This window comes from Spinacia oleracea, chromosome 2, assembly GCF_020520425.1.
Source record: "Spinacia oleracea cultivar Varoflay chromosome 2, BTI_SOV_V1, whole genome shotgun sequence".
Taxonomy (NCBI): Eukaryota; Viridiplantae; Streptophyta; class Magnoliopsida; order Caryophyllales; family Amaranthaceae; genus Spinacia; species Spinacia oleracea.
This window is the reverse complement of record NC_079488.1, coordinates 88,617,667-88,689,755: the sequence shown is the minus strand read 5'-3', so window position 1 is coordinate 88,689,755 and position 72,089 is coordinate 88,617,667. Positions and strand designations below refer to the sequence as shown.

General features: G+C 32.3%; 2 protein-coding genes, 1 long non-coding RNA gene and 1 other non-coding gene across 8 annotated transcripts; 3 read left to right on the top strand and 1 right to left on the bottom strand.

Annotated features, from left to right (window-relative positions):
• The first annotated feature begins 1,457 nt into the window (after positions 1 to 1,457).
• Positions 1,458 to 4,900, top strand: LOC130467991 (uncharacterized). Its single transcript, XM_056837245.1, has 3 exons — positions 1,458 to 1,939; positions 2,163 to 4,272; positions 4,383 to 4,900. Exons 2-3 carry the CDS (start codon positions 2,164 to 2,166, stop codon positions 4,782 to 4,784), a joined length of 2,511 nt encoding a protein of 836 aa, XP_056693223.1. The 5' UTR covers positions 1,458 to 1,939; position 2,163; the 3' UTR covers positions 4,785 to 4,900.
• A 10,646-nt stretch (positions 4,901 to 15,546) lies between these two features.
• On the top strand, positions 15,547 to 59,270 carry LOC110778361 (ABC transporter G family member 39-like). 5 transcript variants are annotated; one of them, XM_056837242.1, is made up of 19 exons: positions 15,547 to 15,701; positions 16,340 to 16,460; positions 40,474 to 40,562; positions 47,521 to 47,605; positions 49,755 to 50,045; positions 50,554 to 50,644; positions 50,807 to 51,650; positions 51,849 to 52,009; positions 52,560 to 52,663; positions 52,875 to 53,040; positions 53,159 to 53,391; positions 54,307 to 54,639; positions 55,381 to 55,671; positions 55,806 to 55,889; positions 56,531 to 56,664; positions 56,819 to 57,046; positions 57,279 to 57,450; positions 57,821 to 58,075; positions 58,736 to 59,270. In XM_056837242.1, the coding sequence occupies exons 1-19, from the start codon at positions 15,559 to 15,561 to the stop codon at positions 59,003 to 59,005; spliced, it is 4,095 nt and encodes a 1,364-aa protein (XP_056693220.1). In that variant the 5' UTR covers positions 15,547 to 15,558; the 3' UTR covers positions 59,006 to 59,270. The 5 variants fall into 5 exon arrangements, with proteins under 5 accessions (XP_056693220.1, XP_056693218.1, XP_056693219.1 ...); XM_056837240.1 differs by having other exon boundaries at positions 50,726 to 51,650; XM_056837241.1 differs by having other exon boundaries at positions 50,753 to 51,650; positions 58,736 to 59,269.
• On the top strand, positions 31,391 to 31,478 carry LOC130468395 (small nucleolar RNA U31b). The gene has a single exon (XR_008928784.1). It is a non-coding gene; the product is annotated as a small nucleolar RNA U31b (small nucleolar RNA).
• Positions 59,271 to 66,775: 7,505 nt separating the features above from the next.
• LOC130467063 (uncharacterized) lies at positions 66,776 to 68,217 on the bottom strand. The gene is made up of 3 exons (XR_008927225.1): positions 68,093 to 68,217; positions 67,833 to 67,895; positions 66,776 to 66,903 (listed from the first exon to the last, which is right to left on the bottom strand). It is a non-coding gene; the product is annotated as an uncharacterized lncRNA (long non-coding RNA).
• Between the last annotated feature and the right edge of the window lie 3,872 nt (positions 68,218 to 72,089).

The window sequence follows — 72,089 nt, the reverse complement described above, 5'->3', positions numbered from 1 at the left end:
ATTATTATTTATATTTATATTATTATATTATTATATTACTTATTATTTATATTTATATTATTATACTTATTATTATTATTATTATTATTATTATTATTTATAACTAATTATTTATTAATAATTAATATTATTTATTATTATTTATTAATTAGTTACGGATTATTAGTTATTAATTATTTAGTTATTAGTTATTAAAAATGAATTATTATTATTATTAATAGTTATCACTTATTGTAATTATTGAGTAATCAAATACAGATAATTATTATTATTTATTATATAGTTATTTAGTTATTAATTAATAATTATTATTTAGTTATTAGTTAACATTTTTTATTATTATTTAATAATTATTAATTATTAATTATCAATTATTAATTATTAATTATTAATTATTAATTATTAATTATTAATTATTAATTATTAATTATTAATTATTAATTATTAATTATTAATTATTAATTATTAATTATTAATTATTAATTATTAATTATTAATTATTAATTATTAATTATTAATTATTAATTATTAATTATTAATTATTAATTATTAATTATTAATTATTAATTATTAATTATCAATTATTAATTATTAATTATTAATTATTAATTATTATTTATTAATTATTAATTATTAATTATTAATTATTAATTATTAATTATTAATTATTAATTATTAATTATTAATTATTAATTATTAATTATTAATTATTAATTATTAATTATTAATTATTAATTATTAATTATTAATTATTAATTATTAATTATTAATTATTTTTTATTATTTATTAATTATAATTATAAATTATTAATTATTAATTATTATTAATTATTTATTAATTATTAATTATTAATTATTATTTATTATTTATTAATTATTAATTATTAATTATTTATTATTTATTATTATTTATTAATTATTAATTATTAATTATTAATTATTAATTATTAATTATTAATTGTTAATTACTTAATTATTAATTATTAATTATTAATTATTAATTATAATTATTAATTATTAATTGTTAATTATTAATTGTTAATTATTAATTATTAATTATTAATTATTAATTATTAATTATTAATTATTAATTATTAATTGTTAATTATTTATTATTAATTATTAATATTAATTATTAATTATTAATTATTAATTATTAATTATTAATTATTTATTATATTATAATTATTAATTATTAATATTAATATTTAATTATTAATTATAATTATTACTTATTAATATTAATTATAATTATAATTATAATTATTAATTATTAATTATTAATTATTAATTATTAATTATTAATTATTAATTATTAATTATTAATTATTAATTATTAATTATTAATTATTAATTATTAATTATTAATTATTAATTATTAATTATTAATTATTAATTATTAATTATTAATTATTAATTATTAATTATTAATTATTAATTATTAATCGGATTTTTCACCAAATGCCCCTCAGGTTTACTTTAATGCACCAAATACCCCTAAACTTTTCAAAATGCACCAAACACCCCTGACGTATGCAATAATATCATTAAATGCCCTTTTGTCTGACGGACGTTAACCCTCCGTTACCATGTTTTTACCTTGTTGCCCTTACTTGTCCTTTCTGGCGCCATATCAAAAAAGAAAAAAAAAAAAAAAAAAAAAATTCAAAACCTAACTTCCCAACTTCTTCCTCGACATTTCTCTCTGTTCTCTTACACCATTAGAGAGCACTTGAGTACCAAACCAAAGAGAGAGAAAGATCGAAATTCGCTGGGATTTGTGTAAAACAACTCGCAATAGTTAGTCGAAGTAAATCCCCACGAAAAGATCGACAATTTGGTCCAAAAATCTGCAGTTTTCGCGAGTCCTACAAAAGTGGGTGCAAGGAGAGCAAAGGACTGGAATTTGTGGCTTCAACTTCATCAAAATTGTGTCAAGGTTAGTTCACTCAATTCGTTTCTTGTTCTTGGTGCTATTTTTTGCGAATTTTGCTTTGATTAGGGTTAGGGTTTTGCTAAAATCGTGATTTTTCCATGAGATGGGTTAACTTGAATTTTGGGGTGTTAATGGTAAAACATAGTGTCTGGTTGTGCTTTGTTGTTTTGCCTAATGATTTAGTTCATTAATTTGAATTTTTGTGTTGTGTTTATTGTTTGTATAGGATGGTCGCAATTTGGTTGTTATGTCATTATAATGATCGGAATTTTGATGTGAGGGTACAAGATACTGATGAAACGAACTACATGGATTTGGTTGATGACTTGTTTGATGATTCTATTAAGCAAGATGTTCTGATTCCCGATTTATTTAGATTGTTTTATGTTAATCCTAGTACGAATAAAAGAGTAGAATTGTTGAATGATGTTGGTTTGATGGGCATGTGGGGTTTATTTAAGCGCACAGATACTGTGGAAATATGGATAGAGAAGGCAAATGAGAAGGAAACTTCAATCCAATTTAGGACTGCAGTTAAGAAAAGGAAGGATAGGAAGGAAAGGAAGGCTGCAGAACTTAGAAGGAAAGCTGAGGAGTTTGAGAGGGAGAGGGAAGAGGAAAGGAGAAGGTTAGAAAGGGAGGCTGAGATTCAAAGGGATTTGGAGGAGCAATTGGCAAACACAGTGGCAGTTGAGGTGCCTGTGTATGATGTTGAGGATTTAAGCGTAGAGTACGTACGTGTTTACAGCTCACAACATGCTGACTGCTTTTCCCCGGGAGGTTCCCAACCACCAAATACACAAAAAGAGCCTTCACCACCACCAAGAGAGCCCTCACCACCACCAAATGTTCCATCACCACCAAGAGAGCCCTCACCACCACCAAATAATCCATCACCACCACCAAGAAGTCCCTCACCACCACCAAATAATCCATCACCACCACCAAGAAGTCCCTCACCACCACCAACCTCACCACAGACACAACCACAGCAACAACAACAACAGAAAGAACATCAGCAACAACAACAAACAGAACATCAACAACAACAACAAACAGAACAACAGCAACACCAACCCACAGAACAGCAGCAACAACATCAAACAGAACACCAGCCAGATCAGACACCCCCTCCTAACAGGGCTGAGTTAAACAAAGGGAGGGGTTTCAGAATTTCCAGAAGTCATGCTAAGAAGACGGGTGAGTTTGTTCCTAAGAAGAGGGGGGGAAGGCCTGCTGGTTCAAGGGTGAGGAAACCCACTGCATACAATGTGGAGGAAGAGGAGCAATGGGATGATGAGAGTGATGATGAAAATTTTGAGGAGAGTGAGAGTGATAGTGAAACTGGTTTCAACTCCGACGATTTCATTGACGAAGAAATTGAAGAAGATGAAGAACAAGATGTTCTTAAGGAGGTAATTTCTGAGAGAAGTTTTGAGGATCATTTAGATGGGAGTAATAAGCTGGATAATTTGTATGCAAATGGAAAAGTTGTGGGAAGCATGCCATGGGGGACTATCAAGTTGCAACCATGGATGATATTCCAAAGCAAGACACACTTCATGGAGGTCTTCAGAGACTTCTGTATTCAAGAGGGATTTGCTGTGAGTGTTGAAAAGGCTGATACAACCAGATTCACTGCAATGTGTCTGGTTGAGTCATGCAATTGGAGGATCCATGCCTGTGTGTTGTTGGATGGGGTCAGTTGGGCCATTAAAACTCTTGTCAGTGAGCACAAGTCTTGTGGGAGACTTGAGGAGAATCCCATGGTGACATCTCAGTGGCTATGCACCAAACTACTTCCTGACATTGAAGCAAATCCAGAAATCCCAATTAAGACACTTCAAAGAAAGGCATTGGGGATTTATAGGGTACAAGTGAAACAGAGGTTGATGTACAAGGTGAGAAGCCTCGGGAGGCAGCAAATTTATGGAGGTTTTGATGAGTCATATGCCCTTTTACCATCCTATGCTGAAATGATCAAATCTACCAATCCTGGGAGTTATGCCTTGGTCACTTGGACTGCAGATTCTGGTAACGTGACACCCCGTTTCAAGGCTTGCTTTTTCTCCTTTGCTGCACAAGTTAGGGGTTTCTTAAGAGGTTGTAGGCCTATCATAGGCATTGATGGTGCACATTTGAGTGGATACTATAAGGGAATTCTCCTCACTGCAGTTGCTATCGATGGGAATAATGAGATTTTTCCATTAGCCTATAGCATTGTGAGTACGGAGAGTATGGACACATGGTCCTATTTTTTCAGAAGTTTGAAGGCTTTGTTTGTTCAACATGGGTGCCAGAGGGATGACTGGACTTTTATTAGTGACAGAATGAGGGTAATTACTCCTCCCTTTCTTGGTTTTTATTATTTGTAGTATTGTTTATATTTTTTTCAGTTTTCTGGTTCACTTCCCTAGTTATTGAAACTTGGAATTGTGTTATGCAGGGAGTAGAATCTGCTTTGTATGATGTTTTCCCCAAAGCAGTCAGGAGGGTCTGTGCTCAGCATCTGTATACCAACTGCAGACAAGCTGGATACAGTGGCACAGCCTTCCATGACTTGTTCTGGGTTGCTGCTGATGCATACAATCCATATGTCTTCAACAAAGCCATGGAAAAGATTGGCAAACTCATCCCAGAAGCAGTGGGATATCTTGACAAAGTGCCTGAACAGTGGTCCAGACACAAGTTTGATGTTGGGGTCACTTGTGATCACAACACCACCAACTTTGTGGAATCCTTCAACGCGTGTACCAAACCCTTTAGGGATCTTCCTGTTTTGTCACTTCTTGAAGGTAATCCTTTACATTTTATCCTATTTTTGTGTCATTGGAACTTATTTATTTAGGTTTGTATTCAAGTGTCCGAGTCGGGTTTGTGTTCAAGTGTCCGAGTCGGGTATGTGTTCAAGTTTCCGAGTCGGGTATTTATTTTGCATTAAAATGTGTGATGCCAATTATTGTATTCTGTTATGTTAGAAATAAGGTCTTGGTATATTAATTATTAATTATTAATTATTAATTATTAATTATTAATTATTAATTATTAATTATTAATTATTAATTATTAATTATTAATTATTAATTATTATTTATTAATTATTAATTATTAATTATTAATTATTAATTATTATTAATTATTAATTATTATTAATTATTAATTATTAATTATTAATTATTTATTATTTATTATTTATTAATTATTAATTATTATTTATTATTATTTATTACGTACGTAGTAGTATTTATTATTTATTATTTATTATTTATTATTATTATTATTTATTATTTATTATTTATTATTTCTTATTTCTTATTTATTATTTATTATTTATTATTTATTATTTATTATTATTATTTATTATTTATATTTATTATTTATTATTTATTATTTATATTTATTATTTATTATTATTATTTATTATTTATTATTTATTATTTATTATTATATTATTATTATTATTCTTATTTATTATTATTATTTATTAGTTATTATTTATTATTATTATTTATTATTTATTATTATTATTTATATTTATTATTTATTATTTATTATTTATTATTTATTATTTATTATTTATATTATTATTTATATTTATTATTTATTATTATTATTTATTATTATTATTTATTATTTATTATTTATTATTTTATTTATTATTTATTATTTATTATTTATTATTTATTTATTTATTATTTATTATTTATTATTTTATTATTTATTATTTATTATGTTTATTATTATTTATTATTCTATTATTTATTATTTATTATTATTATTATTATTTATTTAGTATTTATTATTTTATTATTATTATTTATTATTTATTATTTATTATTTATTATTTATTATTATTTATTATTTATTATTTATTATTATTTATTATTTATTATTTATTATTTATTATTATTATTATTTATTATTTATTATTTATTATTTATTATTTATTATTTATTATTTATTATTTATTATTTATTATTTATTATTTATTATTTATTATTTATTATTTATTATTTATTATTATTATTTATTATTTATTATTTATTATTTATTATTTATTATTTATTATTTATTATTTATTATTTATTATTTATTATTTATTATTATTATTTATTATTTATATTTATTATTTATTATTTATTATTTATTATTATTATTTATTATTTATTATTTATTATTATATTTATTATTTATTATTTATTATTTATTATTTATTATTTATTTATTATTTATTATTTATTATTTATTATTTATTATTTATTATTTATTATTTATTATTTATTATTTATTATTTATTATTTATTATTTATTATATTATTATTTATTATTTATTATTTATTATTTATTATTATTATTTATTATTTATTATTTATATTTATTATTTATTATTTATTATTATTTATTATTTATTATTTATTATTTATATTATTATTTATTATTTATTATTTATTATTTATATTTATTATTATTATTATTATTTATTATTTATTATTATTATTTTTATTATTATTATTTATTATTTATTATTTCTTATTTATTATTTATTATTTATATTTATTATTTATTCTTTATTATTTATTATTTATTATTTATTATTTATTATTTATTATTTATTATTTATTATTTATTATTTATTATTTATTATTTTTATTATTATTTATTATTTATTCTTATTATTTATTCTTTATTATTTATTATTTATTATTTATATTTATTATTTATTATTTATGATTTATTATTTATTATTATTATTATATTTATTCTTTATTATTTATATTTATTATTTATTATTTATTATTTATATTTATTATTATATTTATTATTTATTATTTATTATTTATTATTTATTATTTATTATTTATATTTATTATTTATTATTTATTATTTATTATTTACTATTTACTATTTACTATTTATTATTTATTATTTATTATTTATTATTTATTATTCATTATTTACTATTTATTATTAATTATTATTTTTTTATTTATTCTGTTAAGTTCAATTCAATTAAGTTAAGTTAAGTTCAGTTCAGTTCAGTTCAGTTCAGTTCAGCTCTAAAGAACAGGACATTAATCATAAGAGGTTGAAACAATATGACACATGTTGGAATATGTAAAGTATTCGCAATGAGATAGAAGAACGTTTTTCAATTTTTGTTTTCATTATCAACAAGGTTGTTGATAACTTGATACAAGTACCAAACCAGAAGACATGGTGTTAAAATGTGTGGTGAAGTTTCAAACTGAGAGACAACTCAGTAACCCATTAACTGTTATTCTTTCCAAGAAAAGGGGGAAGAAAACATACACAAGGAGTTAACTAATAAGGACCTGTACAACTTTCTTTTTTACTTAGGCAACAAATTTGGTAGGGATATGAAAAGCTCTGTTTCAAAGTCAGAGGTGCACCCACTATCCAATCTTGGGACCAAATCTTGTTTCATCTGTGTTTCTCTACTTCATTTATCATCTTTGTCTACAGTATACTCGTCTTTAGCTACTAATTTCTACTATGAAGCAGATTCTATACTACTATATTTCACAAGGTAAAGTTTGTGAACTAATTCAAGAGAAGAAAGAGTTATCTCTGAACATAACTAATGTCTAGTATCCTAAAAAAATGTAATAAAACTTGATGATATACACATGAAATCATGACACAATATAAGTGTGCATTTGCATTTATCTTTTACTATTACTAGTGGCTTTGCCACGCGCGTTGCGCGCGGTGTAGCCGGGAGTTTTAGACCAGGTACGAAGAAAGTTCTAGTGTTTATTAGTAATTCGGTATGATATATTATGAATGGTACAACAACATACTATATGTATTTATTAGCTACAGAGTACAACATATAGTGTACTACTTAGAGTTGTGTTTTTTGCAAAACATAATACTCCCTCCGTCCCTTAATACTCGCACCGCTTTCCTTTTCGGGTCGTCCCTTAATACTTGCACTGTTTCTATAAATGGAAATTCTTACAAATATTATATTATTTCTCACGCTTACCTACTAACCCACCTACACCACTACTCCCTACAAAAATTCATTTAAAAATTCACATACCCCACTCACCACTCCCCACCCCTTACACATTTCCTACTAGCTACATTAAAAAAATACTCCACTATCAACTAACACTATTAAATTAATAAGTCAATTGAAATGTCTTAAACTCCGCACCGGTCAAACCGGTGCGAGTATTAAGGGACGGAGGGAGTACTAACGCAAAAGGTGTATTGTAGGAACACATAACTTGTTAAGGCCTCAAGGGTAATTGATTCTTGACCCATCTACATGAAAATCGATAGCATGAACAGTCATAGACAGTCATTTTCTGCAAAGAATGATTTTCATAGCTTTTTTTGTGATTTTTAGGAGGTTTAAGATGCCAAAGTTTAACAATTGATCTCCTATTAGTCTATTACACCATATGCGAGAGTCATACATGCTCTCAATGCTAACTAATTATCAGCAAATTGCTCCAATGTGTAATCATTCTCTATCCAATTATACCTCTCTTATTTGAGTACACCAACGTAGAAATCGAGTTATAATCCTTCTAAATGCTCATGACCACCATTTTTCTTGACATTCAGGGTTGCAGTTTCCAATGATGGAAGTTTATACCTTAGTGACCTTATAAATATACTGCCAGTAATAGAAAGATGTTTGGGTTTTACTTAACTCTCCACGCAACTTTCCCTAAAGAACCTTTTTGAACGAAATAACATTCCAGATCTTCAGATACATAGTTAAATACTTCTAATGTTAGCAAATTCATATTCTATTCTAGTAATTTCTTTAATGAAACCATCAAGAATTACCCAGATTCAAATTATGACCATCTAGCCAACGAAATATAGTAACATACGAGTAGCAAATTGTTCAATAAAATCAATTATCCAGAAACCACAGTTTTACACGCACACCAATGCATACCAGGTTTTGCAGTCTAAATACAGTTTTGAAAGGAAAAATAATGTACTGAAGGAACACAATTAAGAACTACTTGTTGCGCCAAATATAAAACAAAATAACAACTATGCTAATGTTGAAAGATAATTACAAACGATAGGATATTAATATTCGAAAATGATAAAGGTCGCAACATGCGACCTTTAAGCCGTGTCACAATGATGACATGTCATGCTTATGTGTCATGATTTAAATTGGAATCTAAATATATCCTATTATACATGTTTAAAATAAAGGTAGGAAAATCTTAATATTCTAATTTGTTTCTTTCTTTATATCGATTATCTTATTTACATGTTTTCATAGTAAAATTTTTGCATTGATAGTAAAAATATTATGATGACTCATAGCCTACGTGGCGCCTATATGTACCAATTAAACTCCGGCACGTGAGATTGCGACAACTAAATGTTGTCACAACTTGCGATCTCTATCATCACCCATTAATATTATCAAAAATTCAAAACTCAAAAGTAGATTAATTATGCAAAGCTTAATTCAACAACTGTGACATATGTTAACATTAACATAATACTAATTAATCTTTGCATAATTAATTGTGAAATTTGTAATGTTGTGTTACTGTTCATAAGGAACAGTAATTTGTATTCCAACTTTTTAAAGAGTAAAGATTCAAGCTCTTAATACCAGCTCTCCTCTCTCTCCTCTCCACGGCTCTCCTCTCTCTCCTCCAAACCCTAGCCTCCATTGGTAACTTTTGAGGGGCTTCCATCGGTTTTACCGGTGGAAAGTCCCAATTGCTTTGTCTTCTTGTGTTCTTTACTTTACTTTTTGTTTTTGTAGGTCTAATAATGCGTCCTCCTCCAGAGAGGAACGATTCTCCCTTGAAAGACAGAGTTTTTTTCTCTTTTCTTTTTAAAAGGTTTTCTGCTTTTGTGTGGGTATCGAGTCGAGGGGTGTTGTTTGTGTATTTCATGGTGGAAATTGTGTTGTTTCTATGATGTATGCACTTTGAAGATCAAGATCAATATGTGATATGAAGCAGATTCAATTTTCAAGATGACTATAACGTTTATAACGAGATCCTCCATACAACGAAAAGATGCTTTGACATCGAAGTTATTTCATGGCTATACATATACCATGATTCCGGAGCCATTCTTTTCAACAGCTTTTGGCGAAGCACGATTCAGTTTCAGTACTGTTGTTTGCAACGCATGTCCCCAAAATTGTAAAGGAAATTCGGCTTGACCCATCATTGACCTGACCATATCTAGTAATGTCCTATTTCTCATTTCCGACACTCCATTCCATTGAGGTGTCTCCGGAACAGTCAACTCAGAAATAATACCACATTCTTTTAGATGGTTATCAAACTCGTGGCTAAGATATTCACCTCCTCGATCTAATCTTAGAGCTTTGATTTTCTTGCCATTTTGATTCTCTACTTTATTTAAAAATTCTCAGAATTTCTCAAACGATTCAGACTTGTGTTTCATTAAGTAAATATAGCCATATCTACTGAAATCGTCCGTAAACGTTATGAAATAGTTGAAATCACCTCTAGCTTCCGTACTCATAGGCCCACGTACGTCCGTATGTATTATCCTTAGTAGTTCGCTTGCTCTTTCTTCTATTTTTGAGAAAGGTCGCATTGTCATTTTGCCAAGTAAACAAGATTCACATTTATCAATCTTCTCTAAGTCTAATTATTCTAGAATGCCCTTCTTTTGAAGTCTTTCCATGCGTTTTGTGTTTATATGGCCTAATCGACAATGCCATATATATGTAAGATCCGAATCACCAGTTTTTGCCATTTTGGAATTTATGTTATAGATTTGTTTGCTTGTATCTAGCGCATATATACCATTCTCTTGTTGTGTTGAACCATAAAACATTTCATTTAAAGAAAAAGAACAACTATTGTCTTTAAATTGAAAACTAAAACCTTTAGAATCCAAACTTGAAATGGAAATGATGCTTCCGGTGATACTAGGCACATAGTAACAGTTTTCTAGTTCCAAAACAAAACCACTAGGCAAAGATATAAAATAAGATCCTACTGCTAATGCAACAATCCGTGCTCCATTTCCCACGCGTAGATCCATCTCGCCTTTATTAAATTTTCTACTTCTCCTTAGTCCCTGTGAATTGGAACATAAGTGTGAGCCATAACCAGTATCTAATACCCAAGAAGTAGAATTTGCAAGATTACAATGTATAACATATATACCTGAAGTAGAAGCAACGTTCCCGTTCTTCTCATCTTCCTTTCTCTTAAAGTTCATGCCGTGAACGCAACGGGTAAGACACATATTACAGATTTATGAGTATACCTAAACAGAGTGTATGAAAGAATAATTACAGGGTTGTTTGGTTACTTAACTAGACGAGGATAATATATGAAGTTCTACTCAAGGAACGTATGTATTCTACTCAAGGAACGTATGTATTCAAAACGACATAACACTTCATATATACTCCGTACAATTTTGCAATGAAATCTATAATCTAGAGAAATTAAAGTTTGAGTCTTAGAGGGGAAATACATATGAGATTTTATAGGAATAGAATTAGACATCCCCTGACATGATATATCTAAAAGGCCCACTAAAAATTTGATTGAAATACATTCATTGAAATCAATCAATACATTTCCACACGTCCACCAAACACGTTATATTTTTCTTGCCACGGGTAATAGAACTGATAGAAAAAGTGATATTTAAAAATTTTATGTTGAGACTGGTCCAATGAGATCCAACGAGAAAATAACTTTTTGAAATATTTAACTATCAATTACAGCCAAAGTTTACAAACTTTATCCATATGAAAGGTAAATTTTGTGGAACTTTATAGAATGACTGAATTTATAAGTAGTTTAATAAATAATTAATGAAACTTGAACGGAGTACACAATAACATCCTTTATGACATTAATAAAACAGAGAAACTAATAATGTAAATAGTAACATATATTTGTGTTATGAATTTTTGTGTTGCACAGGTAATACTGCATACAAATTAAGGCATAAAATTTTGATTTTCAGCTAAATTATAATTATTTTTTATTCATGTATATAACTTCATGACAGGTTTAATATTTTGTATCATCACTAATGAAAATATCAACATTTTTAGTTTAGTGAAAACTTAATTTTTAAACTTTTTAGACCGTGCAATTGCACGAGTACTATACTAGTTATATTAATATTTCTCTCTTACTTGTGGTCTCCACACTTACTCACATCATCTTTTTACTATAATAATACATATATAATGTACCCACTACCCCACTTTCATCTTATTTTAATAAATTCAACTCATTGTCCTAAAACTATGTGTCTGTCAAAGTGTATCTCTTTTTAAAATACGGAAGGAGTAACTACTGACATTGATTTTATGAAGGGACAAGAGTGTTTAATACTTCCTCCGTTCTCATTTACATGACATAATTGAGCTTTCGACACTATTCACACAAGCTTCTTTGACTTCGTTTTGTGATTTATACTTAAGAAAAAACATAGTTGTGTAGGGTCTTATTAAATTCGTCTCAATGAATATTTTTTAAATATCAACTTTTTATAATTTAATCTTATTCATAATGAAAGATATTAATGTTTGAAATTATGCATTGGCAAACGTGCCTAAATAATTGTGTCATTTAAAAAAGAATGGAGGAAGTACAAGCATACCCTACCCTAATAGCTACTAGTATTTTATGCACGCGATGCGTGCGAAATTATATAAAAACTTAAAATTGTATTACAACCACTAAATATAAATATTAGATAAAAAATATTCACAAATTTCGTATTTAAAAAAATTAGGGTTATACTATACGATTATACATCTATATATTCACATTTATTTTATGAAGGGACAAGCTAGGGTGTTTGATAAAAGCGTACCAATCCCTAATAACTACTCAGATTGATTCCTTCGAACGTCATCTTAAAGACTCTATTTGTAATTTGTATTACTCATGTGATTTATTCACATTAAAAAAAATTATCACTTACACAATTTAAATTAATACAATAAAAAAGAATTTCTCATAAAAAGAACTTAAGGCCGGCCAAGAAATGTTGAGCTTCTTAATTTGTTATGTTTTGTGGTGAAGATTTACCATTTACGTACGTGTTTATATATCCTCAAAAAGTGTAATAAAACTTGATAATATACACATGAATCATGATTCATGACACAATACAAGTAGGTAAAGACATTTTTATTCGTCGCCCCATTTCGTTAAAATCGCCCCAGTTTTTTGTGTGAAAGTACATGTTTGCCCTTTAAATTCATTTTACCCCTCCCCCTCTTTCACCACCAACACCCACCCACCCACCCACTTCTGTATTTCACCACCAACACCACCACTTCGCACACCTACCACCCACCACCAACGCCGACCTTTCCCTCCTTCACTGACGCCGACCACCACACCAAAGGTTCGTCCATCACCGCACACACAGCACCACTCCTTTTCCGGTCCAAAAATCGTCACACCAACGCCACCACCAACGCCGCCGTATCAGGTAAAATGGTGTTTTTTTTATTTACTTTATTCATTTATGGCGCACAAGATTTGCACCGTGCACATGGTAGTGGCGCACAGATTTTGCGCCACTTCCATGTGCACGGTGCAAAATCTGTGCGCCACTACCATGTGTACGGTGTAAATCTTGTGCGCCAGAAATGAATAAAATAAATTTAAAAAAAACACCATTTTTACCTCCTCCATTGAAGCTTACGAGCAGATTTTCCGGGAGCCGATTTTCCGGGAGTACTTCCACGACTATAACCACCGCCGCAACTCCCACATACATGAATTATGAAGAAACTAACGTTGCCAACAACTTATTCCAACGGAATTACAAGTTAAGATACCATAATGAGTTAAAGAGGGGAAAAAAATTCTCGCTGGAATTTCAATTTTCCGGCGAAAATCCGGGAGCCAGCTTGGTGGGGAGGGGGGGTTGAGAGAGAGGTGAGGGAAAGGTGATGTGAGAAGGGTAAAAAAAATGAAAGGGAGGGGTAAGTTTTTATAAAGGTAGTTCTGTACTTTCGCTATGAATAGTAGGGCGATTTTAGCGTGGGCGGGCGTCGAATAGCGATACACTTAAGGATTGCACGTTTAAAATTCTACTCTCTTTAGACTTCGGTACAGATGTACAGTGCATACAAATCAACATCTCCACAGTGGACACCAATATCTTTTGAGGATTTTTCTTTTGTCTTGAGAGTGTATAATTAAAAAGGCACAAAGGCAGGACAAAATTTACTCTAACATACTTTTAAAACTATCTAAGTGAATTAATTATTGTGTCAAGAAAGGACAATATTTACTCTAACATACTCTTAAAACAATAATTAATTCATTTAATTATTTGCCAATCCTGATGTTCTATGATACATAATCGACATTCTACCACATTGGTGCCTTGGTGATTGCCCATGACTTATTTGGGGTTTGTAGGTGTTATATACTGTACTTTGAAATATAAAAAACGAAAATTTAGAAACTAAATTAGGACGAGTTAATCTATGTCTTTAGGATAATATCAGCCCCACTATATTGCTGATGGGATTCAAAGCTAATCTACCCCAGGATTCCCTAATCAAGAATGGATTATAACAAATTAAACCATTCTCCATGAACATGTATTTTTGAAAGAAAATGACATTGTTAGAGATGTGAAGAACGTAATTAACATTAACCTAATGCATTGGATTAAATAGGAAAACCAATTTGACAGTTACTAAATAACTGCCCTTGGTATTATCCTATTTAAATTAATTAATTAATTAATACCGAAATATTAATTAATTAATAACCGCAAAAATAATTAATGTTAATTATGTCATTAAACGGACCGTGGCATGCCACGTGCTAAGTATTGATTAATAATATATAGCTATATTACTAACCCAACACTAGCAAACCAAGCTCAATGCTCCACTAGGCCCAATAACCCAAGTCATCTCATATTCAATATATGAGGCACATGGGTATATTTAAAGACAACCAAAACTTCATTTCTGTTCCATGTGGGGAGAATAGTCCTACTCACACAACTTGAAGACTAATACTTCGTATCTAACAGTAGGATCAATAGAAAGGATACACTAGGATACACCTAACTTTAATTAGCACATCCTCTCACGTTTTACTTTTCACATGTGCTTATATTAGTACGAGTCAAACTGACATACTACGCAAAATATCAGAGTATATATGACAACTTATTGAATTGCACCTTCTTGGGTACAAGTTGTAGTTATTTTATTTTACAAGTCACCTGCAAACTAAACTAATACCAGTAGGCTTCATGCAATAATAAATAATAATAATTTGAAGATGAAATAATGAAAGAAACACTGGGGTTGTATCTTTGACTTTATATGCAAAAGATTTTGGTAATATACCAAAAAATACGGTCATTAAATACGACTTATTTTTAAAATGTATTAAAAGCATGTCCATAACAATAAAATAATGATAAATGTATAACACTGCATATAGAGAATACTAGAAGTAGGTAGGAGTATACAGTATTGTTTTACTATTTTTGGCGTTAGTGCATATAATAATTGACAGCTGTCTAGTATAAGCCTATATAATATCATAATAAGGCCATTCAATTAAAAAACAATGAGTATATATGAATGAAACTGGAAAATGGAAGGAAAGCTAAAAATGGAAGAGAAGAAAATGGATGTTCATAAGATGGGGAGGCAAGAAATGAAGACATTGGTTGATGATTTACTCGATAGAGATGATCATCAACACTTCCTAAGAGAAATTAGAAATCGTTTTGATAGGTAATATATTTCATGTATTATGCTTAAATTATATGCGTGTGTCGTGTTCGTGTCTATGTGTTTTCTGCTAGGCAAGCGCGTGCATGTTCATATAACGTCTACATATATGTTAAGTGCCGATTATGAATTACTACTGTCTATTACCTATATAGTAAAAGAGACACCAGGAATGACACGTGTCAATTTCTGGTGCGATTTTTTTCCACCAAAAATCACTTTCCCAAAAAAGTGTATTTGTTTTATTTTATTTTTATTCTCTACCTTTTTTTTTATAAACTACTCCTTATTTATGTATGGAAACAAATTTTAGTTTATAAATTATGCAATAATAGATACGACGTAATAATAATTATTCTAAATTGGTAATATTTTAGTCAAATCTCTATAAAAATAATGGAAAATATATCACTCAATATTTTGGTCAAATTGTCATATTAGCATTTTAAATATGCATATTAGATGAATAAATTTAAACGAGTATGTTAAAAATGTTATAACTATGCAGTAGTTTGGGAGATATTCAGTTAAATATTTTGTGAAAAAAATATCAAAATTCGTACGTGCACGGGATCTAATCTAGTTATACACTAACTAACACACCAAAATATATATGTATATGCATGTGTTTGATCGTGTAGGGTTGGAGTTGAGATGCCTAAAATTGAAGTGAGATTTGAGCATTTATCAGTGAAAGGTGATGTGCATGTTGGAAGCAGAGCTTTGCCTACCCTCCTTAACGTTACCATTAACTTTTTTGAGGTATTCCTTTTGCAACCCCTAATCAAAATACCATATATGTGTACGTTCTAATTATTACAAAATCCATCGGCATATGCAATAGTCTTATAGGATCAAAGTCACAAAAATATCCAAATTCATATATGGAACCTTCAATTCTATTCTTGAAGAGTTGTAGCTTGTAGGACACATTTCTATAAATTCAGTCATATATATGTTATATCCATCCGCTTTGAAATAATAGGGACATTTATGCATTTTATAACAACTAAAATAATGTTTGGAAAATAGAGAAAAAAAATTATAAAAAATTAGGTTGAGTGGAGTGGTGTAAGAAAAGATGAATAAAAAATTATAAGTAGTATGTAAACTTTATCGTTAGACCGGAATATAGACCGAGTAGGTTGAGTGGAGTGGTGAAAAAAAAGAAGAATAAAAAAATTAGGTTGAGTGGAAAGTTACGAGTACAAATAGAATACAAAAATAGATTGAGTAGAATGTTTTAAGTAGAGTGGGATAAAGAAAAGTGTGAATGCATTAAATATGGTGGGCCATCCAACCAAAATTAGAATAAAGTAGAGTGTCCTTATTAATTTGAAACAACTACTTATGTAAACCGTCCCCATTATTTCGAAATGGAGTATCATCATTTATATTTGTTGCATCTCAGCTCTTCCCTAAATACAAAAATAAAATAAAACGAATAATGAATTTCTAACTCATATTCCATCTATTGATTCTACTCGATATTATTGTTATCGGTAGCTTTTCGGGTTTTCATTACACATCTTTCCACCTCCTTAGTTTCTTAGACATAGGGCATGATTGGATTGAGGGTAAATGGTAATGCATTAAGGGTTTAATAAAAGTCAAACTAAAAAAAATAAGGTAATTAATTGAAGGTGGCGATGAGGGGATGAAGTGGTGGCAAAGAGAACAAGCTAGTGTTGGCAAGAAGAAAATAAAAGGAAAGGGGAAACAAATACCCTCATTATGGGGGGCCGGGAATAGTTACCCACCATCCCATTAGGGTGATTATTACCCTCATTTGGGGGGCAATAGCTTCCCCCTTCCTCCCTTCTCCTCACAACCACCACCGCTACCACAACTTCTCATCACAATACCACCATGTACACCACCCTCCTTGCAACCTCCTCAATTCATCTTCATTGTCCTTTTATTAAGGTGTTTGACTTTTGTTACCCCCCATAATCCATTCAATTCCACTTGCATGGACCCGGTCCACCATAAGATTACCATGGACCAGGGTAATTAGGTAATTTTAACAGTGAGTAAATTATAGAAACTGTAGGTTCTGTAAAGTAACTATATCTCCAGAATAATAACTATGAACATAATAATGATAAGAATAACTATTCTATCCAAAGAGTAACTATATCATATAGAAAAGTAATTTTAACTGTAAAACAATTACTACTATATATTCATTCTTGTAGACAAAAGAGTAAATTATAGAAACTATAGGTTCTGTAAAGTAACTATATTTTCAGAATAGTAACTATGAAATAAATAATAATAATAATACAGTAATTTCGATGAGAACAATTATTCTATCCAAAGATTAACTATATTATATAGAAAAATAACTTTAGCTGTAAAACAATTACTATATTATAAAAATAAACAATATGATATAGATGGTTTAGAGGTCATATAGTAATTTTTTCTATTATATATCACATAATTACTGAAATATAAAAGAGTAACTATATCAAAAGTAACAGTAATTATAACTCTTGAACAATAATAAAGAAAACATTAACTACTTGGTTAGTTGTTTTAGCTACGACATTCTAATTCTTTGCATCTATTAAATAAACCATGTTAAACTCAAGTGTTTTTTGAACTACAAAATACTAATCGACACGTCCACGTGGACCACGTCTCTTTTTCCCACCAACACATCATGTCCTTCCTCTACCGCGTTCTTGGTTTCCATTGTTGTCAGGATTTTCTTCTTCTCCTCCTGCTTTTGTTTTCCTTGCAGAATTTATTCTTTGCACGATTTCAATTCTGGGTGCATCATCTTTGTATTTCTAAATCAATAATATTTAAACTAAGTTAATAATTTAACATTTAAATATGAAAAAATAACATAGTAACTATGTAAAACGTGTAGTTTCTATTATGCATCATATAGTAACTCTTACAATTAACGATGGTAAAATAATTGCAGAATTGCATATATAGTTATTGTTATTGTTATAGTCATAAAGTTACTGTCAAAATAATATAGACACTTTTATTAATAATAACATGGAGTACAAAGAAAGATCATAAAAAGAACATAATGATAAGATAATAACTATCAAAAATATATAGTTACTATTATACATGATATAGTAACTCTTAATATTAATGATAGTCATATACGAGCAAGGTTGTAGATATAGTTATTGTTATGATCATATAGTTGTTGTGATCATAACATAGTAACTCTTATTATTAATAACATAGAAGACAACAAAGAACATAAAAAGAACATTATAATATACATAAAAAAACTATACCAAACATATAGTTACTATAATACAAGATATAATATCTATAAATATTATTGATGGTCATTTAGTCACAGAGTTGCAGACATAGTTGATGTGATAATAATATAGTAACTCTATCCATAATACAGTAACTATATCATTAAAAATATAGAATAACATAAAAACATGCACATAACATAATAAACTAACATAGTACCTATTTCAAAAATATAGTAACTATATAAAACGTACAATAACTATTAAAGAAAATAAACATATGGTAACAAGTCATGATAAAATAAACAGAATATCTATTTCAAACATATAGTAACTATATAAATAATATAGTAACTATTGAAGAAAATAAACATATGGTAATAAATCATGATAAAATAAACATAGTACCTATTTCAAACATATAGTAACTATATAAGACAAAGTAACTAATATAATAATATAGTAACTATTGTACACATATAGTAACCATTATAATAACACAACAACTAGCTTAACATATAGTGACTATTATTATAATATAGTAACTATTGTACAAATATAGTAACCATTATAATCATATAGTCACTATCTAAGAATCAGACAAAAATATACTCGAAATAACATAGTACATAATGTAATCGTATAGTAACTATTCTTTATCAAAAAGTCACTATAAACTGTTCTTAACATAGTAACTATCTTAAACACATAGTTATTGTTTTAAATTTATAATAACTTTCTAAAAAATATAGTAACTATTTTAAACACATAATTACTGTTTTAAAGTTATAGTAACTTTTTAAAAAATATAGTTACTCTAAAAACTGCTACTAACATAAACACAACGAATATTCCAATGACTATTAAAAACATTATTTTCGCAACATAAATTAAAGGTAACTATATCATTTATATACTAACTATATGAAACACTAACCCTAATTTCACCCAAACAACAAACACTATTTCTACCTCTTGTGCTTTGCTGCATCAATTCTTAAAGTTCATAGCCTTTGTCTCTTTTTTCTAAATTTAAGGCATTATTTCTTCTTATACAAATGATATTGTAAAGTATTTTTGGAGATTCGTCACTAGATAGTGCAACTTTAGGACCTGGAATAACATGTGATTGATACTTCGTATTATTTTCTTATACAAATATCAAATATATAGTAACTATATAAACCATATAGTAACTATATAAAACATATAGTGACTATTATTAAAATACAGTAACTATTGAACACATATAGTAACCATTATAATCATATCGTCACTATCTAAGAAGCGGATAAATACATACTCTAAATAACATAGTACATAATGTAATCGTATAGTAACTATTATTTATCAAAAAGTCACTAAAAACTGTTCATAACATAATAACTATCTTAAACACATAGTTACTGTTTTAAACTTATAATAACTTTCTAAAAAATATAGTGACTATTTTAAACACATAGTTACTGTTTTAAAGTTATAGTAACTTTTTAAAAAAATATAGTTACTCTAAAAACTACTACTAACATAAACACAACGAACATTCCAGTGACTATTAAAAATAATATTTCGCAACATAAATTAAAGGTGACTATATCATTTATATATGAACTATGTGAAACACTAACCCTAATTTCAACAAAACAACAAACATTTTGAATCACTCAACAAAATAATAACTATTGTACACATATAGTAACTGTTGTACACATATAGTAACCATTAAAATAATATAGTAACTGCTGTACACATATAGTAACCATTAAAATTACATAGTACCTCTTTAAACCATATAGTTACTGTATTACTCATATAGTTACTATTTAAAATCGTGAAGTCACTGATCGAATTTGCGAAATGAAAACGATACTTCGGTAAAACACAAACATTAATTTCTTCAAAACAACAAATATTTTCAATTTTAAATAAAACTAGACTTAAAATTCTTTATAAAACAACAAACCGAGATGTGATCTCTAAAAATTCTTGCGAAGATTTGTAGGCGAGCGCAAATTCTTCGATTCGATTTCGGCAACGACGAACCTCCTTCTTGATCTACTACTTCCTCCATTTTTTCCTCATCTAATAGATCCAATCATAAGAATTATAAGATAGTTACGAAGAAAATCGAACAAAACCCAGAAATTTGGGCTAAATTTTGAAAAGCATAGAGAGAAAATGAAGAGAGAGAAAATGAAAGAGAATGAACAGAATGTAGATCTGAAATTTTGAAAAATAAAAAAGTTTAAAACGTATATAAAGTAGGGGCTAGACACAAATCGCATTAAAACTCTTCAAAACACATAGTAACTCTTTAAAACACATAGTTACTGTAATACGCATATAGTTACTATTTAAAATTACAAAATAACTGTCACGTGACAGTTACATATGTTACCCATACAAATTACTCTGTTGCCCTGGTCTACGCTAAGTTAGCATGGACCAGGTTTATATTAGTGTAAATATAATCCATTACACCCAATCTAAGCATGCCCATAAGAGGATTAAGACTCTATTTTGTTAATCTTATTTCTACTTATTTTAGGAAAAATAATTTTATATAGGACAAGTTCAGGAAAAATAAAAATTGGCCAATATAATTTATGTTCGGATAAACTTAGAAAAAAATAAAATAGGTGAAAGCACCTTAAAGTAAAAGTAATAACATTAATGAGGATTGAAGAACACACTTTAATTAATGTTAATGGAGGAAATAAAATGAGTAGCAGTGTAGCACCCTACCCATTATAATTTATTTATTTTTGTACTATCCTAAAATAATACGTATACACTAACTAAATGACGGGAGTTGCCTATTACGGAGTAGGAGTACTTTCTAACGTAGGAGTGCTTTTTTTTTTTTTTTTTTAAACCGGGGCAATAATAATATAGGAGTATATTGTGAAATGACAAATTAAGAAGAATCACAAATAGTATTGTATAATTTTTTATTAATAAATTAATTTTTCTTTCAAAAAAATAAAAATAAAAATAAGGACAGTATACTTCCTTAGATGGCCACCTGAAATTGCAGAATGTAAGGCAGCTCATTTCGGTGTTATGCTTGCTCACAGATACGGCCTGCACCATGTTATATTAGAGTTGGATAATCATATCATAACCAATCGACTAGACAAGGCCTCCACCTATTTTTCTGATCTAGACTCCATTGTAGAGGATGTTTTTTCTATTTGTTCGAATTTTGATAATATTGTCTGATCTCATGTCAAAAGGGATGAAAATTTTATCGTCCATCACTTTGCATGGTTAGTGTTGTTGGAAGTTGAACAAGTTTGAAAAAACCATAGTCCTTGTAAGGTTTTCCTGCATATATGTTCTTATGGACTCTATGTCCTTGAATGAATACAAAGAACTACACCTTTACCTAAAAAAAAAAAAAAGTAATACTCCCTTTCTTCCAAGTTTTGTTTTTTTTTTTTTTTGATAAAGAGGCTAAACAATATTGTTCCAAAAATTATAAAGCTATCTTTCAACATTAATATTTTGAATTTATATATAACGTTAAATATTTTGAAAAGGTTGTATGTCTTATCCGTATATTGATGGATATTACCCTTTAATAAATTACTAGGTTAGGTCTCGTGCAACGCACAAATAAGACTAAATAAAAAAAAGGATTTTTTAATAAAATAAAATCAAGTTTTATCACCGGTTGTTGGGTAAATCAGATAAAATTATTATTTATTTGAATTGTAAAGTGATTATTGCGATTTTAGGAGTTTAGCGCTTTGACAAAAATATTTAAGTTTAGATAATATAAGAAAAAAACTTATCAAACAGCGTTTAGGTACCCTTTTCTTCTGTAATAGAATAATATCCATAACCATAACCATATCCGTACCCTCGATCTATCCAAATTATGATACTCCCTCTGTATTTTATTAGGAGTCAAACGGCTATCTCGTAGATTTTTTGGTTCCTCACCAGAGGTTTTAGCCTTCTATTTTTATTAACTTTCTACCACACTTTTTAATTATTTAACGGATTTTTCATGAAATGCCCCTGAGGTTTCACGAAATTCACCAAATACACCTGCGTGTTTCAAAATACATAGTATACCCCTATTTTTTTAAAAATGCACCAAATACCCTTATTTTTAACGGAAGTCTAACTCCGTTAATATTAACTCTTAATTAACTACCTAACCCACAATTAACCTACTAAATTACTATATTGCCCCTCCCTTAATATCTCTTCTTTCACTCTCTTCTTTCATTCTCAACCCACTTTCAATTACTACTGCTCCTTTCTCTTCGATCTCCTGCACCATGTCAGCCTCTTGCTCATCCGTCCACCACTACAACCGTTCACATTCTCTCCTGACCCTTCGCCGCCCCAACCACCTTCTCGTTCACCACCACCAACGGACCAGCAACCCAAGCTACCGCTCCTTTCTCTTCGATCTCCTGCGCCTAGTAACCACCACCACCAACTCACTGCCCCATTATCCGACCTCCGGCATTCCATCATCAATTAGCACCACCAAAATCCACACAAAACAACTTTTGCAAATCCAAGAACCCTAATTCCCAAATTCAATCACATACCCAAACTTAATTTTTCCTACAAAATGGTTTTTGATTCAAACGACGGCAATAAACAAAATTCAATTGACGAAACAAACAACCAGAACAATAACCCCCCACTGTCAAAATCAAACCTAACTAATAGAGCGGTGGGTAGCTGGGGAGTAATTCATCATGATAATGAAATGTTGGGTGGAATTTTGGGTGGCCCGTTTCAATTCATCATCATTAATTGCTACCCACAACTTAATTAGCTAGGTTGATTTTAGGTTTGATTTTGACAGCATGATAATTGGCAAGTAAAGTGAATTGGGTAAAAGAATCAAAAGCACCTCACCCTAAGAAATCCCCATTTGGTGGAACTAAAACCCGTGAATTTAACAAGTGGGAAGAGTTTAGAGTAAGGGATTGAATACTCAGATGAAGAATCAACATGAGGAGTTTCTGTTGCCATTGTTGAAGGAGAGAGAAAATGTGAGTAACAACATCAAGAAATGGGTTTTCTGGGAGATGGATTTTTGGTGTTTACTGATGTAAATAACTATTTATGGGGAACACCAGGACTAATGTTTGGGTTCATGATGTTTGATGGTGGTGGTGGGGGAGATGTACCAAGCTATCAGTAATGGCTAGAGGAGAGTGAAAGCAGGGAAATGGAGAGGAAAAAGAAAGGAAGAAGGATTATTTTTTAAGGTTAGTTTGTTAATTAGGAATAAATGAGTTAATTAGGAGTAATGGATAACTAATTATATGTTAATTTAGATTGATTCGTGCTAATGACTAACGGCGTTAACGTCCGTTAGCCTTTGAGGGTATTTAGTGCATTATTTTAAAAAATAGGGGTATACTATGTATTTTAAAACACGCAGGTGTATTTGGTGAATTTCGTGAAACCTCAGGGGCATTTCATGAAAAATCCGATTATTTAATATATCTAATTTCCCATGGACCACCACTACAGACAGTTATTAGGTACCCTTTTCTTCTGGAATTGAATAATATCTGTAACTGTAACCATATACGTACCCTCGATCTATCCAAATTATTGTACTCCCTCTGTATTTATTAGGAGTCACACTTCTATTTTTAGTAACTTTCTACCCCACTTTCTAATTATTTAATATATCTAATTTCCTAGGGACCACCACTACAATAAACTCCCTCTCTATTTTGATTAAAATATTTTTTCCATCATATTTTTTCTATTTGTTTATTACTCCTTTCCCCCACTTGCTTTATTTTCATTTTTTGATATTTTCTTTAATATGCATGAGGGTCAAAATGTGAATCCTAATAAAATACAAAAGGAGTAATGATTTCATAATCATATCAGTTATAAATTTATAATACCCTATTTTCTATGGCTTTTGGGTTTATTAGTAATTTTATTGAACCCACCTTTTAACACTAGTTTTACATAAAATTAAAAGATAATTTTTTTTTTGTTTGGGTAAGGTCGTATAATCACACATCCAGAGTAATTTATTTCTTTATTAACTATTGTAGGTTAAGAGTCTAATAATTTTTTTGAAAAGTTTATATGAAAATGAAAAAAAATATTTTGCTATTACGAGTAGCTTACTACGTATATTATAGAAACAGTAATATCAAAAAAATTGTAATTTTTTTTCATTCCTTAACATATATATTCTTCAAATCAGTATGAATATATTTTTATTTATCCTTGTCGTAATACATGAAATCATAATTTATTTTTTCATATATATTTGTATATGAAAAGAATAAGAATTTTATTTTAGGAAATCAGATATTTTAAAAGATTCTTCAATTAAAATATTATCTTAAAAGATAAGGACACACCAGAAGATGACACGTGTCATTCGGTGTGTCTTTTTAAGATTCTTTAAAATATTAGGAAATCTTTTCGGCATGGAAAAAAAGGAAAAATACTAAGGATTCACCAGGACGTGACATATGTCATTTCTGATGTGTATTTTAATATATAGTAATACTTGTATAATATTAAAAAGAATGAAAGAATAAGAAAACAAATTTAGGAAATCAGATATATTACAGGATTCTTTAATTAAAATATTTTTTATAAAAAAACTAAGGACACAACAGGAGATGATATGTGTCATTCCGTATGTTTTTTAAGATTCTTTAAAATGTGGAGTAATATTTTCGGCAGGAAAATAAAAAGGAAAATATAAAAAGGAAAATATACTGAAGACTTAACAAGACGTGACACGTGTCATTCCTGATGCGTTTTTTTTGTTTTTTTTTTTTTTTGAAGAAACCCATAAGACAGGGACTATATTGCAATATCAGAAGCAGCTACATCAAGAATACTACTCGTGAATTCGTCTACCCACAAACGTTGCCCAATATCCCAAAGTTGAAGATGGGCTAGGTTATGGGCCACCTTATTCCCACTACGTTTAACAAAAGACCAATTGACATCAACAAAATAAGAGCGTAAATCAGAAATATCGTCTAAAATCAAAAACAAATTGCTGCTTCCTTTTGTGCCTCCTTGCAAAGCTTGGATAACCAGAAGCGCATCACTTTCGATCACAATGCGCTCATAACCCAACTCCTTCCCTACCATCATCCCCCAATAAATTGCCTTTGCCTCAGCCACACTTGTCTCCCATCGTTCCATAAACTGATACGAAGCACAAGCTAGTACCTTACCCGTATTATCTCGAACAACTACTCTAATGCCTGAACCTGCGTCCCCTAGCAAGCCTGCATCCACATTCACTTTCAGCCATCCTTCTCTTGGCACTCTCCACGTGACAGGGTAGCTAACCCCCACCCCTTTCGAGCCTGCCTCCTCCTTGCCCAGCATCTCTCGCACTTCCCCACTTATCTTGCTCGCGTACTGCACCACTTTTGGTGGTTCGGGTACTTCATGTTCCATAACAAACCTGTTGCGAGCACCCCATATAGCCCAACAAATGGTTAAGACATCCTCCATCTCTTCAGCTTCAAGCTCATTAAAACACTTCTCCCACCAATCTACCAGCGAGCTACATCTCCATTGGGATACATATTCATACCTGGACTCACTCCACACACTGCACGCTAATGGGCAGCCCTTCAAAGCATGTAAGGCCGACTCCTCCTCGGCATGACACACCCCACAACGAGCATCATAATCAGCTATCCGATGGCTAAGCCCCTGTCGAGTTGGGAGTGCAGATTGACATGCCCTCCACGCAAATACTTTCACACGAGGTAGCGTACGAACCTGCCACAACTTCTTCCACAAAGTTCGGGGGTGAGATGTTGCCACTTCGCCCTCTTTCCAAGCATCATCAAAGAGAGATTTGTAAGCAGACCTAACCGAATACTCGCCATCTTTTTCTAAATCCCAGCAAAGGCGGTCCACTGGCAATCTACTACTAAGGGGAATGCTCAGAATTCTCTCTTGTTCAAAAGGTAAGAACAATTGAGAAATCAACTGGGTATTCCAACTCCTAGTAGTTGGACTGATTAGGGCACCCACCTCCATATTAGTGTTTGAACTCCCAGGCGGTGATAACACCTTGCGTGTTTGAGTGCCAGGTATCCAAGGATCCAACCAAACCCGTATCTTTTCACCATTTCCCACCCTCCATCTCATGCCCCGACGAACAACCCACCTTGCTTCCCAAATTCCCCTCCAAGTATAGCTGGGTGACTTACCCAAACCGGCCTCCATAAAGCTTGAGTCCGGGTAATACCTAGCCTTTAGCAATCGCTCCACCAGGCTGCCCGTATTTGTGATAAGCCTCCAAGATTGCTTTCCTAACAAAGCCCAATTAAAGAGCTTGAAGTCCCGGAATCCTAGACCCCCATCCGCCTTAGGCCTACAAAGTTTCTTCCATGCTACCCAATGTATCTTCCGCTCCCCCTGTTTTTGACCCCACCAAAAGTGCGACACTAAAGAGCGTAGCTCATCACAAAAAGACGATGGAAACTTAAACACACTCATTGCATAGGTAGGGAGAGATTGGGCCACCGCCTTTATCATAACCTCCCTACCCGCCTTAGATAGTACCATCCCCTTCCACCCTTGCAGTTTCTTCCACAACTTCTCCTTAACACCCTTAGTGATCACTTTCCTCGACCTCCCTACCGTAGTAGGTAAACCAAGATACCTGTCATGCACATCAACCATACGAACCCCCAATTTGTCCGCTAGCTCCACTCTTCTGCCATTTGAGACCCCTTTACTAAACGAAACAGTAGTCTTGTCATAGTTGACTTTTTGACCCGATGACATTTCATATAGATCAAGAGCCTCCTGGATAGCATCAACATCCTGCATGGAAGCTTTAGAAAAAATGATGCAGTCATCCGCAAAAAGCAAATGAGTAATAGAGGGTGTGCAGTGGGGGCAATCCGAATACCATGGATAGAATTACGTTCCTCCGCCCTCCTAATAAGATTAGAGAACACCTCACCACACAGAATGAAGAGATACGGGGATATAGGGTCCCCTTGTCTTATTCCACGGCCAGGAGAGAACTCTTCTGTAGGCCTACCATTAACCAACACTGAAAACGTCACCGTAGTTACACATTCCATCACCCTTCTCCGCCAATTCCCATCAAAACCAAACTTCTCGAGCACCGCATCTAGAAAATTAAGTCCACTCAATTTTGTCGTACGCCTTAGACATGTCAAGTTTCATCGCCAAGCACCCCCCAACCTGCTGTAAATTCTTCATGTAATGGAGCAATTCGAAAGCAACTAGGATATTATCAGTAATTAAGCGTCCCGGAGTGAAAGCACTTTGGTTATTAAATTTTTTCAGCTTGTTCCTTTTTTTCCTGATCTCACGAAATAATGCCCCAAATTTGTCTTCACTCCAAGATTTGAGTTGTTCAGCACACATCCCCATTTTTGTCTCCAAAGAGCTACCTCCTAGCCATGCATTCTCAATGACCTCCTCACACCCCTCGTTTTTCATCCAAACCTGTTCAAACCGAAAAGGCTTATCTCCTAGCTCCACTCTATCACCTCTTCTCCATAGCGTGAGCTTGATCAGTGCATGATCAGACCACTCTCTATCAATATGAACCAGATGGGAATACGGAAACAATTCGAGCCACTCCATGGTCACCAACGCCCTATCCAACCGGCATTGAATATTATCGCCCTCCTCCCTCCCATTGTCATAGGTAAATTCATAGCCCGAAAAAGGCACATCTCTAAAACCACAACTATCCACCACACTTCGAAAGTTTGTCATTTGCCACTCCGCTCTATCATTGCCACCCTTCTTCTCTGTAGAAAACAAGATCTCATTAAAGTCTCCAATACAAGCCCAAGGAAGCTGAGAATGGGAGGCCAACTCCGAAAGTAGCTTCCAAGATAAGTGACGGTTATTAACTTCCGCCCATCCGTAAAACCCCGTAAGCCTCCACGTCTCTTCCCCTAGACCACCCTTAATCAGAACGTCAATGTGGTGTATGGACATGGTGCATAATTCCACATCCAACCCTTTTCTCCACAACAACGCCAAACCTCCTGATCTCCCCCTTGAGTCAACTACTAAAAAAAAAGAAAAAAAATGTTGTTGTCGGGATATAGACTCCTGATGTGTTTTTTTAGTATATAGTAATAGATAGATAGATAGATGAAAAACAAAATAAAAATAGAATATGCAAAGATACCGATCCTATTATGAGTAGAGTATACAAAAGTCTATATCAAAAATTAGAGATTTTTTGCTCCACCGAGTAGAGGTAATTTCAGTTTCAACTCAATTTCTTAAGTGCATTGTACATTTGTACTCTTGAATTTTATTGAGAATTACTAATATAACATAAACCCCATTAAGGATCTCACTTACATATACAATTATATATATACTCCGTATATAGCAAGAGTCTAATGTATACTAGTATGAATTACATTTGGTACGTGATTTTCCTAACAATTCATAGATGAAGAACTTCAAGCGTACTCGATCCCTTTACCGGGCATTGTACAATTTAATCGCCATATGGTAATAGTTTAATTAACTCAATAGAGATCAAAAGAAATCACTGGCAATGTGAATGAATGGATATACATCGAATTATATAACGTGATATGTCTTGGTTCCTATTAATAGGAGTTTGCTGTAACAAACTTGGATAAGTATTTAACAACCAAAATACTTCGCATCACATTTATTCACAATCTTTTTGTTGAAAACATTTATTCAGAATCTTACACCAAGTCTTGTCGGCCATCCTTATCCCACTATCATATCAATCCAATTTGCATGGATTAGGTTCACGCTATTATTAGTGTGGACCAGGGTATTTTACGTATTTTACAGCATTTAAAGATACATGGACCAGCAATGTTTACGTGATCCCAAAATCGTGCAACCTATATAGTAACTCTTACGTTTATATAATTGTACTTATATGTAATATACTTACTCCGTTCTGGAAATATCGCACCATTTGTTTTTAACACTATTCACATTACGACTTTGACCATCTTTTGTGATTCGTACGTAAGAAAATTTTAGTCATGTGTGGTCATTTTGGATTCGTATCGATATATATTTTCTAAATATTATTTTTTTACAATTTTTAGTTGCACACGATTTGAGATATTAAGAGTCAAAGTAATGATTAAAAGAGTAAAAGTCAACCATGGTGCGATATTTCCGGAGCGGAGGAATTAGTTACTCTACTAATCATATAATAAATGTTAACAATATAACTATTAATATATGTGACATAGTTACTGCAAAATCATATAGTAACTCTTAAGTTGATATATGTGTACTTATATGTAATATAATTACTCTAATAGTCATACACCAACTTTTTGATGCCATTTTCATAAGAATCGAATTACTTAATTATCAGTAAATATTTCTATCGTGTAGAAATAGTTACTCTTTATATCATATAGTAACTATTCCTATTCAGAAGTTACTCTTTATATCATATAGTAACTATTCCTATTCAGTAGTTACTATTATATCACATAGTTAATGTTACCAAAAAGAGTAACTATATAAAAAATAAGAGTAATTACATATTCATTCTTGCAGACAAAAGAGTAAATTATAGAAACTATATGTTCAATAAAGTAACTATATCTTCAGAATAGTAACTATGAAAAAAAATATAGCCATTTCGATAAGAATAACTATTCAATCCAAAGAGTAACTAATCATATATATATATAAAAAAAAAAAAAAAACTACAGAACAATTACTATACGTAGTATAAAATCAGCAATATGATATAGATGATTTAGAGATCATATAGTAACTTTTTCTATTATATAGTTATTATTATAATATCATATATTACTGAAATAAAAAAGAGTAAGTACATCAAAAGTAAGAGTAATTATAACTCTTGAATAGTAACTAAGAAAAACATTAATACATGGTTAGTTGTTTTAGCTACGACATTCTAATTATTTGCATCTATTAAATAAATCACATTAAACTCAAATGTTTTTGGAACTAAAAATTATTAATCGCCACGTCCATGTCTCTTCCTTCCACCAGCAGGTCCTCTCCTTCCACGGCCGCGTCCTCTCCTTCCTCTACCACGTCCTTGGTTATCATTGTTGTCAGAATTTTTTTCTTCTTCTCCTGCTTTTGTTTTCCTTGCAGAAGTTATTCTTTGCACGACTTCAATTCTGGATGCATCATCTTTGTATTTCTGAATCAATAATATATAAACTAAGTTAATAATTTAACATTTAAATATGAAAAAATAACATAGTAACTATGTAAAACATATAGTTTTTATTATGCATCATACAGTAACTCTTAGAATTAATTATGGTAAGATACTCACAGAATTACAGAGTTATAATTGTTATAGTCATATAGTTACTGTCATAACAATAGAGTCACTCTTATTACTAATAACATATAGTACAAAAAAAGGACATAAAAACAACATAATGATAACATAGTGAAAATGATGATTTTTAATTGTCGCCCCAGTCTTACAAGCATCTCAATGAGATGCTTTAATATGGTGATTGACTATTCTATCTGATTATTCATGAACATCAACATTATAGATTTTTTTTCTCTCTCTACCCGAGAGCCTCCCTCTCTAGAAATCTAGATCTTCCCTCTTTATTTCTTCTAAAACCAAACACCTTCCTCTATACTATCTCTCCACAAACTCGCCACCATGTCTCAACCACCAGAACCCCTCCATAGAATGGGAATTATCATTCACCACTCCAACCTTGACACCCCTCCTGATTCTGACAAATACCTCTTGTCTGTAGTAGGGAAATTTGTGGACTATAGGTCTTTTTCACAACAGCAAATACAAGGGTTTCTCAATTCTGGAAATCTAATGGTCCAATCCAAGTCCAGAAAGTCCATAACTCAAAGGACAAATTCATCTTCTTTTGCAATAATTCCGATGACAAGGACAATCTATTATGTACTGGCTCTGCTTCACTCAAGGGAGCGCTAATCATTTTCAAAGGCTGGCATATTGGGGCTTCCATAACCAATCTGGATTTTGAGGAGACATACATGTGGGTGAAAATTGAGGGAATTCCCACTCCCCAGAACAACCCAAATGTTGCTTTTAGGGCATTGGAGCGTGTTGGAAGGGTGATAAGATTTGATGAAACCTCAAGAAAGGAGGGCCCAAAAGAATTCCTAAGAGCCAAGGTCATCATCCCTACTAGAAGACCTCTGATCCCAGGATTTTATTATGAGTACTCTCAGGATAATTTTAAGTGGGTGCATCTTCGGTACGAAGGAGTCTTTAATTTCTGCCAGAATTGTGGAAAAATCGGCCACCGGAAACCTAATTGTCAAGTCCAGGAAGAGCTCGTGAAAATGGAAGTCCGCCACCGCCTCAAAGGTATTTGCGGATTAAACTTTGAATTCATGGAGGTCACGGATGCCCCACCGCTCTACTCAAAAAAAGTAATGGGCCTCGATGATATTGAAAAATTTAGAACTACTCGATTAAACCTTCGCCGATGGGGCCAACCAACTGCTACTGATTCCGACAACAACAATGACTCGTCGGACTCTTACTCGCCTCCGTCTCCACCCGATAATCCATCTCAGCGTAGCACCGGAAGCAATAGCGCAACTTCTGCAACCAACAAAACCAATCATACAGGAAAGAAGCGCAAAGGAGATAATCAAGCCCAAGGCGGAGGGTCCAACTCAAAAAAGAGATCGAGGAGGGCCAATGGTGAAGCTTCTGATCTTAGGTCTATAAGGGAAAGGCGTGGTTTGGCGAACCTGCAGAAGCTGAAGTTACCAAGTCAAAACATTCTAATGGGGTGGTGCATGGCGGATTCTGTACCGGAAAATGGAAGCATCTCCAAGGCAGTCGCCGGCCTGGTTACCCCCAGTCAACCCTGCAAAAATCGGGTCAGTCATTATCATCAGTCTTCTTCTAACTCTCTATTTAATGCTAGTGGCCATACCATAAATACCTCCTGCAACCTAGAGTCAGCTAGCCTTTTGACCATTCCACAACTCCAGTCCCCAACTTGGGTTGAATCCTCTCCTAGGTTGCTAGTTGAACTGCCAGTTTTCTCAATTAAATGGTCCGTACCTTATCCATCATTCATTATGACTGCCCCAACCGTATTTCCCCCTTCTTTTTGGGGTTTTTTTCTTGAGAATTTTGTACTATACCATTCACCAGTGTTTTTAAGTAGCCCCGTCTACAGCCTGGAAGTGGAGTTGGAATTTAAGCTCCCTGTACTTATGATTTCAACCACATGTACTTCAATTGACTCACTGCTGAATCTGCAACATTGCTATTTATACCCAAACACATTCTCACTTAATCTTCACAAACCCTACCCCATTCCACAAACAATCCTTGTCCCACACCCTGACTTGCTCCCCATATTCCCACTCTTACCTCTTTTAGCCATGGATACCCCACCACCAATGTCGACCTCCCTGGTAATTGCCTCACCAAAAGCAGTAGTTCTAAGTCAGCAGGATCGTATCTTCACTCCAAAAAACACTCTCCTCGACCCTTTCAAACCAAAGTCGACCTCGTCTGCCTACTCATGGTCCTACAACACTAATATCCAATTTGGCTCCATCCCAAAACACCTAGTCTCAGCTCAATTGTCCCCCAAATTTGCTAACAACTCAGCTGGTCCATCGTCCACTCCAATCGAAACACTAATCCACGCTTGTAGCCAAAATCTCCAGTTAGCCCTATCTGTCCCTCTCTCTCCTGTCAATGGAGACACTAGCCCAAATGTCTCTACGCCACCGTCCTCTCCAGCTTCGGTTAACTCCTTCATTACTGCCCCATCATCCCTCGAATCAGCTGAGGTGGAGAGTATGATAAAACTTGATTACCTTGCTCTTGACTCGGACTCCACAACCATGAATTCTTGGGATGTGGAGCCAGAGTACTACTCCCACGAAGTTAAGAAAATGATCTACAAAAAGAGGGCAGGTATGCGTCAACATGAGGACGGGCCCAGGAAAAAGAAATGGTGCCCATCCCTGGACGATGAAATTCGAGTTGCCATAGTGGAAGGGAAAATCTACCCTGAAGAAGAAAACCCGATCATTCTAAAACGTATCATCGAAGGCCAAGGCACCTCTGGTAACCATGGTGCAAATTCCTCCAACTCGAGCTCTCCCTGGAAGAAAAAGAAAGCGCAACTCCGTTACGAAGGCAGAGGCAAATTTAGGTTTGGGCTAAGTAAGGACGATGACTTATGGGAAAAGCTCTGGGTCGCAGAAGAGGGTGGAGAGGACATCAACACCAACAAAACAAGCATCAATATTCTGGAACCTGTTGGCGCGGCTGGCCATGGACAGCCTCCGGTTACCAAATGAGTCTCCTGAGCTGGAATTGTAGGGGGGCTAGTGACTTGGAGTCCCCAATTTTCCCGTTTTTAAGTAATCTAGCGGCTAAGTGTAATGTAGACTTTACCTTCCTGTCAGAAACTAAAACTGTAGTAGATAGCTTGGAGCCCTTCTTTCATCGAATGGGTTTTCCGAATTGTACGGGGTATGACGCGGTGGGTAGTAGTGGTGGTTTGTTCTTATGTTGGTCGGATAGGGTAAAAGTTAGTGTTATTTCAGTCACCGCAAATGTAATATGTTGTAATATTGTATCGGAAGTATTGTTGAGCTACTACATCGTCTTTGTCTACGGATGCCCTTACCACCATAGTCGATCGCTAGTTTGGGACTCCATCTCTCCCTTTCTGAGACCCCCCTTTGAGAAATCCTTGATCATTGGAGATTTTAACCAAATCGAAAATGCACAACAAAAGATAGGGGGACAAAGGTACATTCAGGGGGCTACAAATTTTATAGAATGGAAAACTTCAAATAGCATCTCTGAATTGCCGTTCCATGGGGTAAACTTCACGTGGACGAATAATAGGGTTGGGCGCGACGCAATATACGAACGCCTGGACAGGGCTTATGCCACTTCGGAGTGGCGTCTCTTGTTCCCGAATGCTATTACTTGGAATCTTCCCATCCTTCTTTCGGATCACAGCCCGGTTATATTGGAGCTTAATGCCCAAAATTGTAGGAAGAACACACCCTACAAAATGGAAGCGTGGTGTTTAACCAAGCCAACGGTCGAAACACTGATTTTGGATTGTTGGAAAAAAAACTACCAGGGGTCTAAGCTTTTCAAAGTGCAACGGAAGCTCCAACAAGTTCTCAACAAAACAAGGAAGTGGTGTCTCGATTACAAGAAGGAGATGGGCATTACATGGAATAAGTTTGAGGAGGAGCTGGCTATTATTCAAGGCAACATCCACAACATTGAATCATCTATAGGGGAAGTGGAAGAACGGAAAAAATGCAGAGAAAAAGCGGAGGAACAATGGCAGTACTGGAGACAACGGTCCAAGTCCAAGTGGGACGCTTTCGGGGATCAATCGACGGCTTTCTTTTACAAAAGCGTGAAAGGCAGAAGTTGCAGGAATGACATAAGAGCAATTAAGGATGATGATGGAGTTTGGAAGACAAAAAAGGAGGAAATTCAGAATGAGTTTTATAAATATTATAACAATCTTTTTGCAGGTTCTCCATATGTTGCAGGTCATGAAGATAATATGAAGTTTTGGCTAGAGGACATCCCTTCTATTATAACAGCACATATTAATGCTCTCATGCAGCCTTTCTCGGAAGAAGATATCAAGGTTGCTGCCTTCGCCTCCAAGCCTCTTAAGTCACCCGGACCTGATGGTGTGCCGCCAGTGTTCATCCAAAAATATTGGGCCACAGTGGGCCCGGACATTTGTGGTGCTGTTCGAGCTTTCTTTGAGAGTGGTCACATGCTTCGGGAGACAAATAAAACCTTCGTGCCCCTCATTCCAAAAGAAACTCGCCCATCATCAGTAGGAGGCTACAGACCGATAAGTCTTTGCAACTCCACTTACAAGATAATATCGAAGTGCATGGTTAATTGTATTAAGCTCATTCTCCCAGACCTTGTAGGGGAGACTCAGAATGCTTTTGTCCCGGGAAGAATGATGGTTGATAATTGTTACATAGCCCATGAAGTGATAAACAACGTGAAAAAGAGAAGAAAAGGAGGCAGGTTCGAGGCAATTCTAAAAGTGGACCTAAGTAAAGCTTACGATAGAGTTCGATGGGATTTTCTGATCGAGATTCTGAAAAAAATGAACTTTCCAGCAATCTGGGTAGGATGGATCTCTGAGTGTATTTCTACGGTCTCCTACTCAATTCTAGTAAATGGTGAACCTTGAAAACAAATCACCCCGGGAACTGGCCTTCGACAGGGTGACCCACTGTCACCTTACCTCTTTATTCTCTTAATGGAGGTTCTATCGAAGGGGATTCTAAAACTAGAAAGGCAGGGCCTCATCCAGGGTATTCGAGTCTCACGGCGTGCACCCCCTATACACCACCTTTTTTTCGCCGACGACGCTCTATTTTTCTTCAAAGCCACCCCTTCTTCTTGCAAGGCTATTCGGGAATGCATTGATGGCTTCTGTTTGGTATCAGGTGAGATGATCAATTTCGATAAATCGACGGTCCTCTTTAGCCCCAACACTCCTTCACGTTTTATGCGTATACTCCGTAAGCCGTTGGGAGTGCGCGAGAGAAAAGAGATGGGCGTTTATCTAGGGTGCCCAATGGATGTGGATGGTAGATCGTCATCTAAATTCCAACCTATTGTGGACCGAGTAAATGAAAAAATTGGCTCATGGAAGTTCTCGAAAGTCAGCTCTTCGGGAAAGCTTCTTCTAATCAACAGTGTCCTCATTGCCATGGCCTCCCATATCCTATCTATATATCTATGCCTAGCCATGATTACCAAGAAGCTAAACTCGTCTCTCCTTCGATATTGGTGGGCCTCATCCTCAGGGAAAACGCCCATTTACTAGAGGAAAAAACAGGTTATTTATGCTCATAAAAGCGCAGGAGGCATGGGTATTAAGGAAGTTCGCTCGCTCAATATTGCTCTCCTGGCTCGTCAAAGTTGGAGGCTTCACAACAACAAGCATCTACTTGCCAGTAAGGTTTTCATAGGCAAATATGGGAAGGACCCTATCTCACTTGGATACTCAGGGGAGCCCCCTAAGTTGTGTTCGTGGGCTGCACGAAGCTTAATTAAGGCTTCTTCTGCCCTCAAGGAGGGTGTTATTTTCCAAATTCACAGTGGCCAACAAACCCGCATTGCTCTTGATACATGGGTTGGTCAAGATAAGGTAGTCCCTAAGAGCTCTATTATGCCCGAGCAACCGCCTCTTCTTCTTGTGGCTGACCTTATGACAAACCAAATGAGGTGGAATGCTTCCCTTATATGGAGGAACTTTGATCAACATGACGCGAAGAAGATTCTAGCTACTCATATTCCGGATGACGATGAACCTGATTTACTAAGATGGGGAGGAACACGAAGTGGGAAGTACTCTTTCAAATCCGGCTATTGGTACCAAAATAGGGGTGCTTTGACGTCCTCCTATGATAATGAGAAGTTCTGGAAAGCCTTATGGAAACTCAATATTTTCCCAAAATGGAAACATTTCTGCTGGAAAATCATCCACCGTATCCTCCCTACAAAGATAAATCTTCAAAAAAGAGGTGTCACCACTGATGATGCATGCCCATTCTGCATTCAAGCACCGGAAACGGAGGCACATATCTTCAGGCTTTTTCCTCTAGCACGAATGGTTTGGAGGTCAAGTCAGTTGGGTATCAACTCGGACTCCCAAGATTCGGTGCCTATGCACGAATGGCTGGTCAATTTTCTACACTACTTCTACAATCAAGATGGGAAGAATGAGGAAAGAGTAGTTCAACTGATCTCGACTTTGTGGGGGATTTGGCTACACCGCAATGAAATTATCTTTAGAGGCATGAGTGCGAACCCGGAAAGAATTCTTGAGCTTGCACAGTCACATGCCCTTCGCTGGAAGCAAACGAAGGAGGTGAAGGCCAGGCAGGCCGCGAAGACCCCTTCGAATGGCAAAAATTCGAACCTTCAAATCTCAATGTGGAGAATAGGTGCCTGTACTACCACATATTACTTCTCTATTGTGGTTGATGCAGCTTGGAAACGAAAGAAAAAAGTTAAGCAAAAAGAATGGGAAGCGGCCATAGGATGGGCGGAAGACTGTAATCAATCAACTTCTTGTTCAGGGTCAAAAAAGATTTTTGCTCATGACTCCCTTCAAGCTGAATGCTACGCCATATTGGAGGGAACAAAGATGGCTGCCAATATTTCGAAGAATGTTGTGGTGAAGACAGATTGCAAGGAAGCAGTTGTTGCCCTGAAAGACGAAACAACAGCCGCTGCAAACATTCTCACCATCATCCAGCAAATAAAACAGGAAGCAAGGAAATTAGATTACTATGTTTGTATTAAGGTAAGTAGGGATTCTGTGGCTAAAGCCCATAATCTTGCCCAGCAAGAGAGAAAGGGATTTAGCGTTTAGTTGGTGTGTTTGTTGTAGCTGTCAAAAAAAAAAAAAAAAAAAGAAAAAAAAAAGATAACATAGTAACTATTAAAAACATATAGTTACTATTATACATGATATAATATCTTTTAATATTAATGATAGTCATATATTAGCAGGGTTGCAGATAGTTATTGTTATGATCATGTAGTTATTGTGATCGTGACATAATAACTCTTATTACTAATAACATAGAGGACAACAAAGAACATAACAACTACATTATATATAATATACATAATAACTATACCAAACATATAGTTACTATACAAAATATAGTACCTACAAATATTATTGATGGTCATTTAGTCACAAAGTTGCAGACATAGTTGGTGTGATAATAATATAGTAACTCTATCCATAATATAATAACTCTATCACTAAAAATATAGAATAACATCAAAAACATGCACATAACATAATAAACTAACATAGTAACTATTTCAAATATAAAATAACTATTTCCAACATATAGTAATTTAGCAATTGGAGAATTTGAAGGTCCAGTCTTTTTTCCAAATTATTGCATCGAGTTGTAGAAGAGCGCAAACCTTTTGGATTATAGTCACATAATCATGAAATTTATAGTCAAATATAGTCGATAAATCGTTATAACATAAACAAATGTTATAGTTAAAATCGAATAGAAACTTTGAAAATCACATAGTACCTCTTTAAAACCATAAAGTTACTGTATTACTCATATAATTACTATTTAAAATCGTGAAGTACGTCAATGATTGAATTCGCGAAGTGAAAAAGATATTTCAGCAAAACACAAACGTTAATTTCTCCAAAACAACAAATATTTTCAATTTAAATAAAAGTAGACTTAAAATACTTTAAAAAACAACTAACCGATATGTGATCTCTCAAATTTCTTGCGATGATTTGTAGACGAGCGCAAATTATTCGATTCGGTTTAGGTAACGACGGACCTCCTTCTTAATCTACTACTTCCTCCATTTTTCCCTCATCTAATAGATCCAATTATGAGAATTATAAGATAATTACGAAGAAAATCGAACAAATTGAACAAACTCTAGAAATTTGGGCAAAAATATGAAAAGCACAGAGAGAAAATAAAGAGAGAGAAAGGAACAGAATGCAGATCCGAAATTTTGAAAATAAAAATAAAAATAAAATGTATATAAAGTGGGCTAGACACAAATCGCATAGAAATTCTACAAAATATGTAGTAACTATGTGAAACATGTAGTTACTGTAATACACGTATAATTACTATTTGAAATCACGAAATAACTGTCACATGATAGTTACACATGTTGTCCAGACAAATTACTCCATTGTCCTGGTCCACGCTAAATTAACATGGACCAGGTTTATATTAGTATAAATACTACTCCCTCCATTCCTTTTAATGTTCCTATTTGGAGTTTGGGGTGGAAAATAAGAAAATGGAATCTTGTAATGATTGGATGTAAGAGTAATGATTGAGTGTAAGAGAAAGTAATAATAATAATTGAAAGAAAGTAATAAAGAAATGAAGGAAAGTAATAAAGAAATGAAGGAGAAATAAGATATTTTTATTAAAGTAATAAAAAATCATAAAAGTGGGGTTGGGTGGGTGAGTGGGAAAATGTGAATGAATTAAATAAGGGATGGTGGAGAAATTTACGGTAAAAAGTCATGTCCAAAAATAGAAACAGAAAGATCAAATAGGAACGATATTAATGAAAACAGGAACATAAAAAAGGAATGGAGGGAGTACCATATTGGCTTGTGCGTACAATGTGCATGAGTATCACCATGTCAAGACCAACTTCATTAACATACTGATCATTTGATTTAACTAAATTATCATCAATCAATAATTGATTTTGTCAAGAAAATAATTGATTTTGTAGACTATATACGTAGTAGTTTTTAAAAAAGGGACCTTGATTGATGGATACACTTATTTTTCAACATGTACAAACTTCTCAACGCAAGAAATGGAAGATTGAAATTAACTCGAAAGAGTTGAATATTTGTATTATTAAAATCAATTATTTGGGGTTTGAAATAAATGGATCTGATCTATCATTTAATTCTTTGAATAATTAATATGGCAATCAGGCAATATTGGGGTTCATACGTCTGGCTCCATCAAAGAAGAGGACCCTCGACATACTGCACCAAGTCAGCGGGATAATTAAACCCTCAAGGTAATGTCATATATTTTCTCTTTAATTTAACCACAACCTTTTTTTTTAATACACAAATACTGGATACGCAGTTACGAACAATTATAATATTAAAGGTGTACCAATTGTTGGTTGCCGTAAGGGTGAAGCGAGTGGTACACAAAAAAAAAAAAAAAAAACTTTTAGGGGTGTTCATCGGTCCAAACCTGGACCAGACCGAGGAAAAAACCAAAATTTTGATAATTCAAGGCCCGGAGACCAAACTGATTATTCTTGGACCACAACCCAGACCAGACCGGACCGAAAAAATTAGTCCGAATTCGGGACCAGACCGGTTTGGACCGGTTCTAGACCTATTTCTATATATTTTTATTTTTTCTAAAAACTATGGTAAAAAGAAAAAAATGTATATAAAAAAATAAATTGTTTAAGGCCTTTTTTGGAAGCTAAAATAAAATATATCACAATATAGTAAAATATACAACATATTAAAGGAGAGAATTAAATTTTTAAATAATTTATATTATATTTTATTAAGGAAAAATCGGTCTGATCAAAAATCAGATTTCGGAACGGACCGGACCAGACTGAACAGAACTCCGTTCCGGTCTTCCAATTTTTGCACACCCCTAGTTACGATTCTCGCTCATAAACAAATCTATAACTCTATATTAAAATAGACATCAGAAATGACATGTGTCACTTCCCAGTGCAAATTTTTCCGCCAAAATTATTTTTCCTAAAACATACCTTTCTTTATTTATTTATTTTCATTTTCTATATTTTTTTTATTAACTGTTTAATTATGGAAAAAGAATATTGGTTTTATAAATTATGGTATCTATTACATAGATATTTTCTAAAAATGATTCATGGTAATACTTTTGTCAAATCGGTATATAAATGATGGAAAATATATTACTCAATGTTTTTATCAAATTAGCATATTAAGCATTTTTTTTCCCTGACATATTAAGCATATCGTAGAATATTTGTGTTCCTCAATATTGCCTGTTAGATGATTAAATGAGTATAATGATTTATTAATTATGCGGTACCTTTGGAAGAAAACATATTTTAGTTAAATAATAATTTTTGAATATCTGTGCGTACACGAGATCTAATCTAATGTTGTATTATAAAGTGTCTAATACAAAGTAATTAAGCATGTCCATAAATGATGGACCAATAATACAAACGATATCCATGAATGTAATGAGTCCAATGAGATTTGGATATGAAATATCTTGTGCCCAAAATTCTAGGCCGGCTACTGGTTACACAATATGATATCAAATTTGAAAACTTAGAATTTATAACTAAAATATTTTAATATCAAGGAAATTTTGTGTTTATCACCTACCTTAAAAAAAAATTCGGTTTGTGTTTTACTACTTAAAAAAATCTCAAACTTTTATTTTACCATCTTTAAAAAAAAAAAAAAAAACAAAAACAAAATTGTTTTACCGCGTTTTAAAAGCAAAGTTAACGGCAACGTTGATTTCCCTTTGTTGATTATCAAGCATCAAATTTTTGTTTTTTTAAAGTTTTCATCCCAACTTATATTTAATGATTATTAAGCATGTTGTATAATATACATTTTTAGTTTGATAAGTTTGGAGATTTGAGTGTAAAATGAGTGGTGAAGAATTGAAGAGTAGTAAAGAAAGGAGGAGAAGAATCGAAGAAAGAGTAGTTAAGAAAATCGCAGAAATTGAGTAAAAACATAGGGGAAAGTAATTTGTGGGCCACACTAACGTTGCTGTTAACTTTGCTAATAAAAGGCGGTAAAATAATTTTTTAAAACTTTTTTTAGGTGGTAAAGTAAAAGTTTGACATTTTCAGGTGGTAAAACACAGATTCAGAATTTTTTTAGGTCATAAAACACAAAATTTTCTAATATAGAACACTAATTACCATAAATTCCCTATTACAATACTCAATACTAATTACCAACTACATCGGATACCTCGTCTCTTTTGAATTGATAGTCATAACAGTACCTTATCTAAAATTTTAATCGATTACTCTATTTTTCGGATCTGATAATTTTTCCCGGTGCTATTTTTTATCATTTTGGTGCGTTTCTTAGTACCCCTCCGTTTCTTTATGTGCTCATATACGGTAACTTTGTTTAGAGGAAAATGATTAATTTGATAGCGATGCAATAAACTAATGGGTAATTGTGGGTAAAGTACGAGAGAGGGAGAGAGGATAAACCAAGGTGTAATTATTATGGGAAAAAAGGGTAGGATGATAAAAACTGATTGCCAAAAGTAGAATAAAGTAAAAGTGGATACATAAAAAAACAGAGGGAGTATATGTTATTGACTTTCCCGTAAAAAAGTAACAAAAAACAGTATATGTTTTTGACTTTATTTTGTAAATCATACAACATACATATTATTATTCTTGTCATTAGTATTACTTCGAATGCAAAAATTATTAGAAAATCAGTAATAACAAATTAAATTTTTAGATTATTTCCATGCTTATCATACATTCTCCAGATAAGTATTATAATGAGTAGCATATTATTTTAGATTCGAGGCATAATATATATTGTCATACATATGGATTCGATTTTGATTTTTTGTTGGGATATGTTAGTTATAACAAAATAATTTCAAGTTTTTTAATACTTTCGCACGCATCGCGTGCATATAAGACTAGTATAGCCTATAGTGTACAAGGAAAGGATCAGAAATTATAATTTGTTTAGAAAATTATGAAGTAACTTCTAAAGTTTCTTTAATTGAAATAATTTTTAAAGATAAAAACCAAATGTCAATATACATTAGGAGAATACACGTTTATTCGTAGTGTGTCTTTTAATTAGTACTAGTATAGTACCAGTGCCGCACTATTTATAATCTAAATATAAATTTGTATAAAATCTAGTAGATAATTATCATCAAAATAGAGTTTGTAGACATTCTCCAAGCAAAAAATAACTAATGATGGATAAATTTGTTATTGCTCATTCGGCGCCTTACTTATTAAAATAAGTTAAACAAAAAAGGGTACAGAGATAAAATTATTTTCATTCTCATTCACCACTGGTGTCAAACATAAAGGTATCTCTCCCGCTATTCACTTCGATAGTAATACACATTTAATACTCGCACAGTGGCCCCGTCAATCTCATGACCAGATTACTTAAGAACTATCTAGACCATTTACATTATTGAGTTAGAGAGAACTTTGAGGCGGGGCAGGGTCTGCACACCCGCACCCGCCTACAATTCTCATCTTCATCCCTTTCATCCATGATAGGAACGATACCCACCTCTCCCAACCCCCATTTCGAGAGGTACAAAATAAAATTCATCCCTTCTTCATCGCCTCCCTTCACCTGTATCTAAGCCCACCCCTAGACTCGACTTTTTTTTTTTTTTTTGTAAGAGATTTTTGAATTTTAAAACTTTGTTATATAGAGTTTCTGAAAATTTGTTTGTCCGATTAGAGTTATTGAGTAAATAAGCAAAATATTATAATAGGTAAGTTAATAGTACTTTGTTTTATATATTCATAATCAATCAGGTGAATGATTAACGACTCAGGCGAGTCCAATCTAAATCCATCATTGCCCCTTCACCTGCAAAAATACATTTTTTAACAACATCACCCAATAAACTTTCGTCCATCACCGCCCTAGAGGGATCTCCCAAAAAATCCGCCCCATTGACAATTCGACATCTCTATATTCGATAAGTAATCCAATTTTCCTTTCAACTAAATTTTAAATACATTGACATAAGTTTATTACGAATTATCAAAATTGATTGTATTAGCTATAATATTGAAAAAAATATTTAAAAGTCACATACATAATTAGGATTGGGTCAGTGTTCTCAAATTCGATTAATTCACACTTGCCCCATCACCAAGATGGGTACATGTTATCCTTATAACCCCCCCCCCCTCCAAAAAAAAGTCTCTTTTTGTTAGTCAACATTAGTCTATCATCTATGTTTAACTTTGTCGTACGTCAGACTAATCTAAAATCCAAACTCGCCCCATCATCACGTGTGATTCACCATTTACATATATAAATTTTATTTTGCACGAAATTTTAAAGTGATATTGCAATCATTTACATTAATTTATCGTAAACATATTAATAATAAGGAAACTTAATCATCTAGATCATATGACTTTGGACATAGTTGATTACGATTTATAAGTCAAAATTTCAATCAACATGCTCTTAAAACTTCAATAATATGAGCGAATAAATTATTATCCGCACTCCATATAAAAATATCACGATAATGAGAATGTGGTAGTTATTTTTGATATTTAAGATTAAGTATAGATTTCGTACTAAAGAAATTATATGGCTAGGGGGCTCATTTGTTTAGTTAACAAAGGGCCTATAAAATGTTTGAGACAACCTTGTTATATGCATTAATAGTTAACTTTTGTTGCATATCCTTATTTATTTATATGACACAAATTCTTAAAAAGTTGATTGTATCATAATAATATAATTAATAGTCCAAGTTAAACTATTATAAGATATTTTACATCTGTTACCAGAATTATATGCAAGAATTTTAATTGGATTACGAATAATAAACGATCAAAGGAACGTTCGAACATATCCGTACTCATTATAATTTCTAAACGAAACATGATAGTACTTACAATTAGTCTTTATTTATATTATAAGAGAGGCAAATTAGAGAGTGACATTTGTCATCTCTACATCGACTTGCCTCTCTTTTAGTATAGTACAGAGTATATAGATTTAAATTAAGAAATTTATTGACATGAGTAAATAAATAATTAGTATTATAATCTATTATTACCATTTGTAGAATATTTTAGGTAAAATATATACAAAGTATATGAATTGTTTTATCATAGGTTAGTTAACAATATTATAAAAGAGGGAAATCAGAGCGGCATTTATCATCTCTACATCAATTTGCTTCTTTCTGTATACAAATATTTGTTAAAAATCGACTAAAATATAAGTCAATTGTTTAGCCTAAAATATCTGGAGGAGCTTTTTAAGAAGAGAGAAATGCATGTTAGTCGCACATCATTTTTCTTGTTTACTACTTCTTCCATTTGTTTTTTGGATAAACCACTTTTATTTTCACGATTGTTAGTAATTAACTTCAACTATTAATATCTTAAATTATCAATTAGTAAAAATTATTTTAAAAAAATGGTAGTATTATTTAAGTACTTATGCAAATACAACAAAATGCTACAGAGTACATGACTATGTTCATCATAAAAGTATTAATAATCACCAAAAAAATAGAAAAAGTAGAGGTATGTGTGAATATAATAGCTAGTGTAAAAATTAAATAGTTGCATTTAACAAATTTATGAATAACGTAGTAGATAGATTAGATTACACAAGTTTAATTTTGCTCATGTTTAAAGAAGTTACATAAATTTTTTAAAGTAGTAAAATATTAATATTAATGGCGGTGATAATTCTTGAATTTAGTTGCTAAATATACTACTTATAAAATGGTATAATCAATGACGTTTATAATTATCTCATTCAGTTGCTAAATATACTACGTATAAAATAATACAATCAATGACTTTTTATAATTATCGCATTTAGCTGTTAACATATTATAGAGTACTATTGTAATTTTTTTATACACTCTTATTCATACTTGATTGATTTTCTAATTTATTTGTGTTCGAATTATGTAAATACAAAATACAAATAAAGACTACTCTTGAATTTTTATAAAAATCATACGCCGTACTCCGTATAATGGATTAATTTTTTTATAAAAAGATTATATTATATTGGTTATATTTGTTACCAAATATATAAAAGATATATAATTTAAAAAATATTCCCTATGTAGTAAATGTTAACAAAATAATTATAGAATCAAGTATTTTATTTTTTTATAATTTTTTTATATCTATAAGAGAAGCCTCAATGAGTGACATTTGTCATCACCACATTGATTTCCTCTCTTTTAGTATAGTACTAAATTAGATCCCGTGCACGCACGGATATTTAAAAATTATTATTTGACCATCTTTTTTATATAATTTTTAATTGAATTATTTATCCCTTACGTAATTAATAATCTCGAATGTACTCATTTTATCATATTTTAACATACTACGTATTATATATTTTATATGTTTAATATGATGATCAGACTGAAATATTTGATATATTTATTATGCTAATTTGACCAAAATATCGAGTAAGAATATTTTCTATTATTGACGTGATAATTTGACTAAAATTTTACCAAAATTTTAATAATGGCATAATCCTATATTTTTTTCCAATATATAAACATTTATACAAAAGGAGAGAAAATAAAAAAAGAATAAAATAAATATGTCTTTTTAGAAAAGAGTTTTTGGCGGGAAAATTTTTCACCAGAAAATGACACGTGTCATTCCTGGTGTCTCTTTTAGTATATAGTAAAGTAAAGTAATAGATATAGATACTCCGTATAGTTATTGATGTCACACAGCCTGAGAGTGATGTGAGATATACTACATTCGTTTCTGAAAGTTCTTTACATTTTCCGTTTTAGTTCGTTCCTGAAAATTATTTACACTTTACGTAATTTTATTCTATTTTTGGCATATAAAATTTACATTTACATCCTTATTTGACCCACTATAACATACGGAGTACAAGTTGTGATATTTTATTATGTGAGTCAAACATAACTTACCCACTCACAATATTTTAATATTAATTTCTTTCACTTATATTGTTGGACAATTTATATCCACTTATTTTCTCACTATAAATATTTTTTACAATTCAAACGCAACTAAATTTACAATATTAGTGTTGTATGAGTAAGTCAGTTTATACTCCCATATTCAAATAATACAAACTTTTAAGAGCATGCACAACCACGGTCTACTTTTTTAATTAGTTCATGGCTCTCTGTATTAATAACACACTTACTCCACAGGGAAGTAAGTAACGTGCTTGTAATTATGTATTGTTTATCAGGATGACATTACTTCTAGGGCCGCCGAGCTCAGGAAAAACAACATTGCTATTAGCTCTTGCAGGGAAGCTTGATAACAATCTAAAGGTGCTATTCTTTTATGAGTTTTTGGTAACTTACATCAATCAAATAGACAAAATACGTTATCCAAAGATGATATACTACCTCCGTTTTATAAGGATATTTATAGTTACTATTTGTACAAATATTTATAGGAATGGACGAATGGTACGAGATAACAATCTAAACAAAGCACACACAATATAAATAACATGGTATACCCACATCCCAACTTGTATTATTAATCAAAATCGTTATCAACAATACAATCAATCAACCTCATAGGCGTTTCTCTCAAACTATGCTCAAGCTCAGGATCTCAAGCATATCAATCATAATGGTTTATAAATCCCTATTTATATACCTCAACTTCCTAACCATAGTCCTAGTATTAGGAAACACAATATTACTAGAATATTACACTACAAAAAAATTGTACTATTAATGACGGGAAATCCCGTCGCGAAAGGCCAATAATCGTTGATTAACGACGGGATTTCCTGTCGCGAACCCGTCATAAAAGGAGGCCGTCGTTAATAGGAAATCCCGTCGTTAACCCGTCGTAAAAGACATTTTGCGACGGTTATTCCCGTCATGGTTTGGTTGTTAGCCCCTTTTGCGACGGAATTTTTAACCCGTCGTAATTAGGTTGTCGTTAAAGATACAAATCCTTGTAGTGTTACAATTTAGGAGAAACCAATATACTCTCTCCGTTATTGTTTATTAGTCACTTATGTAATATTGAACAATCCACTAAAAGGACACATTGCATGTATCTCTAAAGAATCTCCTCCATGTGTGTAGGAGAGAGAAAAAGTTAAGAAAATATGTGTAGGTGGAGCCGTGGAGTGAGTGTTTATTGTTGTTAAATTAGAAAATAAAGAGACCACTAGCATATTTATTTGGGACTTAAAGGGAATTGCAATTGTAATATAAAGGTAAAAAGATAATAATTGTTGAACAAATACGGAAAGAGAACTAATAAACTAGAACGGAGGGAGTACTGACAAATCTTTCTCTAAAATAAAACTCGTAAAATAGGAATACAATAACATAATATATCTCATAAATAAATATCTAGTAATATACCAAAATCGGAACCCATCGCTATATTCGGTTTAATATGAACCTAATAAAATGTGGATAAAGTAAGAGAAATGAATAAATAAAAGTGGGTGGGCGTAAGAAAAATTTAATAAAGTAAGTGAAAGTGAAGAAAAAATTGTAAATATTATGGGTGACAAGAGTAAGGTAGTAAATTTTCATGTCCAAAAGTAAAATAAAGCAAAGTGTAAAAAACATTATTGAAACGGATTAAAACGGAAAGTGTAAAGATTATTTTGACAAAAGGTCTTGCGCGCACAAGGTGTACACCAAGATAACTTTAACCCATTTTTTTATAACTTTAACTTAATTTTGATTAACTTTTATATTACTAAAAAAATTAATAGATAAAAATTTTAAAGGATTAAATGATTAATTTTATACATTATTAGTGATTTTGAGGTTTTATTAAAATGAAAAAATTTATCACTAAAAAATAGATAACTTTTACATATATAAGCATAACTTTTAAACATTTTGAGGTAACTTTTACTCCGTTGTACAATAATTATTGTACAACCCTTGTAAATAAGAATTTGTGTTATTTTGAAATGGAGGTAGTATATTATAAATGATGGTATGCTGGTAATAAGAAAATGGTGGGGAATGAGAAAATATGCGAATAATGTTAATATCACGATATACCTTAATTACCAATTGAGGTTGGCATGAGTGGTTAAGGGCCTCTTGCTCCTTAACCAAGGTCTCGGGTTCGAGCCTTGGGAATGGAAAAAATCTCAACTGGGAGGGATGCTGCCCATCGAGGTACCCATGCAAACTCCCACGGAAGATTACCTCGCCGAAGGCGGTGGGAACTCCTCGTAGTAGAACAAAAAAAAAACGATATACCTTAATTAATTGCGAGTTTGGAATATCAATACACTATTACGGTTATACTTGCCAACTTTAATTACCAAAACAGTTCTATTGTTTTGTTCATTATTTAAAGAAATAGTTAATCTATCAGATCAAACCAGATCAGATTACATAAAGTTAAAAAAATCAAACAAGACAAGATCAAATAAGGCGAAGAAAAAAGAGGCTTATGTAATTGGTGATTATTTGTGAACAGGTAAGTGGAAAGATAACATATTGCGGGCACGAACTAAAGGAATTTGTTCCGAAGAGAACGAGTGCATATATACGTCAAAATGACATTCATCTTGGAGAAATTACAGTAAGAGAGACTCTAGACTTTTCAGGGAGATGCTTAGGTGTTGGGAGTAGATATTTATTGTTGAAAGAAGTCTTGAAACAAGAAAAACAAGCAGGAATTAATCCCGATGTTGAGCTTGATACATTCATGAAGGCAGCAACAATTGAAGGCCAGGAATCAAACCTTATCACTGATTATGTGCTCAAGGTTTGTGACTTTCTTTTATTAGGTTTAAGTTAATTCCCGAATTAGGTATCACTCTCACTATCATTGTTTTTGTTTATTTATACAGGATCTTTTATCAAATTGGCTAGTTTTACAATTTTATTTACCAAATTGGCTACTTTACAATTTTATTTACCAAAATAGCTATTTTTAAATTATACTCCGTATTTCTCAAACTAGCTACTATTTTGACTTTGAAGTAAAAATCAATCAACTGGTTTCAGTTTTTTTTTAGAACAGGTTTGAGTTATTTATTAATTTATTTATTAGTGAACCGCTTTGAGTTTTTATTTTTTTATTTATTTATATTGAACCGGTTTGCTTTGATTTTTTTTTTGTTAATCTAGTTTGAGTTTTTTTTTGTTGATCTAGTTCCATTTATACACTTGTGTTCTTTATCATGCACGTACACGTATTTATGATCCAATATGCGCCTTAAGATAGCTAAAATAATAAAGCTAATATTGCATAATTTTTTGGCTTTTGATAGATACTTGCTTTGAGTATGTGTGCTGATACCATTGTTGGCGATGACATGAGAAGGGGTATTTCTGGAGGTGAAAAGAAGCGTACAACTATTGGTACTTTAATTTCTTTGATTACCTTTCCTTCCCATCACACCATTTAATTACTTAATCGAAAATACTAAAATTTATTTATAGAATTGTACTTTGATCCATATCTTTTAGGTGAAATGTTGGTTGGACCAGCAAAAGTTGTACTAATGGATGAAATATCCACAGGACTAGATAGTGCAACAGCTTTTCAGGTATGCAAGTATATAAAAGAAATGACTCATTTTATGGAGATGACAACAATCATCTCTCTCTTACAACCAACTCCAGAGACATATGACCTATTCGACGATATCATCCTCCTCTCCGAGGGCCAAATTGTGTATCAAGGTCCGCGTGACAATGTCCTGAACTTCTTTGAATATGTTGGGTTCAAGTGTCCAGAAAGAAAGGGTGTAGCCGATTTTCTCCAGGAAGTTACTTCCAAAAAAGACCAAGAACAATATTGGTCTATGACCAAACCTTACCAGTATGTTTCAGTTTTAGAGTTTGTTGAAGCTTTCTGGTCTTTCCAACTTGGAAACAACCTTGTATTAAATCTTAGTACGCCTTATGACAAAGCGAAAACCCATCCTGTTGCCTTGGTGAAACAAAAGTATGGTATCTCAAACCACCAATTACTTAAGGCGTGTTTTTCTAGAGAATGGTTGCTAATGAAGCGAAATTCTTTCCTCTATATTTTCAAGAGTGTACAAATCACAGTAATGTCAATTGCTACCATGTCCGCGTATTTCAGAACAACAATGCAACATGAGACAGAGGCCGATGGTGAAAAGTACTTAGGTGCCATCTTTTTTGGACTCACGAATTTCGTGTTCAATGGAATGGCAGAAACTACTTTAACAGTTATGGGACTCCCAATTTTCTATAAGCAAAGGGATTTCTTGTTTTATCCTGCCTGGGCTTACGCGTTACCAGTTTGGATCCTTCGAATTCCTATATCGTTTATGGAATCAGCTTTATGGACTATTCTTACCTATTATACCATTGGCTTTGCTCCTGCTCCTAGTAGGTATCACATATTCTTACATATTATTTTGTTGAAAATATTATTGTGTGCAAGTTCAAATTATTACATTGAAATTACAACTTACCATGAAATAATATAACTTAATCATCTTTTTGTCAAATAAACAACATTAGAGATTTTCACATTTTATATTTCCTGGTTGGTTTTTTTTTAGTGTAAATTTGTGTGTATTTGTTGCAGGTTCTTTTGCCAATGGCTAGCATACTTTTGTATCCATCAGATGGCTTTGTCATTCTTCCGCCTTGTTGGAGCCGTGGGGCGAACCATTGTCATTGCTAATGCTGCTAGCATGGTTCTAATGCTCATTGTTTTTGTGCTTGGTGGTTTCATCATTGCAAAAGGTACAATTTTTAAAAACATGGAAAATATGGCGTTGGATAGGAGAGAGCGGAGGGAGAGAATATACATTGATGACTTCATTTGACTTATACAACTTCCATTTTTCCGTTTCTTTCTTTTTTTTATTTTTTATTTTTTATTTTTTATTTTTTTTTTGTTTTATTTTTTAAAATTCTCTTAAATCTTTTTAATTTTACATGCTATTTTGAAATGTACTTATTTTACTTATTCATTTATTTTAACCTTTACTTATATTTTATTATCTCTTACAATATTTTTCTATAATATATATATATATATATATATACATTTTTCTCTTATCTTACTTTCATTAATTTCAATTTCTCTTCCTTGCTTTTTTTACTTCATGCTCCTTTCTGGTTTGATTAGTGACAATGGCAATCTCCTACGACGATACATGTTAGCCAACCCCAAATCATTTTGGGGCTAAGGCTTTGTTATTGTTATTGTTGTTATTGTTGTTGTTGTTGGTGAAATCTTCAACTTTTTGAAGCTTTTCTTAACGTTTGTAAAATTGTGCGCTCCTTATAGGTGATGTTGGTCCTTGGATGATATGGGCTTACTATCTTTCTCCTATGATGTACGGACAACATGCTTTGGTTATCAATGAGTTTCTTGACAAAAGATGGAGCAATGTAAGCTCTCTCATCACCGGTTTCTATTTTATGTGACAAATTAGAACATGAATATATGTGCATTATGCAGCAGAAGAACATAAGTGCATATGTAAATATATATATATTTTCATAAAAAACACATCATACACGGTGAGTATAGTGCAAATGTGTCCATAATCCTTATCTATTCTATATTGTGAACTACTTATCATGGTCTGAATGAATGCAGCCCAATCTTGACAGTAGAATAAAGGAACAAACTATCGGTAAAGTGATCCTTGAATCAAGAGGCTTCTTTAAACATGAATATTGGTTCTGGATAAGTATTGGTGCTCTCTTGGGGTTTTCTCTTCTATTCAACATCTTATATATCATGGCATTAACATACTTAAATCGTAAGCCTTCTTCATCATACTTGATCGATCTTGCCATTAATTAGACGTTCGTACTTAATGTGACAACTGACAACTATTATTGTTAACTTTTTGTTGTATCAATTACCTTTGTTCCCAGCTTACAATGACGCAAAAGCTGTAGTTCAAGATGAAGATGAGAAGAAAAAGAAGAGGAAGATATCCTTAAGGGAGGAACTTAATAATAATAACATTGAGATGGATGCACGAAGCACTTCTAAGTCTAACAACAATAATTCAGATAGGAGTACTCTTAAAGGAGGAATGGTTTTGCCTTTTCAACCTCTTTCATTATCATTCAATCACATCAATTACTTTGTGGACACACCATCGGTAAGTCATTCGTTTAATTTAGTTCTTTTATCTTTGTTTCTGTTTCGAATTAGCCAAAAGGATATTACAAATTCAAACCCTTGACTTTAGTTTTTAGATTCAAAATCAAAACAAACATATACTACCTCCGTTCTTAAAAGTTCTTTACGCTTTTCGTTTTAATCCGTTCCTGAAAGTTCTTTACACTCTACTTTATTCTATTTTTACTCTCATTTGGCCCACCATAACTTACCCACTCACAATACTTTAATATTAATTTCCATTCACTCACATTGTTGGATAATTTATAGCCACTCATTTTCCATTTGTTACCCCACTATCACATATATGTTCACCAAAATTCCTTAATTACCGTGCAAATAATAAGCATAAAGATCATTTAAGAACGGGGTAGTACTTTATAAGGACTTGTATTTTACAATTAGGCAATCATGTACAGTTGTACACCCCTCATCTGCTCATCAACCTAGCCCCTCATTTTGCAGCATTGCTAGTGTATAAGGACTTGTATTTTACAATTAGGGTAAATTTCAACATACAACTCCGTACATGAACAAGCTCAACATATATCATTTACTTCCTCTGTCCCTATAAGATTGTCCCTTCAATTTTTTGTGTCAAAATTAAGCTTTGACCATGAATTTTCATTAGCCTATAAGAAATAATATAGTCACTTGGGGCTTTGTTAGATTCATTTCAATGTATAGTTTATTAGAATAAAACTTTTTATATCTTTTAATTTACACGTGTAGAATTAGAAATATTTACGTTTTAAGTCATACATTGGAGACCATAAAAAGTCAAATGGGACAATCTTTTAGGGACGGAGGGAGTATGATGCATTTCAGTAGTATATGATGATTTTTTTCCACATGAAAATAAAGAGGTTAAAAAAAGTGTTTGATTTGGCATCAGGAAATGAAAAGTCTAGGTCATGAAGAAGACCGATTACAATTACTAAGGGATGTGAGTGGTGCTTTTAGACCTGGTATATTGACAGCATTAGTTGGTGTAACTGGTGCTGGAAAGACCACACTAATGGACGTGTTGGCCGGAAGGAAGACTAGCGGTTATATTGATGGTAACATAAGTGTATCAGGTTATCCTAAAAATCAAGTAACGTTTGCACGGATTAGTGGTTATTGTGAACAAATTGACATCCATTCACCATATGTTACTGTTTATGAATCTCTTGTGTACTCTGCTTGGCTTCGTCTTTCTTCAAGCATTGGTCCTAATACGCGGAAGGTATTTTTGTTTTGTTTCCTTGATTATACTAACTTAATTTTATGTATAACAATTTAATAATATATGAAAATTAATTTTATTCACTTGCATTTTACATGATCTATAGGCCACATCTTTAACCGTTTATACCTGTAAATTGCGTATTGTAAAAATGATAAACAAATTATAATAATACTGACATAGTTTTCTGTATAAAATGTATTTTATATGATCTCCAGTGCACTTCTTTAAATGTTCATGTAAAAATGTTAAAAAATGATAAATACTACTGATCCGTTTCTTTTTGTTGGTTGCGTTTGGACTTTTACATATTTATTAACGTATTTTTAATAAAAAAAATAAGCCCAAGTAAAATTTCAATTAACTAATCATTACGACAAGCAATAAGATTGCTTTCTTTATCAAAATGAACCAATAATGGAAAAACACACAGATTGCTAACTTAATATATGTACTTGGGGAAATTGTAAAGAAATTTAATGAGTTGAAAAATTGGACCAATTAAAATTAAAAGCTGGCACAAAAAATGACACTACAATAAGTTTATAAAAGGAAAGATGCTCCCACGTAACAAACATTGTGAAACACCTTAAAAGGAATACGTAACAAACAGAAAGAAACGGAGGGAGTATATAAATACACATTGAAAACAACTTTACAAGTTTACAGATGCATGATTCATAAAATATTTTCCATTTATGAAAGTAATTAAATTTGTGTTTTTATTTAAAATATTGGTAGAGTTTTATTGAAGACGTAATGAGATTGATAGAGCTTGAGCAATTGAAAGATGCTATAGTAGGGTTACCTGGGATAAATGGGCTTTCAACTGAACAGAGGAAAAGATTAACCATAGCCGTAGAGTTAGTTTCTAATCCCTCCATTATATTCATGGATGAGCCAACATCCGGACTTGATGCTAGAGCTGCTGCAATTGTTATGCGTACGGTTCGAAACACTGTAAACACTGGAAGAACTGTAGTTTGTACAATTCACCAACCCAGCATAGATATCTTTGAATCTTTTGATGAGGTACACGTTCATCTCAAATCATTTACACTACTTTATATTTTTTGTTTTACTTTATACTTCTACATATGTACGGAGTATGTGTCCTAAAATAACATGTATACAATTTACACTTTCTGCATTATTGCATGCTGCAGCTCTTATTAATGAAGAGAGGAGGCCAAATTATTTATGCAGGACCCCTTGGAGACCATTCCCAAAAGTTAATTAATTACTTTCAAGTAAGTACTAACACTAAGGCGTTGTTTTCTTCTTTTCCCGGTCGATATCTAACTACAAAAATTTGTATTTTTAACGACAACCTAATTACGACGGGTCAAAAATCTTGTCGCAAAAGCCTTTTGTAACGGGGCTAACAACCAAAAAAAGACGGGAACAACCGTCGCAAATGTCTTTTATGACGGGATTTTCCATTAACGGCGGTCCCTTTTTAAGACGGGTTAACAACGGTCCCTTTTTAAGACGGGTTCGCGACAGGAAATTCCGTCATTAATCAACGATTATTGACCTTTAACGACGGGATTTTCCGTCGTTAATGGTACAATTTTTTGTAGTTACAAAATTATCTAAAATTATTGTTACAAAATTCAAATTGTTATTTTTTTTTTGGTAAGAAACTGATTTTTACTGCAGAGTAATTCATAAAATTAATTTATATCATAGAAGTTATTTTTTTTACCGAATAAAAACGATTTACAACTTTAGGAAGTATTTTTACGTATTTAAAATAAATATTTAAATAAAGAACTATGTAATTCTCTCGAGTTAAAGAGAATGGGCGTGCCTTATCTAAGGTTATGTGATTAGTTTTGTATAATTTTAGTAAGTCATAATTTTGCATGTTGGTTGTGGTCTATTGCAGGAAATCCCTGGAATTCCGAAAATTCAAGATGGTTACAATCCTGCAACATGGATGCTTGAAATTACTACTCCTCAAGTAGAGTCTCACTTAAATGTAGATTTTGCAAAGCTGTACGCCAATTCCGAACTTTACAAGTATGTTAAACTTTAATTCAATCCTTTATTACTCATATGGATACAACTTTGGATTCTTTTTATTCTATTGTTCATCATGTATTTGAATCCATGCTTCATAATGTTTACCAAGAGATGTTTTTCTGCAGATAACCGATATCTTTATTTTTTCCAGGAGGAACCAAGAAATTATTTCGAATCTTAGTTCTCCATCGATTAGTTCTAAGGATCTCAACTTCCCAACTAAATACTCACAACCATTCATTGTTCAATTTCAAGCATGTTTTTGGAAGCAATACAAATCTTATTGGCAAAATCCATCATATAATGCTGTTCGATTCTTTATGACGATAATTATGGGACTTTTGCTCGGTGTCATGTTTTGGGACAAGGGACGTAAACTGTAAGTATCTTAATTAATAATACGTACATTAAGTTCATATTTTCAAACACTTGACCTTCTAAGTGTCTAACTAGTTGTTTTGTTAACTTTTTTTTAATATTTTAAATTTATGGATGTCAAAGTGCAACCTTGAATGTGTACCAAATATCAAAAAATGTATCATTAGAAAATTTAATTACTACGTATAAGTTATCCTCCAAAATAGGCTAATAGTTGAATGTTTTATCAACAGGGACAAACTACAAGACTTAATGAACTTGTTAGGAATACTGTTTTCTGCGATACTTTTCCTTGGAGGGAGTAATGCTTTGAATGTTCAAGTAGTTGTTGCAAGTGAAAGAAGTGTTTTTTACCGCGAAAAAGCAGCAGGAATGTATTCATCTCTACCATTTGCATTGGCTCAGGTACGTCATACCATACAAATGAACACTACAAAAATTTGTATCTTTTATGACTACCTAATAATGACTGGTAAAAATCCCGTGCGGGGATAACAACCCAACAAAAACAGAAAACCCCGTCGTAAATGTCTTTTACGACGGGTTAACGACGGGATTTTTCATTAATGTCGGCCCCCTTTTATGACGGGTTCGCGACGGAAAATCCCGTCGTTAATCAACAATTATTGGCCTGACGGAATTTCCTGTCATTAATAGTACAATTTCTTGTAGTGGAATCTTCGTTAATTACCTTGATGACAAAACTATAGTATATTTTTACGTTCATCTAATTCTTGTTTGTTTCTCCTTTGTTTATGTCTGGCTAATTCTACAGCTAGCTGTTGAATCAATATACATCGTTACTATAAATTTTGCATACACCCTTCTGTTATACTCTATGATCGGATTTGAGTGGACAGTTGTCAAGTTTTTCTACTTCTACTACTACATATTCATGTGCTTTGCGTATTACACTGTATACGGGATGATGCTTGTCTCATTGACACCGCGCCCTGAAATTTCTGCTATTTTGATGACATTCTTCGTTACCTTGTGGAATTTGTTTGCTGGTTTTCTTCTTCCTAGACCGGTATGTAACCTTCTCAGCTCCTAATTATGAATTTGTACAGTAAAAAATAGTTGGCTTGGTTCATAAAACATTAATGCATGCTCACTTTGTCTCAAATAACAGATGTGCATATTTAAAATAGTAGGTGATAGGTTAATATATGAAATTTTGGTATTTACTACCTTAAAAATACACCTTTTTTCTATTAACTACCTTATAAAAACTTTATTGTAATATACTATGTTTTTTTTGGAAACACTATCACTTTATAGTTTTCTCATTTTAAAATTAAGACATCTCTTTTGTTTCTTAATCGTTTAAAGTGATTCAAAGTTCATTATATTCTTTTTTTTCTATAGGAATATAATACATAAATATTTTAAAAGTTTATAAATAATTTTTAATTCGTTTTATCCTTACAGAATTTAAAAAGCAAGATCTCTATGGTCATGTTTTATTCATTGTACCATTTTTAAGGTCATGTTCATTTTATTATAAAGCCATATTCATTTCATTACACTATTGTATTCTTTGGGTACACGATAAATATGATGCACATGTGTCCATGATCTATTTACGTTATTATAATCAGACAAATATGGTTAAACTTTTGGAATATAAAGCTAAGATGATTAATTCTCATCTAAATGAACCATGATTGCCGTAATTTTGTTGTTTCAGCAAATTCCAATATGGTGGAGGTGGTATTACTGGGCATCTCCTGTTGCCTGGACAATGTATGGTTTAGTTACTTCACAAATAGGTGACAAGAACACCCCAATTGAAGTCCCTGGAGGTGGTAGTGTGCCATTGAAGATTTATCTCAAAGAAATTTTGGGTTATGACTATGATTTCCTACCTTATGTTGCTATTGCCCATCTGGCTTGGGTCCTCCTCTTCTTCTTCGTTTTCGCCTACGGCATCAAGGTCCTAAACTTCCAAAAGAGGTGATCAAGATCGAAAATTGTATAGTTTATCAACACTAGAAGTAATTAATTAAGATAGATCAATATTTTTAAATGCTTGTCATTGTTGATTCTTACATAAACACGTACATAAATGGTACAAATTCAATTCATCTATTTGTTTGGGTAAATAAATGTATCTTCTACTATCTCCGTTTCTGAAAGTTCTTTACGCTTTGGAAAATGTGTCCAAAGTATAAAAACTTTGACCGTAAATTCTCACTATTATATACATCAAAACGTTACATGTAAGATCTTGTCAGATTGGTCTCGGCATGTATTTTCAGAATATCAAATTTTTATAATTTTTCCACATACGAAATTGGATATATTAGTAGTTAAATATTGCATTGGAATTCGTGCAAATAGTAACTGTGAAGATCTATTTGAAACGGAGGAAGTATAACCGGCCTATTGCGCAAACACATACCTACACAAGCATCAAACATAAAACATAAAACATACAAGTTTAGAATCAAACAAAATTAAATATTAGCCCAAAAAACTTATGCCCTAAATGCAAAATGAACCCATCATCAAGAAAACCCAAAATAAAAGCTTAGCTCTACAAAATGAAAACTAAAAAAAGATGTTATTACGTGTACGCATGGCGTGCAAATCTAATATTATTCCGTGTTATCTACTCCCCCATTAGCAGAAGAAGAATTATGTCACTTTGTTCATCTAATCCTTTCTCCGTTACACACAAGTTCGTATGAAGATTTGACAAACTAAAATCAATCGGAAATGATAAAGGTCGCAACATGCGACCTTTAAGCCGTGTCACAGTGGTGACATGGCACGCCTATGTGTCATAAATGTATTTGGAAACTAAAATATTTAGATTATATAACTTTTATACATGTCATAAAAAAGGTAGGAAAATCTTAATATTTTAATTTACAAATTGAATAATGTAATTTTTTATTTCAGAAAAATAATTCTAATTTGTATAGGAAATTAGAAGAAAAAAAAACACTTTTAATTATTTATATGATATAGGAAATTAAAGTAAAAAATACATTTACTAATTTATACTTAGAAAATAAAAAATACAGTACATTAAAAAATAAAAAAAATAGGAAAATGATTTCGTCTTTATACAGTACTTGAATATTGGTTTATTAGGAAAATGAGATTTTTTTTATTTTTTTTTTTTGAAGGAAAAGAAAACTAATCTAATGAGAAGATGATGCCTGATTGTGGTTTTGTTGGAAGACTTATTGGAATAATATCACATCTTTACGGAGCAACTGACTTCGTACTCCGCATTGGTTTGATAGCAACATCTGACTTCAAATTAATTAAGCGACATTCACATATTCACTGCTCACATGAAATATTACCTAATCATTAAAATTAAAACATTATTTTAAAGTAATATATAATTATGAATATTTATTTACCTAAAATATATTATTAGATTATAAATTAGTGTATTTTTTTAACTAAATTGATGTATTTTTTTAATTGCACAAAGTAAGTAATTAGATTATAATTTTTATTTTTTTAATTTGTAATTTATAAGATAAAAGGAAATATATATTTACTATGAATATAATAAATATTTATTTCCTTATTTGTATCGACTGCCTTATTTATATATTTTCATAGTAAAAATATTGAATTGATAGTAAAAATAAATTGATGACGTGTAGCCTACATGGTGCTTATTTGTACCAATGAAATGCCGACACGTAAGATTGCGACAACATTTTGTTATCGCAACTTGCGACCTATATCATCGTCCTCAATCAATAATATCCACGAGTAACAACATTTTTTTAGTTTTTGACCACGTAATAAGTAAATATAGCGTATAGAACAAAAAAGAAAAAACATTGTTATCCTTTCAAAATTCATTACAAAATTTATATTATGCTGACATGATTAATTGATGTAAGCATGTTGGTTGAGAAATTTATATTTATTTATATATTGGCATGGATCATGATTGATCGTTGTTCCCTTTTTAGTATTTCACTACTTTATGAGGATCGTGAGCCTTGTTTAGTAAGTTGATATTTTGCACCTAGGAAAGGTAGTTGGTCGTTGGTAAAGGGAGGATTAAACTAATTGAAATTAATTCTAGATTGAAAGTTGTGTGATCATTTATTTAATTCCAGGATAAAAAGAAGATCTGATTATTTGTTGATTATGCCATTTATGTTGTTGATGAGTGACCATAACGGTATTAATTGGTAAATCACGTAAAGTAAAACCAGATAGCAATAGCTTTAGATCGACTGTTCACGTCTGAAGTAACGGACAATTAGGAGTTGGAGTTCATGGTGGTAGCCCATGGCTTTTTCTATGACCGGATGGATCATCGTGTTCTATTTTAATTAAAAGGTTCCTCGATATCGTAGGTCATACGAATACGGAGTCGAGCCCGTGTTCTGTCTTCCAAAAGGAAGGCTATTTCAGTTAGATAACGCAGTTCATTGACTAATCCATTTAAATGAATTGTTATTCAAAGTTAGTCTAGTAAAAGTTATATGTGAGTCTTTATGTTGTTACTTATTATTGTTTATTATTTATTAGTATCGTGTTAGGATTGTTCGTTTATTGGTATCATGTTAGGATTGTTATTTATTTAATATGTAGTACTCAGCTTTGTTGATTACGTGCTTTGTTTGTATATGTTAATAATGGCTATGCCTTATTGATCATGTGATGACCTATTTTGGTGAGCAGTCTCTAGGGATCAATAAACATTGCCCATTTACATGTTTGAAGATGATGCATCATTGAGTTTGGGATTGGAGAGCTTGTGTAGTTTAGTTTTAGTATTCTAAGTTGACTTTGGTTTGTCTTAAGTGGACTTTGAACTTTTTGAATTGATTATCTTGACTTTGTTTTTCATTAGTTGGTTTTGGAGTTAATTATGTAGTTGACTATTTTCAAAACTTAAAGTTAGATATTATGTTTTCCGCTGCAAAATTCTGAATAAGCCGATACTTTTTCACACGGGCGATAATGCCTTAATAATTCTCTACATTTTATATTAAAAATGTATTTTAGTGTAACGCCCCAACCTCTAATTCAAGTATTAAAGCATAATTAGCAGCGGAAACATCCTAATACGACCGGGACATTACTGCCGTAACTCCCTCTTGGGAATTACAAGGCAACCATCATAATAATTACTCCAAAACTCCATAATAATCCTTTTAATTCCTTAATCAAAGTACATAACTTAATCCAAAGACATACTTAAACTTGTTACAACTTAACATTAACTTAGGGAACATTGCTATAGTAAAATCCTCGCCACTACTCGTTTTCGTGGTCCCCAGCAGTACCTAAAACAGAAAACAAAACGGTGAGCCAAAAACGCAGTAACGAGTTACCCTAGCATCGTAACATCATTTCAATTCATTTCATTTAATAAACAGGGAGAATAGAATATAGTAAAACATTTAACAATACATCATTTCAGAACATCTTTTCAGAACATCTTTTCTTTAACCTTTTTCCTTTTAACATTATTATTCTGGTCGTCATGACTTTACAAGAAAACATGGTAGGACATCTCCTACGGACAGGGGAAGCCAGTGCTTCATAACAGGGGGAGCCTGGGCTCCATAACAGGGGAAGTCAATGCTTCTTATCAGGGGGAACCTTGGTTCCATATCAGGGGAAGCTAGTGCTTCTTATCAGGGGAACTTGACCAGTTCTTACACTTTCATTTATCATGTTTACATTTCTTTTAATGGAACACTAATCAGGAAAATCTCATTCATTCAGGGTAGTTCAATAAAACCATTAAATCTCGATATTTAATAAAATCATTCTTTCATGAATCATAATTCATTAAATCAATACTTTTCATAAAGTTGCATCATCATAAAACAATTCAATCAATCATACTTGTAATCCCGCAAATCATAAAACAACATTATAAAATATCAATTGTAACATCATTGTACATAAATTCATTTCAAAGGGGTTTGCGGGTACTAGCAATAACCGTTACCTCAATTCCACGATTTGCTAAGCCTTTCGTTGGTTCGTTCTTCCTGAGCTCCGAGTCCAATTTCTTTCAAAGTATCGAATTATTGAATTAGTATTAAATCGACAAATAATTTTAAAACATTCTATAAAATCGTAAATTTTATAAGTAATGAATTTATAAATAACGAAATTTAATAAAACATAATTTCGAAATTTAACTAAATATTATTATTAATCGAATTTTCGATCAAAATACATATATATTTTATAAATCGATTTTCATGAAAATATTATTTAAATTCCATTTTTATTAATTCAAGCTAGTGACTTTATTTTAGTAAAACCGGAAATTAAATATATACATTTTTCTACTTGAAAATTAATAAACAATTTTATTAGAAAATAACTAAATTATCAAAATTTATTAAGGCAAGCAAATTAATAATTAGAAATTCTGAACATACAATTCAGTTTGCAACTCACCCAAAAGCCCAAAGGGAATATGGCCCAAATTTGAATGTGGGTTTTGAGGAGAATTAAAACCAAAATTTAAAATCCAAATTTCTGGTTTTTGGTTCCTGGGAAAAAGGCACGAGCAGGGGAAGGGAAGAGGAGATGGATGAGGAGGAGGGAAGAGGAGGGAGGAAGGGAGGCTAGCTGGGGTGACTCGACGCCGGAGGGCGACAGTGATGGCGGTGGTTTGGTGGCGGAAGAATGGCGAGGGAGCGAGAAAGTGGGGCACGAAGTGGGCGAAAACAGGGGAAATTCGGGGGTATTTCTGGGCGGTTTTGGGCAGAGGTAGGGCGGCTCGCCGGGTTATTTTGGGGCGGTGGTTTATTGGCAAGGTGATGAAGGTGGCTGGAGGTGGTGGTGGTTGTCGGGGGTGGTGCTGCGAAGAGTAAAGAGGGAGGGGGCAGGGGAGTGTGATGAGGGGAAAGAGAGGGCAGGGAAGGGGAGGTACGGTGGGGTGGTGGTGTTCGGTGGTGAGCGGTGGTTAGGCGATGTTGGGTGGTGGTGAGAATGGTGGTGGACAGTGGTGGCTGCAGTGGTGGCAGACGGTGGTCGATGGTGGCATGGTTAGTTTGAATCACAGAAAAATCCATTACTTAGGCAAAAATTCAGAAAATTGGTGCTATTAATTGGAATATAAATGTTTAATTAAAAATCAAGTTTTGAAATAATTCTTTATAAAAACATTAACAACAAAAAAATATATTAATTTTCGAATAAAATAAGAACGTTTCGAAATTATTAAAAAGCCGAAATAAATTACAAAATAACTAATGTTTAAAAAAGTAGCTTAAGCTCGTAAATATGAAATTAAATTAAAAAATCTGAAAAATAAATCGTATAACAATATTAAAAATTCAAGCGAAATAAAACTTCGCTATTTAAAATAAAGTTCAAAATTAGGATTTAAAACGATTTAAGCTAAATAAAAATAATTAAGTATAATTAATCGAGTTTTAAAAATTCGATGTATTACATTTAGAAAAGAGACAAATAAAATTCGGGGTATTCCAAACCGAACAGCTAATTAAAGCTTCGATCGGCTACCTCCATCTTGTCGAATATTTAAGTTCATAATTATCATCCTTTTTTAGGTTCGAAATTTGCAAGTAGATACAAATAAAAAAGAAAGTCTAACAACAGCCTGTAGTCTGTAGAAGTAGCGTAGTGTAGTACGGTTATTACAAGATTTAGAACACCCTGATTCCAGGATGATAGTATTAAAAGCATATTCAGATACTAGTATAACTGTCCCATAACGCCATTCATTGTCATCAACCTATGACTCTGTTGCAGTCCCTCCGTCTCTTAAATAATGCCCAAATTTTCTTTTCGGTTTATTTTTTGAATTTATCTCATACAATATAAAGTACATGGTCCTCCCATGTCTCTTCTCACATTGTATTACTCAAATTAATAAAAAGATAAAATTACGAACCCAATTACTTTTCTTTTAATTTTATTATTTAAATTAATAAAAATAAAAACACCTCCTTTCTTAGTAAAGTAAAAATTTAAATTTAGATAAATCTTTCAGAAACGGATGAAATAGGATTATTTATACTCTTCTGCTACTGCCCAACTACCATTGGCTTAATAAAAGCTACAACTTTTATGCTAGTTGAAGCAACGAGGGCATGTAATGTACACCACCTACTTGCTCCTTCATGCTAGCTGTCAATGTCATTGGTGAGCAAATAATATCAAACTATGCTTTTGAATTTGATAACTTTACTGCTCTAACTTATATTTTCACCTCAATCTGAGACATCACTTAGGGCATTAACTAGTTTTTATCCTCAAAAGCTAAAGGATCCAACTGTGCGAATGAATGGAGAAATCTTAAAGTCATATGACGAGTGTACAGCACTAAAGCTGTCAAAAATGGATCTGATCCGAGAATCCGACCTGAACTGACCTTGATCTGTAACCGACCCTGATTAGAAATGTTGTTAAAGCAGGAAACTCGTAACCAACCCCACAACACGATATTGGATGATCCGAACACAGCACCCCGGCGGAAGGTGACCGATAATAGAACTAACCGGAAAGATGAACACGATTCGACACCCGACCGACAATGATATGAACCCGAATATAACCCGACACCACCTGTTAATAATAACCCGGCTCGTGGCAACCCCTTATTAATTTAACCCAACTTGTGACAGCCCGTTATCTGATTTAACCCGACTTGTCATTGACCACGCCAAGTAGTAATTCCGGACTACAATTCGACCTGATCCTTCTTTTAACCAACTCAAAACAACTGAAACATGTATACTTCATATGTATTGACTTGACTCGAATACATATTAATTTTATATATGTATCGACTTGACAAGAACACACGATGACTCGATGGCCTTGACGATTTGTATAAAACTCAAATTTAAAATAAATAGAACATTCATTTTTACATTATGAAAAAAATAATCATAGGTCAAAAACTTGATAAGACCCGTAGTTATCAGATTCAATCTTGACCCTTGTCGGAAAGTGAATTCGACTTGAATTTTAATCGATCCGATAATTATCCGATCCAAACTTGACCCGAACCCGAAATTAACTACTATAAAACCAGCTTAAACTAGACTCGATATTATCCGAACCGAAAATTGAAACCTTTCCCCCCTTTTCTTGAATTAGAAAAATATTCTAAAAAACCTCGGAAAGTTTTGCCCTGATCCGAATATGACTCGGCCTATATCAAAAGCAATCCAACATGAACTGGTCGAAAACAAACTCGTTCTGAATCCGGTTGATAAAGTGAGCCGACTTAACCATATCATGATCCAAGATCCGAGATAACCCGATCCAATCTGACTTGAATAACTGTTTTGACAGCTCTTACTCTACCCAAGTTAGCTATGTGTCAATGTCATGGATGAGCTAAAATTAAATCATTCATGAAAATTCACATGTACGATCATTTTTGTTTGAAATACTCTACTTTAGGGAAAGTAACGCGTTTAAGGAGGACGAGAAGGATGACTTATTTAATTTTTAGTTTTTTTTAATTTTTTAATTTAATTAGATGGTGGGGTTGATAAGTTATCAAAAATGGCAAGTGTATCTCTTAAATAAATATTATAACACCATCAAATTTCTCTCTTTTTAAAACCAACATTTATTTAAACAAAACCAACATGGAGAGAAACTTAGGAGTATTACCGCCACGTGATTACGTTAAAGGCTAATTAACTCAATTAATGCAGCGAAATAACTCAATACTTTTCTTTATTGAATAATAATAATCGAAATAATAATAGTGTATATTGAATAAACCCTTGAAATTAAAATACTAAAATCAGAACTCACAAATGAAACCAACTTAGAAAAATAAATCCTAACTAGTGAACTCTCCATTAATCCCGTATGCAAGCATGTCACATCATCACATCAAGTTCCTGAAAGCTGCTCACCAAAAGGTGAACAGGGCCAAGCCAAAACAAATAGGAAATACGGGTTAGCAAAAGCTAAGTACGAATATATGCAAGACATGTAAAACATTTATATATATTTGAACATACTTTCACAAACCATTTAATTCAAACTTGCTTAATTAAAATCATAGAATATTCATTTTCCAAAATTAGAAACTTTCCATAAATAGTAACTTTCCATAAATAGTAACTTTTCAAAAGTATAAACATTTCAAGATTCCCAAAATAGAAACTTTCCAAAAGTAGAAACATTCCATGAAAAGAAATATTCCAAATATATAAATTTTCCAAATATAACAATATTCCAAAAGTAGAAACTTTCCAAAAATAGATTCCAATTAGAATATGAAAATCAAACACCTCTTCTTATCTCCTCTTCCTTCCTAAATGTGCACACCCCCAAGCTAGTATTCCATCACAAATCTATACATTGGGGTACTAACCAAATAATAGTCAACAAGTGACCCTCGACTTACACAACAAGTGATGCGTATGAACGTAAAAGTTCCATGAAATCCATTCCACCTTGAGACTTTATAAAAGTACAATAATGTCATGAAAGACCATCCAGTCCCAACCATATGATAAACCAACCAACAATCCTCCTTTTATTTAATCAAATTTATTTGTAAAGAAAACAACGTATTTTGAAATAAAGATTTATAACTCATCAAAACCAAACAAACTATTTCAAACACCACTTGAACAAATCCATCATCATATTAAAATCAAGAAAAATATTTAACCTTTCAAAAATTCTCAAATAATTTTCACAAATCAAGAAACAATTCAAAATCAATAATTCACAATTTTCAATTTGAAAACAATTAATAATTTGAAGTTAATAATCAAACCATACATAGATTTCATTCATATAATAATCTAGCCACATACACGTACCTTGATTAAATAACACCTCACACAAAGATTAGTATGATCCTGCTACGGATCACTCACGAGTTCCTAACAATTAATAAATAAAACCCTAATTAATTCATGATTAAACAATAAAAATAAATCTAATGGACTTAAATTTAATTCATGAGTTATGAATGCATAATAATAGTATTATAAATCAAAATTCCGAACTCATGATTTTAAAAATAAACTTTTAAAAATTACGGCATTAATTTAGAAGATTTTAAATAGTAAAAACTGACCGTAAAAGAGAAGGCTTTGAAAAAAATTGGGGTGTGGAAGTCACGACACCAAAAGGTAGACGTCGGCGGCAAGGAGTGCACGACGGGGGTGCCGTAGTGGTGGTATAAAGGTTTTAGGTAAGAAGGTTTAGGAGCCAAAGAGGGAGAAGAAGTTTAAGAGCGGGCTTGGGAAAACTCTAAACTTTTGGTGTGAGGAATTATGGATGAAGTAGGGGGTATTTATAGGTGTAGGATTAGGGTTAGGGTTATAATGGAACCCTAAGAGGTACAGCCGTGGTTGGTGTTTAAGTTATGATAGGATTCTGAATCTAGTCATGATTTTGGTGATATTCGATTTAGAGTAAAATTGTTTAAAATAGAAATAAAAAATATAAAATCATGAAATTTTAAACAGAGGCTTGAATGATTAATTAGGATTTATCCTGAAATTTTTAGAATTTTCTCAAAGAAATCGAATTTTTAGTGAATTTTGAATTGGTAAAACTCTTAAAATCGAATTTTAAATAGAATTATCTTATTTTTTCCAAAATAAATCCGAAATATATTCTCATAAATATCATATAATATAAAACTGATTTTATAAAATACTAAACATAATTTTAGGATTTATAAAATAATTTTAAGTTGATTAAAACTCTTTTTCTCCAAAATTGATTCCTAATAGAATTAGGAATTAATAAAATATGAAAATATAATTTAATTCAGTTTTGAAAATAATATTCACATTTGAATATTTTCCCTCCAAAATATTTGAATATTTTTCCCTCCAAAATAATTTAATATCAAATATATATTAAAAAAAATGCATAAAATGATTAATAAAATGCCTAAAAATATGGGTATTACAAATACGGCCGGAAAAGGCAAGTGTATCCCTTAAATAAATACGGATGGAGTACTTCGTATATAAATTTTACTAAAATATATTTAAATTTCATTGTTAACTGTAATTATTATTACATGGTATTTATTATTTACATAATCTTTAAACTATTTTTTTTTTTTACATACATAAAATGATTGAAAATAAAAAATAAAAATAAAGTAGAGACTTTATATCGGAAAATTTTTTTGCGCGGAAAATTTTTATACAAGAAAGCGGCATGTATTATCAATGGTGTATGTTTTAGTATAAAGAAGTTATAAATAGATTATAGATACTTCTGGGTACTTTTTCATTTTTAGACACACAAAAGTATTAGTTTTAGAATCCAATTAACACCCATAATTAAATTTTAAATGACCAATGGCAAAAACCAGTGTTTATATTGAAAATTGTTTGGCTATTAATATTATTAAGCTGAAATACAATACATTTAAGGTTCGGTTGTGTGAGGGAGTCGAAAAAGCGCGAGGCTAATGCGTGACCTTGTCCCTCGTGGGTGTGACGATTATTTTTATTCAATCAAGTGTAATTGGATTTCCTGTGAGTATACACCCAATTGACTAGTAATATAGGAGTCGCCATTCAGTTTTTAACGACAATGAGAAAAACTGACAAAATCCGGTTATCGTGACATAAAGGGAGTGCAATTATGTTTGACCACGACGGCCGTAGGTTCCCTTGTGATCCCTGGTGTGGGGATCTCTCAATATACACCCGCAAGGTAGAGATTGAGGGTTCGGGGGACTGTAACTACCGAGAGGAGTAATTCGCTCGTCGATAACTCCAGAGGCAGGATATCCTTACTAGCTCACCATAAATAATTGAAGGGACATGCGTTAACTATTAAACTAATCTGAGTTGATTTTAGCAATATGCAACATATAATACTAATTCGATCGTGATTATCTGATTTAAATAACATTAAGGGACCTAGCATGATAATCCGATTTCCCAAAAATATTATATTTGTTAGGCGTGATAGAACAATCATATTAGGTTAGTTTAACAGTTCATAAAAAGGGCGAGGAAAGCAGTTAAATCATCGAAAAGGGACACATCACGACGCACCCTTGAGAGGTGCGTCACGGTTCTCAGAAAACTAACCACTTTGACTTTGCTATTTCTCCTTTTTATTTAACGAATCTCGATTATGGGACAGGATACGTTCTGTTCGATTTATGGATCGATTGCGACAGAACGCGTGAACAGTTTTGCAGCGAGAGGCTTAGGCTAAGGGGTTTAGAGTCAATACTCAGAATATATTATGTGTTGTTGTGTATCGTTTCACGTCGAAACTAGGGGCCTATTTATAGGGAAGAGTTCGTGGAAAGATAGAATTGCAGAGTTCTAATCCACAAAGAATTAGGAAAAGAGACGTACCCAGGTATTTTCAGCGCCCAGGCCTGGGCGCCGAAGATTTCGGCGCCCAGAGCCAGGCGTTGAAAATAGGGTCTGGGCAGTTTTGTTTAGTCAGATTCGGATTCCTAAAATCCGTAGAGTTTGAGATTAATTCGAGTCTTTTAGCGCGTATCAATTTTGTGACGGAATGCGTCTTGGCCCGTTACGAACTCTAGGCTCGTTAGGATTTTAATTAATACGTAACTCTTATTTCCGAATCCTATTAGGAATAGGATTCTCGCAGTTTTCTATCTCATTTAGGATTTATGTTAGAATGCAACACCTAATTCTGATAGGTTTCTATCTTTTATGATTTGCCACTTTTAGAAGCTACCTTTTACGGCAGCTACTATTTTTAGCAGGTTTCCATAAATAGCAGGTTTCGGGTGAAATGAAATGGGGAATCGAGATTCGTTTATTTTGTAGGAGATGCGTTGTCAAGTGGAGTTTTTATGCTTTCATCATCGAACCTTTCCCTTTCGGGAATGGGGACAAAAGTAGGTGTCTACAGTTAGCCCCCACTTTGACTGAGTCTTGGAGTAAGACGATGGTCAAAGTATTAGACGGAGTGCGTCACACAAGCCATGGTGTATGTGACCTGTTTTGCGAGGGTCTCACGAGCCCCCGAGTGATAACATTTGACTTATGGGTCATCACTTGAAGTGTCGACATATCCCTCACATGTCATTGGGATTTGTCAACTGATAGTATAGAAACTTCCTCACTTTGTCATTGGAAGGTGATATGTGTGTTTTATGTAGAGTTTTTACCCCCGTCCCTTAGTACTTTTTGATCTCAAATGAGCTCTTCGGAGCGATTTTTAGTACTAATGTGCTCCTTGTAGTGTGTTTGTAGTTTCAGGTTCATCATTGTAGGAATTAGTATATTTTTGTGCATTTCCTACTCATTTGAATCAATAAAAGAGATTATGTACTTTCGCGAGCACAAACATTAAGTTTGAAGAGTTTTGAAGCAAAGCGAATAACGAAGGAAGTACAAAAATGACTATAGTCCACTATTTTAAGCATAACTCAAGTTCTACAACTCCAAATGATGTAATTCCAATTGGGTTGGATTATAGACTTCAATATCTTTCCAACAAGTGGTCACTCGCCTGATTCCGACGAATAACGAAGGAGATATGACGTTTTAAAGATAGAGGATCGTGCAGTTTCAACACGCGCCCGATCGGGCGGGCTTCGCCCGAGCCGGATCGGTCGGTCATTCTGGGCGCTTTTCTGGGCGTTTTGCAACCGCCCGATCGGGCGGAATTTCGCCCGATCGGGCCGACTATCGAGCACATCGCCCGATCGGGCCACGCCAACCTCCAGCGTATTTCGCGAGATTTTATTTCCGATTTTGGGCTCTATTTTGGGCAAACTATAAATACTAGCCCCTTATATTTTTAGTGACATCTTTTATTCTAGTTTTCTAATTACTTAGTCTATTTTAGTTCTCTCTATTTTCTCCAAACACTTAGTTTTAATTTTAATCAAAGGTTCAAGCTTTGTTATTCCATTGTTTTTCAAGTCGGTATTGTTTCTTGCTTTAATTTATCTTATTGCTTGATCATGTTTTCTATTATGTTAATTGCTTTGTTATTTATTATCATGAGTGAGTAGTTTAATTTCTAGGGTTTAGGGGATCCATGAATGCATGATTGGGATTATATGTGGACTTGATTAATTGATTGATTGATTATAATTTCTATAG

Excerpts from the sequence above, each read along its gene's own strand:
- LOC130467991 (XM_056837245.1), top strand. The coding sequence starts at position 2,164 with ATGGTCGCAATTTGGTTGTTATGTCATTATAATGATCGGAATTTTGAT. Across the intron at positions 4,273-4,382 it reads TTATTAGTGACAGAATGAGG|GGAGTAGAATCTGCTTTGTA; the intron begins GTAATTACTCCT and ends TGTGTTATGCAG.
- LOC110778361 (XM_056837240.1), top strand. The coding sequence starts at position 15,559 with ATGGAAGGAAAGCTAAAAATGGAAGAGAAGAAAATGGATGTTCATAAG. Across the intron at positions 52,664-52,874 it reads TTGACAAAAGATGGAGCAAT|CCCAATCTTGACAGTAGAAT; the intron begins GTAAGCTCTCTC and ends GAATGAATGCAG. Across the intron at positions 55,672-55,805 it reads TCTTTGAATCTTTTGATGAG|CTCTTATTAATGAAGAGAGG; the intron begins GTACACGTTCAT and ends TGCATGCTGCAG.